The 71420-nt window shown below is 43.4% G+C and overlaps 2 protein-coding genes across 2 annotated transcripts in view; both read left to right on the forward strand.

Annotated features, from left to right (window-relative positions):
* Positions 1-10574: 10574 nt before the first annotated feature.
* LOC306973773 (tumor necrosis factor receptor superfamily member 6B-like) lies at positions 10575-19659 on the forward strand (the record flags this gene model as incomplete). Its single annotated transcript, XM_079570766.1, has 4 exons — positions 10575-10607; positions 16445-16832; positions 18070-18249; positions 19265-19659. The coding sequence occupies 4 exons, from the start codon at positions 10575-10577 to the stop codon at positions 19657-19659; spliced, it is 996 nt and encodes a 331-aa protein (XP_079426892.1).
* A 36117-nt stretch (positions 19660-55776) lies between these two features.
* LOC306973774 (F-actin-uncapping protein LRRC16A-like) overlaps positions 55777-71420 on the forward strand; it is a gene marked incomplete at both ends in the record, with an annotated part of 33428 nt that continues 17784 nt past the window's right edge. The window contains 5 exons of the mRNA XM_079570767.1: positions 55777-55810; positions 60913-61007; positions 61477-61527; positions 70490-70549; positions 70688-70800. Coding sequence (XP_079426893.1) covers positions 55777-55810; positions 60913-61007; positions 61477-61527; positions 70490-70549; positions 70688-70800 — 353 coding nt within the window. The remainder of the gene's footprint in view (positions 55811-60912; positions 61008-61476; positions 61528-70489; positions 70550-70687; positions 70801-71420) is intronic.

The following is a 71420-nucleotide window of genomic DNA, read 5'->3' on the forward strand; positions in this document are numbered from 1 at the left end:
GGGGTCACGATCCTAGTTAACTGTTATAACGGGGGTGGCGGCTCTGAAAGGGTACAGAGTATAGTAGTATCAGTGTCATGGTCCTCGTGCTCTGCTGCGTCAGATCCTTCCTGATATTCCGTTCAGCAGAGCCTGAACCAAAGACTCTCCGCACAGACAAAGCCGCCTGTCGATTTCATTCTGAAGTGAAGTGATTGAAATAAACACGAGCTCGGGATCGATGTCGGGGTTTTTAGGGTCGATATGGAGCCGTTCAAAGGAAACTTGATGAATGGATTAGTGAAGCCCCGCCCGCTGCTTCATCCTCTTTATTGATCGTTTACTTCCAGCTGCTCTGGCCTCGGGCTTCGTCGTTATTGGCACTTATCGTTCTGATTCTCGTGAACAGGCCTGGGATTTCTCACCGACGGAGGCGATTCTCAGGCAGTGAGAGGGAGGAAGTTTACACCGAATCGTCTTAACATATGAGCTTTACATTTCTATTGGAAACGGTTAAGGCTGTTCATCATTTTCAGGCGCACATAAAATGATCCTGCATGTAACCCCTTAACTCCCGCCTGAACCGAGCACATTTTCTCCAGTTTGGCTTTACCCCAATCCAAAAGCTTCTGGACAAAAGGTGAGGAAATAGCAGCAAAACTGGAACAATGATGGAAATGTGTCAAAAAAGCGATGAAAACTTGATGAAAAAAAGACAAAAATGTGACAAAAAAATTGACAAAAAAATTGACAAAAAAATGACAAAAAATGAAAAAAAAATGGAAAAAAAGACAAAAAAAATAAATAAATTGACAAAAAAAGACAAAAATAAATAAAAAAATAAATAAAAAAAATGAAAAAAAAAATGAAAAAAAATGTACAAAAATGTGTCAAAAAAGTGATGAAAACTTGATGAAAAAGTGGCAAAAATGTCACAAAAATGTCATAAGAAATGGACAAAAAAAGACAAAAAAATGACTATAAAATGACCAAAAAAATGACAAAAAAGACAAAAAACAAAACAAAAAAAAAGACAAAAATTTGACAAAAATTTGACAAAAAAAGGACAAAAAAATGACCAAAAAAAAGGCAAAAAAAGACAAGTATGTGACAAAAAAATTAAAAATAAATGAAAAAAAAATGAAAAAAAAATGGAAAAAAAAATGACAACAAAGTTACAAAAATGAGTTGAAAACCCAACAAAAAAATGATGGAAAAAAAACCTGATGACGTGAGGAAAAAGATCCTCTGGGTTCAGGTGGGAGTTCGGAGGTGAAGCATCTTTGTCTGGATTAGTAAAGTCAAACATAAATGTTTCAGTTGGGGGGGCCCAGGTGTGAGCGACTCCACCGCAGCTGTTTCCATAAACAGTTGAGCTCGTGCCGCATATCGGTGTTTCCTTCCAGGGAAAAGTGTTTCCGGGTTAGTCCTGTTGTGTTGTGATTCTGTGCTGATGTTGTGTCGTTGAGCCTGACTGAGATCCTCGTAATAGCTGCGGAGAATGACTCGCTCTGAGACCAGCCTTCAGTGACCGGCTAATAACCCACACAAAATAGTCCCGTAGTCTGGCAGATTTAGTGACTTTAGTCAATGAAAAAACACATTTATTATAAATGTTAGGTTTGTGGGACCCTGGTATAAGCGGATTAAACAACGAGGAGCCGCGTTAGACGTTATAATGCAGGAGGAACAACACTGTGTCGGGCGTTAGAACCGTCTAACGCGGCTCCGAGGTGTTTAATCCTTACTTAACGCCTGATCGTCTTAAAGGCGTGATTGTGCGACATTCTGTTTTCCCTTGATGCCGGTTTGGCGCGTTCATGCTGAACCTTTTGCGAGCGGTAATTCCTCGTAGGACCCGTCACCGGAAACACCACAGCCGGGTAAACGTAGCGACTTAGCGGAAGTAGCTTGACTTCTAATCGAGCGTATAACTTTGACGAACTCGTCCAATCTAAGGTGAGTTATGCTAAAAACAAACATGTAGCAGTTCATGGTTTCATCTTCAGATCATGTATTGGTATGAACTTCGTGTGATGGATATTTTTTTAGTTACATGAAGATTTCGGTTTGTCCATGAGCGTAAACCCAGTCGGTGGCCCAGTCTGATGCAGCCTCCGTGACCGCGCTGCGTTCTAATAAACATGCTAGAACACATGTTTGTAGAACATGCCATTCAAGTTCAGTTCTATAATCATTGTAACAATAACATATAAGTGAGTGAAATACATTTATCCCTTCTTTTACACAGCGCAAACATGTTTTATGCTAAGCGACCACTAGGTGGACCTATTGCACCGCAAACTGGAGTTCCACCGCCCACAGTGAGGACGGCTGCCTCAGTGATGATGACGATGATGAGGACTCCTACACCTGCTGATGAAGTCAGCAGGAATAATGCTCTCATTTTAAACACTAAAATTGCAACAAGTTAGGAGAATGTGTGTGAAGGCCGTTTTAGTTTCCTTTTAAAATAGCTAAAAAACAACATTCCTAAGTTATTTTGTTTCAAAGGCAACAGCTATATTTATGTGTTGTGTGTTTGGGTGGGGCCAGGTGCCATGCAGTACATTAAATGGACAGGTGGGGGAACCCTTGGTGGTGTGGAAGCTGGCCTGGGTTTTAGGCCCAACAGTTTTTTGACTGTGCTGTTAAAACCTGTGGAACTATGGATCTCTGTCAAGATGTGAACTAATGGAACTTGGACTAAAACATATTAAAGCCAAACCTCTTCAGTATCCTGTAAGTCTGGACAAGTTTTACCAAAAAAGCACACGTCAAGCTAAGGCTACAGCCCAGGCTGCTTAGTATGGCAAATTACCTTCCAAGATTGCCATAACAATGTGCAATCAAAGGAGAGCAGTGTAATCTGCAAATAAGTCATGGCAAATAGAGTTATCGTATGTACAATGAATAATACAACTGAAAAAGGGGTAAAATATTACAAAAAGTAATAAAAAGGTGACGTGTGTGTGTTCTGTAGATACATTGTCTGCACTTTTCTAAAGTGTTTTTTTAAGGTGATGAAAGCAGCAGCTGTGAGGATGCTGATGACGGCAGTGATGAAGATGCACTTCCTGGGACCAGTGCTCCTGCTGCTCCTGCTTCTACAACAGAAAGACAAAGAGGAGCATGGACGACAGGAGAGGAACTCTGGAGAAGCCAGTCCAACATAGTGCTCTTCCAGATGTGGACGAACCAGACTGCCCATTCAACATTTCAGACACTTTTTTGATTTAGAGCTTGAAATGAGATCAGAATGAGGAGCAGTCCGTGGCTCTGTGGTGTGTATGAGTGCATCGTTCAAGGTGTCCTGGGCCAGCACAACATGGCACCAAACAGGACAGGCTTTTCAAAACCAGCCACTGAAGTTTCAGGCTCTCCCTCCAGATCGAATGTTGTGCCTCGATGAACTAATGGTGCCATTCAAAGGCAGGTCAGAAACCAAACCAATGGGGCTACGAAGCAAAATGGATCCTGTACCAGTAATGTCGATCACCTGCTGTACTTTGACCACTGGTTTTCCTCTTTGAATTTGTTGCGCTTGCCAAGATGGGAGTTCCAGGCCTTGGGACTGTGCAGAAAGTGAAATGCAGAAGAGAGGACGAGGGTGGAAGTGAGAGCAGAGGGGGGATTGTTCCAGTGCCCGGCCCATCACTAACGTGGAACACAGGACTGCACTGCGTTCCAAATGATTATGCAAATTGGATTTTTGTGTCAAAAAGGTAAAAAAAAAACAATAATAATGAAACTCATGGATGGCGTCGTGTCTCGGGCTCTAATCTCAGAGACCTGGGATGATCAGTTTCAGGTTAAGCCCAGTTAAGGGAAAAACTACGGAAAAAGGATGTTCCACTTTATTAAGCAGATCATCATTTTCAAGCAATATGGGAAAGAAAAAGGATCTCTCTGCTGATGAAAAGCGTGAAATACTTGAATGCCTTGGTCTAGGTATGAAAACCTTCGATATTTCAGTAAAGATGAAGCGTAATCATAAAACTGATAAGAGATTTGTGGATGATTCAGACACACTCCGGTTTGTGCCGATAAAGGCACAATATGGACGGTTTCTGCCAGACAAACACATCAGATGAATAGAACAGCAGCTACAAAGCAGCAGACAGGTATTTGAAGCTGCTGGTGCCTCTGGAGTCTCTGAACATGAAGGTGTCGGACCCTCCAGAGGCTGCAGTTGTGCATAAACCTTCTATCCGGCCTCCCCTAAACTGTTCATTGAAGCTGATGAACAGAAACGGCTGCAGTGGCTCAGAAATACATGAGACTCATTTTCAAACAGTCTTGTTCACTGATGAGGCCGTGTGACCCTGGATGGTCAGATCAATAGAGTAGTGGATCGTTGGTGAATGACCACAATGTCCCAACAAGGCATTGTATTGAAACGATGAGTTGCAGAATAACTTGGAACAGTGGATTTTGAGGTTTTTGCTGTATTTATTTTTGAGACATTCAAGACATTTTTTCCACCACATTTAAATGATCCTCGACCAGGTAAAGACTTGAAAATGATGCTGACTCTCAGTTGAGTCGACAGTTTAGGAAATCTTAGAAAAAAGTCATTTGCATAATCATTTGGAACTCAGTGTGAACCGAAGACGAAACAGGGGAACAAAAGACAAATCATGACAGAGAAAACACGACGACCAAAACCAGAGGCTCGTTATTTTAAGCGCGTCCAAAGTAAATGACTGGCTGTGACTCACGATCGAGACTAATCTATGTTTAGAATAATATGTGTCGCTCGTGCGTGGGCGGATCGTGTTACTAATATGAATGATCGATGACGCTTCGAAGCTAAATTAAACTCTGAACACACTTCCCTCCGAGCGCTTCTCCGTCAGCTCTTCCTGTTTCTGCGGTTTGAGTTGACGCTGCCTCGTGCTTCTCATTCCTCTGAGCGTAAACTGTTTACAGGAGAGGCCCCGCCCCCCTCGCCGCGTGGGGGTGAGCTCGTCGACGGCGAGGCTTCGAGGAACGGCCGCTGTTTAGGAACGGAGAGAAACTCCAGGGAAACACTCGGAACCAGGATTATAAACCGTGACAGAAATAAGACACGATAAACAGAGCGGTGTGGCCCTGAGGCTGTCTACAACAAAAGGACTGCTCGATTATTGAAAAAATAATAATCACTATTATTTTTGTCATAATTGAAATCACGATTATTCAAACGGTTATTTGTTGCCTTTAAAAAAATCCATCAAAAAAGTGACAAAAATCCATCAAAAAAAGACAAAAATCCATCAAAAAAGTGACAAAAATCCAGCAAAAAAATGACAAAAATCCATCAAAAAAGTGACAAAAATCCATCAAAAAAGTGACAAAAATCCAGCAAAAAAGTGACAAAAATCCATCAAAAAAGTGACAAAAATCCATCAAAAAAGTGACAAAAATCCAGCAAAAAAGTGACAAAAATCCAGCAAAAAAGTGACATAAAATCAATAAAAATGTGACAAAAATTCAACAAAAATTCGGTAAAAATGTGACAAAAATCCAGCAAAAAAGTGACAAAAATCCATCAAAAAAGTGACAAAAATCCAGCAAAAAAGTGACAAAAATCCATCAAAAAAGTGACAAAAATCCAGCAAAAAAGTGACAAAAATCCAGCAAAAAAGTGACAAAAATCCAGCAAAAAAGTGACATAAAATCAATAAAAATGTGACAAAAATTCAACAAAAATTCGATAAAAATGTGACAAAAATCCAGCAAAAAAGTGACAAAAATCCATCAAAAAAGTGACAAAAATCCATCAAAAAAGTGACAAAAATCCATCAAAAAAGTGACAAAAATCCAGCAAAAAAGTGACAAAAATCCCAAAATTAGAAAAAAAAAAATTGAAAAAAATATAAAATAAAAGAAAAATGGAAAAAATAAAATATTGAACAAAAATTGTATAATCGATTTTTTGCGATTATGCTAATTTTGTAACAAACTGTGTAATAACCTCTGACAAACTGTGCAATAACCTCTGGTTGACCTTCAGCTTGTGGGTGAGGCTCTGGTTGACCTTCAGCTTGTGGGTGAAGCTCTGGTTGACCTCCAGCTTGTGGGTGAAGCTCTGGTTGACCTTCAGCTTGTGGGTGAAGCTCTGGTTGACCTTCAGCTTGTGGGTGAAGCTCTGGTTGACCTTCAGCTTGTGGGTGAAGCTCTGGTTGACCTTCAGCTTGTGGGTGAAGCTCTGGTTGACCTTCAGCTTGTGGGTGAAGCTCTGGTTGACCTTCAGCTTGTGGGTGAAGCTCTGGTTGACCTTCAGCTTGTGGGTGAAGCTCTGGTTGACCTTCAGCTTGTGGGTGAAGCTCTGGTTGACCTTCAGCTTGTGGGTGAACTCTGGTTGACCTTCAGCTTGTGGGTGAAGCTCTGGTTGACCTCCAGCTTGTGGGTGAAGCTCTGGTTGACCTTCAGCTTGTGGGTGAAGCTCTGGTTGACCTTCAGCTTGTGGGTGAAGCTCTGGTTGACCTCCAGCTTGTGGGTGAAGCTCTGGTTGACCTTCAGCTTGTGGGTGAAGCTCTGGTTGACCTCCAGCTTGTGGGTGAAGCTCTGGTTGACCTTCAGCTTGTGGGTGAACTGCACTTGTCTTTGACACTTGTGTTTTTCTGATCCTGGTCCAGCAGAACCTGCAGAGCTGCGTGTGTTCTCTCTGCACTGAGGAATCCTCTGTCAAAGCACTGCTGGGTTTGACGCATGTGTTTTGAAATCCCACATGGACACGTGTCAAGCGTGTGTCAGCCGTGTCAGACGTGTCAGCCGTGTCAGCCGTGTCAGACGTGTCAGACGTGTCAGCCGTGTCAGCCGTGTCAGACGTGTCTCAGACCTTCAGTCAAAGCCGGGTCCTGGAGCTGCTCCTCTGCAGCACGTCCTGCTTCAGCAGAAACTCTTCTCAGAGGAACTGGCCTGAGGCCTGGAGCGCAGAGGAACAGGCTCAGACAGGAAGAACCCAGAGGAAACACTTTATCTGCACATTCAGCACAAGTGACTCAAACCTCTGACTCTGAATATCAGCTGCACTGTCAGAGTCAGTCACACGTGTAGGCCTTAGCTTTCAAATGGTAAATGGTCTCGACTTACACAGTGCTTTTCCACCTACATTAGGCACTTAAAGCGCTTCACAGCGAGGACCCACTCACCCTTTCACTCTCATTCATTCACCAGCGCACACACATGAGACATCACTGTTGCTCCAGTGGAGAAGATTTTAGATTTGGGTAAAGCTGAACAGGAGAAAAGAGAGGCCTCATCGTTTTAAAGTCTGTGTTTCTCAGACAATGCCCTTAAACACGGCCCTGGTTTAAACTCGCCGTGTTCTTTCACCAAACTGCCCTCCCGGCGTGTTCCTGCACACGCTGTGAACACGTGAATCATGCTCGCGGCGCCGCGGGGCAGGAATGTGCGCGTGCCGGGACACGCCCATCGAGAGCTGAGTCACGCCAACGCTTCTGCTTTTTCCAAATGGAGCTTTATCAAACAGCCCGGTCCAGATGACGACTCTGGAGTTTTGCCTCGGTGACATTCCTGCTTCATGTGACACCGGCTCTGCTGAGTCACGTCGTCACGCGGGTCACACGGGTCACGCGGGTCACACGGGTCACGCGGGTCACGCGGGTCACGCGGGTCACGCGGGTCACACGGGTCACACAGGTCACGCGGGTCACACGGGTCACACGGGTCACACGGGTCACGCGGGTCACACGGGTCACACGGGTCACACAGGTCACGCGGGTCACGCGGGTCACGCGGGTCACACGGGTCACACGGGTCACACGGGTCACACGGGTCACACGGGTCACACGGGTCACACGGGTCACGCGGGTCACACAGGTCACACGTGTCACACAGGTCACACGGGTCACACGGGTCACACGGGTCACGCGGGTCACGCGGGTCACACAGGTCACACGTGTCACACAGGTCACACGGGTCACACAGGTCACGCGGGTCACACGGGTCACACGGGTCACACGTGTCACACAGGTCACACGGGTCACACAGGTCACGCGGGTCACGCGGGTCACACGTGTCACACAGGTCACACGGGTCACACAGGTCACGCGGGTCACGCGGGTCACACGGGTCACACGGGTCACACGTGTCACACAGGTCACACGTGTCACACAGGTCACACGGGTCACACGGGTCACACAGGTCACGCGGGTCACACGGGTCACACGGGTCACACGGGTCACACGGGTCACACGGGTCACACGGGTCACACGGGTCACACGGGTCACACGGGTCACACGGGTCACGCGGGTCACACGGGTCACACGGGTCACACAGGTCACACGTGTCACACAGGTCACACGGGTCACACAGGTCACACGGGTCACACAGGTCACACGGGTCACACGGGTCACACGGGTCACACGGGTCACACGGGTCACACGGGTCACACGTGTCACACAGGTCACACGGGTCACACAGGTCACACGGGTCACACAGGTCACGCGGGTCACACAGGTCACGCGGGTCACACGGGTCACACAGGTCACACGGGTCACACAGGTCACGCGGGTCACACGTGTCACACAGGTCACACGGGTCACACGGGTCACACGGGTCACACAGGTCACACGGGTCACACGGGTCACACAGGTCACGCGGGTCACACAGGTCACACGGGTCACACGGGTCACACGGGTCACGCGGGTCACACAGGTCACACGGGTCACACGGGTCACACGGGTCACGCGGGTCACACAGGTCACACGTGTCACACAGGTCACACGGGTCACACAGGTCACACGGGTCACACGTGTCACGCGGGTCACACAGGTCACGCGGGTCACACAGGTCACACGTGTCACACAGGTCACACGGGTCACACAGGTCACGCGGGTCACACAGGTCACACGTGTCACACAGGTCACACGGGTCACACAGGTCACACGGGTCACACGTGTCACGCGGGTCACACAGGTCACGCGGGTCACACAGGTCACACGTGTCACACAGGTCACACGGGTCACACAGGTCACACGGGTCACACGGGTCACACAGGTCACACGGGTCACACGGGTCACACGGGTCACACGGGTCACGCGGGTCACACAGGTCACACGGGTCACACGGGTCACACGGGTCACGCGGGTCACACAGGTCACACGGGTCACACAGGTCACACGTGTCACACAGGTCACGCGGGTCACACGGGTCACGCGGGTCACACAGGTCACACGGGTCACACAGGTCACACGTGTCACACAGGTCACACGGGTCACACAGGTCACGCGGGTCACACGTGTCACACGGGTCACGCGGGTCACGCGGGTCACACGTGTCACACAGGTCACACGGGTCACACAGGTCACGCGGGTCACACGTGTCACACAGGTCACACGGGTCACACGGGTCACGCGGGTCACGCGGGTCACGCGGGTCACGCGGGTCACGCGGGTCACGCGGGTCACGCGGGTCACGCGGGTCACGCGGGTCACGCGGGTCACGCGGGTCACGCGGGTCACGCGGGTCACACGGGTCACGCGGGTCACACGGCGTCACATGACCCGGCACAAACAGAGTAAACCAAATGATGATGACGATGATGATGATCTTTAGGTGAAATGTCGAGTCGAACAATAAAGCTGTTGATGAGGCGCTGAGTCGTGCTGAGGTCACCAGGAGGCGCCAAACCCGCTCACATGACCCGGGTCAGGTGTGACGGTCACCTGACCCGGGTCATGTCACCACCACAATGTCCGGTTGGTTCATCACCTTCTGTCCGTCTGGATCTGGACGTCCCACAGGATCTTGGCTCGGTCGTTCTCCACCACCTTTGGAGGTGTTTCCACTTTGACCTTGGGGTTTCCAGCCCAGACTCTGCACAGATGTTCCTGTACACTATACCAGCCACTTGGTTATGGCTCCATGTAAGCTTTCCCTGCAGCATCTTACACCTGCAGTTATGTTCTTACACCTGCAGTTATGTTCTTACACCTGCAGTTATGTTCTTACACCTGCAGTTATGTTCTTACACCTGCAGTTATGTTCTTACACCTGCACTTATGTTCTTACACCTGCAGTTATGTTCTTACACCTGCAGTTATGTTCTTACACCTGCAGTTATGTTCTTACACCTGCACTTATGTTCTTACACCTGCAGTTATGTTCTTACACCTGCAGTTATGTTCTTGCACCTGGGGTCTTGTCTGGTGTGGTAGATCTGGGCCTCTCTTGCTCTGGTGCTCAAGGCTCCTGTGCAGCCATGATGAGCCTCTGTGCTTTAGTCCGGCTCTGTCTGTATATCAGCCACTTCAGTTATGTTTGGTGGTACCTGCCGTGTAGGGGCTTGTCCTCCCATGACGGGACCTGCCTGACTCGTTGGAGGTATTTGGCCGCATATATGTATATATATATATGTATATATATATATATATATATATATATATATATATATATATACATATATGTATTTGTGAGATCACAGTAACTGTTCATATTTAAAACACAATGAAAAGATTATGGAAAAAAGAGGAAAGATAATTGTATATTGTAAATTGTAAATAAACTACAGTGAACTTTTCCAGTAAAATGAAATACAAAAATGTCCTTGTTTTTCTGTAAGTGCAGACGGCCCTGAACTCAGCATGAGTGACATCATCCTCATCCACAGGTTTCCTGTGACGGGTCAAACTGACCCTGAGGCTTCATTTACAGGAAAACCAACAACTACGGTTACTGACAAACGTCCTGCACGTTTCTCTTTCATCATGTGTTTGTGCATCACTTTATAGTGACTTTATAGTGACATTATAGTGACATTATATTGACATTATAAAGTCACTATAAAGTGACTATAAAGTGATTATAATGTGATTAACCTCTGAAGCCCCGCCTTAAACCCAGACTGTGCCGGGGGTTCATTAAAAAGCCTTAAATGTGTCTTTCTTCTGCCTGGAGAAACCCTGGAGTTCCAGGACATCAGATTCACTCTGACATTAAACGTGAGCGTTTGGTTAAACTGTGACGTGACAGTTTAAAGTTTTTAAGTTCATGGAAATCAAAGTCATGTCAAAGTCACGCAGAGAAACCAGAGACGTGTTCACGGAAACTGACCACGTTTACTCACAGGTTCCTCTTTTCACCACTTCTCTTTCCAAATACCAGCTATATCTGCGTCTGTGACATGAAAATACTCTATTTATAATACTCTATTTATAATACTCTATTTATAATACTCTATTTATAATACTCTATTTATAATACTCTATTTAAAACACTCTATTTACAACACTCTATTTAAAACACTCTATTTACAACACTCTATTTACAATGGTCTTTTAAAAAGCAGGACCTGGAAAAACATCCCTTTAGGAAAGAGAGCGACCGCGGAGGGCGAGGAAGAGTTTTTTATATCAATAATGTTTTGTGTATTTTTCATTGATAAAAGTGAAATACTTGTAAATATAAACTGTGGTTTTGTTCCAGTAGAATCAAAGTGAAACTGTGAGTCTTTGTTCCAGTTTGTGATCCGTCATGCTGAATAAGCGTGTGTGTGTTTACATATTTGTGATGTGCGTCAGGCTCCTGCTGCTGCTGCGTCACGCTGTGAGGTCACAGTGTGAGGTATTTGTGAAGTATTTGAAAGGGAAATCCTGGGGGCGGAGCCTCAGTGTGTTTATAAAGCACAGCCTCCACAGAGAGAGGAAGCGGAGCAGGATACTCCTACTACAGCTGATACTACAGCTGATACTACTACTACTACTCCTACTACAGCTGATACTACTACTACTACTCCTACTACAGCTGATACTACTCCTACAGCTGATACTAATACTACTACAGCTGCTACTACTCCTACTACAGCTGATACTACTCCTACTACAGCTGATACTACTCCTACTACAGCTGATACTACTCCTACTACAGCTGATACTACTCCTACTACAGCTGATACTACAGCTGATACAAATACTACTACTCCTACTACAGCTGCTACTACAGCTGATACTACTCCTACTACAGCTGCTACTACAGCTGATACTACTCATACTACAGCTGATACAAATACTACTACAGCTGATACAAATACTACTACTCCTACTACAGCTGCTACTACAGCTGATACTACTCCTACTACAGCTGCTACTACAGCTGATACTACTACTACTACAGCTGATACTACTCCTACTACAGCTGCTACTACAGCTGATACTACTACTACTACAGCTGATACTACTCCTACTACAGCTGATACAACTCCTACAGCTGATACACATACTACTACAGCTGCTAGAAATACTACTACAGTTACTACTACAGTTAATACAAATAATACTACAGTTACTACTACAGCTACTACTACAGCTACTACAAATACTACTACTACGACAGCTGCTGCTCCAGCTGCTCCTCCAGCTGCTCCTCCAGCTGCTCCAGCTGCTGCTCTTCACTGCTGTCCCGCTGCTGACATGGTGAGTCCTCTCTCTCTCTCTCTCTCTCTCGTGTGGATATATGTGTGTATATTAGATATTATATATAATATACACACACAGGTTTAAATGTGTGGCTCTATATATATATATTTATTTATTTCAGTCATGTTAGTTACATGTTTTCACATTTCAACAACTACACATGATTTTTGTTTTTACACGATTGAAAAGGAGCACGATGGAGACGACGCTTCATCTTCAAACACAAAACATACATAAATGGTCTGATTCGCAGGTATTATACTTTAAGCCATAAGCGAGAATAAACAACACAGGTACTACTGTTTTTAAAGTTTAAATCTAGTATTTACAGTCGTGTGTAAGTTGATATTTGTTGAACTGTTTCTTAAATTGGTGCTCTGTGGAGGAGATCTTTAAACTCTAGGGCATTATTCTTATAGATTTTTTTTGTATTTTTATCAGCGGGTGAATTGTAGTTTTGTTCGTGTTTCCCCAAACTCCTGAGCAGTAAAGTAAGTGAGGCAGTGTTAAAGTGCAGTAGAAGATTCACCATTTAAAACATATTTTACTTTGTGAAGAACAGCAATGTTTCTACTTCATTTATTTCTAACACTGTGGACATGAGATTTCCAATTTAAGTTTTCATCCAGTGTCACAACCAAAAACTTGAGTTCAGACACTCAGTCAATGTTTCTTCCATTTAAAACAGCTGGACGTCCACGTTTAATTCACAACTTTGTTTTAGCCACATTTAGTGACAATTTATTTGCATCACCACTTCTTTTTCAATTATTTTACTCATGTTCTTTAAATTATTTCCAAAGAAAAGGAAATTTGTGTCATCAGCAAATCACACAGACTGTAACGTTCCTGATGCTTCACATAGATCATTTATATATAGAAGAGTTTGGGCCCAACAATGGAACCTTGGGGTACTCCACATTCAAGTTTTGATTTGTCCGAAGTATTGCCAGAAAACTGTACAACTTGTCTGTTTTCTAAATAATTTCTGATCCAGTTAAAAGCCCCTCCCCTAATTCAGTGGTTCTCAACCTGGGGGTTTGGGGGGTCGCCAGATCATTTAGATAAAATCTACATATTTTCGTTAGCAAACACTGTAATGTTTTATTGTAGCATGTGTTTGCTGTTGTACCAGATGGCCATTATTTGTTCGTACTTTCATGAATTTTATTTCAGCCGTTTTTTTTTTTTTTACTTTTTGTTTATTGACAAGTCAGGTACATTTTTTTCACTTTTTCGTCCATTTTTTATAAATTTTCGTCAAATTTTTGTCATTTTTTTTAAACATTTTTTGTCCATTTTTTGTCACTTTTTTGTCAAATTTTTCGATTTTTTTGGTCTAATTTTGTCATTTTTTTGTACATTTTTCTCACTTTTTTGTCAATTTTTCTTGTCAAATTCTTCTCACTTTTTGTCCATTTTTTGTCCATTTTTTCTGAATTTTTTGTCATTTTTTGGTCAAATTTTTCGATTTTTTTTTGTCAAATTTTTGGCACTTTTTTCACATTTTCATCCTTGTTTTGTCTCAGTTTTGTCGCTAAAATCCCCAAAATAAAAAAAATTTACCCCCCGAAATTAAAAAAAAAAAAAAATTATAATAATAGTAATAATAAAAAAAATAATAATAAGTAAATAAATAAAATAAAATGCGGTCCTATAAACAACATTATGAGAACTTATCTCCACTATTCAACAATAGCCCGGGTGGGGGTCACGAACCCCGTTACCTGTTATAATGGGGGTCGCGGCTCCAAAAGGTTGAGAACCACTGCCCTAATTCCATAATAAATCTATGGTGTCAAAAGCTTTTTTTAGATCAATAAATACGCCAGTGGTGCTTTCTTTATTTTCTATTGCTGTGCTGATATGCTGTGAATTTTTGTCCATGAATGAATCTAATCTGTAAACAAAAAGTTTTTCAAGATTTTTTTTAAACTGTGATTATAGATAATGGGTCTATAATGGGTCAGGCAGTGTCTCCTGATTTAAAAAGTGGGATAACTTTTGAGATTTTCATTTTGTTTGGTCTGAGGCTGGGGCCGGACTGGGACTGAAAACCAGCCCTGGACTCGGTCCCAAAACTGAGCCTTGTGGTGCACCATACTCCACGGAATTCCTTTTAGATTCATGTTTTTTTTATACTGGGCTTTACCCAAATCTAAAAGCTTCTCGACTGGAGATCAACAATGCGACGCCTCATTTGAAAGCTAAGACCTACAAAAGTGATGGAAACTTTTCGTCACGTCGCCACATTTTTGTCATATTTTTGATGTGTTATTAATGATTTTTTCTATCATTTTTTGTCGTGTTTTTCTTACGTTTTTGTTGACTTTTCATCCTCTTTTTGTCGCTATTTTGATGCTTTTCTTTTTAGCTTAGAACTCTTAGAAACATCCATCAATGTGAGAGAGACTGAACCGACGTCTCAGACTCATGAGCCACGACTGCTGCTCAATCAGCCATGTTCACTGAAGCCGCTACAGGGGTTAGCGTAGCTGCTGCGCCGTTAGCATGAGCGCCGTTAGCATTAGCGCCGTTAGCATTAGCGCCGTTAGCATGAGCTCGCTAACACGGATGTAGCGACTTTGGTAAATGTGACTTTTACAGCAGTAGGTTCATGTTCATGGGCCTGAGAAATAAGTCTGTTTCTGCCCTCAGATCGCCTGCTGTTAGAGTAAAGCCAGTGTTTCTGCTCTCAGATCGCCTGCTGTTAGAGTAAAGCCAGTGTTTCTGCCCTCAGATCGCCTGCAGTTAGAGTAAAGCCAGTGTTTCTGCCCTCAGATCGCCTGCAGTTAGAGTAAAGCCAGTGTTTCTGCCCTCAGATCGCCTGCAGTTAGAGTAAAGCCAGTGTTTCTGCCCTCAGATCGCCTGCTGTTAGAGTAAAGCCAGTGTTTCTGCTCTCAGATCGCCTGCTGTTAGAGTAAAGCCAGTGTTTCTGCCCTCAGATCGCCTGCAGTTAGAGTAAAGCCAGTGTTTCTGCCCTCAGATCGCCTGCTGTTAGAGTAAAGCCAGTGTTTCTGCCCTCAGATCGCCTGCTGTTAGAGTAAAGCCAGTGTTTCTGCCCTCAGATCGCCTGCTGTTAGAGTAAAGCCAGTGTTTCTGCCCTCAGATCGCCTGCTGTTAGAGTAAAGCCAGTGTTTCTGCCCTCAGATCGCCTGCTGTTAGAGTAAAGCCAGTGTTTCTGCCCTCAGATCGCCTGCAGAAAAAATGTGATTAAAACAATACAAAATTGTAACAAAAAATGACACAAATTTGATACAAAATTGACGAAAAAATTAAAAAAAATTGACCAAAAATGACCAAAAAATTACAAAAATGTGATGAAAAAAAAATACAAAATTGTAACAAAAAACGATAAATTTGATTAAAAAAATGTCAAAAAAAACAAAAATGTGATAAAAATGTGACTAAAAAATGACAAAAATGTGACTAAAAAAATACAAAATTGTAACAAAAAATGACACAAATTTGATACAAAATTGACGAAAAAGTGAAAAAAAAATTGACAAAAAATTGACAAAAAATTGACCAAAAAATGACAAAAAATGACAAAAAGTGACAAAAATTTGATAAAAAATTGACCTTTTTTTTTTTTAAATTACCAAAAAATTACAAAAATGTGATGAAAAAAAATACAAAATTGATAAAAAATTGTTGAAAAAATGAAAAAAATAAATGTGACAAAAATTTGATAAAAAATTGACAAAAAAAATGACAAAAAAAGTTACAAAAATGAGTTGAATGCCCAACAAAAAAATGATGGAAAATGTGATGACGTGAGGGAAAAGATCCTCTCGGTTACTCCTCTGAGTAAAGCCAGTGTTTCTGCCCTCAGATCGCCTGCTGTTAGAGTAAAGCCAGTGTTTCTGCCCTCAGATCGCCTGCAGTTAGAGTAAAGCCAGTGTTTCTGCCCTCAGATCGCCTGCTGTTAGAGTAAAGCCAGTGTTTCTGCCCTCAGATCGCCTGCAGTTAGAGTAAAGCCAGTGTTTCTGCCCTCAGATCGCCTGCAGTTAGAGTAAAGCCAGTGTTTCTGCCCTCAGATCGCCTGCTGGTCCCTCCTGCTCCTGCTGTCCTCCCTGTCCGGCCCCGCCCTGGCTGACCCCACCTTCACGGCGCGGGACCCGGCGAGCGGGGCGGAGCTGACCTGCGCCCAGTGCCCCCCGGGGCAGTTCCTGCGGCGGCGCTGCACGGCGAGCAGCCCCAGCGTGTGCGAGGCCTGCCCCCCCGGCTCCTTCACGGCGCTCTGGAACTACATCGGGCGCTGCCTGAGCTGCAGCGTCTGCGCCCGGAACATGGCGGCGCAGCGCGAGTGCCGCCGCGACGCCGACACCAGCTGCCTCTGTCGCCGCGGTTACTGGTTCAAGCAGCGCGCCGGCATGTGCGTGCGCTGGAGCCAGTGCGGGACGGGGAGCGGGGTCACGGCTGCAGGTGAGCCACGCCCCCTTTACAGAGACACACCCCCTGTACAGAGACACACCCCCTGTACAGAGACACACCCCTTTACAGAGACACACCCCCTTTACATGAGCACACATCCTTTACAGAGACACACCCCTTTACAGAGACACACCCCCTTACAGAGACACGCCCCCTTTACATGAGCACACATCCTTTACAGAGACACACCCCCTTCACATGAGACAAAAACAATGATGGAAATGTGATACAAAAATGACCAAAAAAAAGAAAAAATGTGATTAAAAAATGACGAAAAAATGAACAAAAATGGAACAAAAATTTGATAAAAAATTGATCAAAAAATAACAAAAAATTTAAAAAAAAAGAAAAAATGTGATTAAAAAAATACAAAATTGGAACAAAAAATGATAAATTTGATTAAAAAAATGTCAAAAAAAATAAAAATGTGACAAAAATGTGATAAAAATTTGACCAAAAAATGAAAAAATTTGATTAAAAAAATACAAAATTGGAACAAAAAATGACACAAATTTGATACAAAATTGACGAAAAAATTAAGAAAAAATTGACAAAAAATGACCAAAAAATGAAAAAAATGACAAAAAAAATTACTAAAATATGATTAAAAAAATACAAAAATGTAACAAAAAGTGACATAAATTTGATAAAAAATGGATCAAAAAAAATAAAAAAATTGACAAAAAATGACCAAAAAAATACAAAATTGTAACAAAAAATTATAAATTTGACCACACCCCCTTTACAGAGACACACCCCCTTTACAGAGCCACACCCCTGTACAGAGACACACCCCTGTACAGAGACACACCCCCTTACAGAGACACACCCCCTTAGTGAGACACACCCCCTTAGTGAGACACCCCCCCTGTACAGAGACACACCCCCTTACAGAGACACACCCCCTTAGTGAGACACACCCCCTTACAGAGACACACCCCCTTAGTGAGACACCCCCCCTTACAGAGCCACACCCCTGTACAGAGACACACCCCCTTTACATGAGCACACCCCCTTCACATAACCACACCCCCTTACAGAGACACACCCCTTTTACAGAGCCACACCCCTGTACAGAGACACACCCCCTTTACAGAGCCACACCCCTGTACAGAGACACACCCCCTTCACATAACCACCAGTTACTGAAGTAGTGTCCCCTGGTGCCCGCTCTGGTGCCCGCTCTGACCCCTGTGCCCCCCCCCCTGTGCCCCCCCCCTGCCCTCAGGTTCTCCTCAGAGCGACCTCGTCTGCTCGCCTTGCGTTAACGGGACGTTCTCCGACCGAGTCTCGTCCGAGTCCGGATGCTCCGCCCACTCTGCCTGCGTCGCCCCGAGGTCAGAGGTCCTGAGGGCGACGCCCTGGCACGACGTCATCTGTGCCAGCCCAGAGGAGGCGCGCGACCACGGTAAGCCCCGCCTCCTGCAGTGTGAGAGGAGACGCTGGACTAACGTGGGAAACATGTGGAAACAATAACACTTAACTCCCTCATGTTTGGCTTTACCCCAATCCAAAAGCTTCTGGAAAAAAGCTGTGAAAAAGCAACAAAACTGAGATGAAAACAGTGATGGAAAAAAAAGTGAGAAAACATTGACAAAAAGTGATGAAAAATTGATGTAAAAATGGCAAAAATGTGATACGAAAAAAATAAATAAATAATAATAATAATAATAATAATAAAAATAATAAAAAATGTGATTAAAAAAACAAAAAATGACACAAAATTGATACAAAATTGGGAAAAAAAAGAAAAAAAATTGACAAAAAATGACAAAAAAATTACAAAAATATGATTAAAAAAATACAAAAATGTAACAAAAAATGATAAATTTGATTAAAAAAATGTCGAAAAAAAAAACAAAAAAAGTCACAAAAATGTGATTCAAAAATAACAAAAAATTGAAAAAAAAAATGTGATTAAAAAAATACAAAATTGGAACAAAAAATGACACAAATTTGATACAAAATTGACGAAAAAATGGACAAAAAATTACAAAAAATTACAAAAAATTACAAAAATGTGATTAAAAAAATACAAAAATGTAACAAAAAATGACATAAATTTGATAAAAAATTGTTGAAAAAATGAAAAAAAAATGTGACAAGAATTTGATAAAAATTTGGCCGAAAAATGAGCAAAAAAAGTGTCAAAAAATGACAAAAATTTGATAAAAAATTGACGAAAAAATTTATAAAAATGTGACAAAAATGTGATAAAAATTGGACCAAAAAATGACAAAAAAATTACAAAAATGAGTTGAAAACCAAACAAAAAAATGATGGAAAAAGTGCTGACGTGAGGAAAAAGATCCTCTCGGTTCAGGCGGGAGTTAAGAGGTTAAAAATCGTCAAAAGAAAACATGTGTGAGAAATGGGTGGAGCCTGTTCTGTCCTCCTGGTGATTAACCCCCCGCTCTCCCCAGACGCCGCCCACTTCCTGCGCCCCCTCCTGCCCTCCTTCTTCTCGCACCACGCCCTCTCCGTGCGGCGCCTGCGCCTCCTGCTGGGGAGGCTCCCCCCCTCTGACTCCTCCTCCTCCGACTCCTCCTCCGACTCGGCGGGGAAGCGCCGTCGCAGCGTCTCGGGACTGACCCAGGATCAGCTGAGGGCGCGGCTCGACCAGTGGGTCCGAGAGGCCGGCCCCGCCCACCTGCGCTCGCTGCCGCTGCTGCTCACGGAGACGGGCGCCGCCTACACGGCCGAGCGCCTCACGCACAAACTGGGACGCCTCGAGGAGAACCTGCGACGGATGAGCACGCCCGCGACCACGCCCTCTGCGGACGCCGAACTACAAACCCCCGCCGCCGCCGCACAGTGACCTCACGGGCTCCTGATCCTGTCTGTGGCCTCGCTGTGAACTTTACGCTGGACTTTTCTGTTTGTGTCTTTGTGTTGAATCCAGATCCAGGTCCCAAAGAACCCGAGAACAGCCGCGGGCTAAGCTCACGGAGCTACACGAGAAAACACGCTTTAAATCAGAACATGCGCCTTTGATTAGAGCTCATCTGACCTTATATTTGAAGAGTTTAGTAGTGCTAGGCTAGTGCTAGGCTAGTGCTAGGCTAGTGCTAGGCTAGTGCATGTCTATGGTATCTAGTAGCCTACATTAAAAACCTCCAAACGTTGCCATATCTGATGTGTAGAAGCTCCTTTGTGAATTCCAGCTGTAGTAATGTACTAGTTACCATAGACATGCACTAGCCTAGCATTAGCCTAGCACTAGCCTAGCACTACTAAACTCTTCAAATATAAGGACTGCATGAATTAAAAACATATATAAATGTCCAGAAAACGCGGCCCTGTGTGTGAACTCTGTGTGTGTAAAGTCGTTTTTGTGTGATAATGTGTGATGCTTGAGTTAAACATGAATCTGCTGCTGCTGCACTTTTTAAACGAGGTTTAAAAAAGAGGTTTAAATGTATTTATTCCTCAAACGGGTTTAAGAGACGCCATCGCCCTCTGCTGTTTGTGTGAGGCTCCACCGGACCATGAGCTGATGAACCCAGACCAGTCCCCGTCCCCCCCCCGTGTGTCCCCCCCCCCCGGGTCGTAGTCTCTCCAGAGCTTCAGGTTTCTGCTCCTCTGATCTGGAACTACCTCCGAGCGACGACTTTGCACTGATTTACAAACGAGGTTCTTCTTCTGTTACTGTTCAGTCTGTGTTTACGGGAAATAAAAGAAATAAAACACTGAAGATGAAGCCGAGTCCTGAGTTTGTGTTTTAGCTGTTGTTAAGTTAATATGTTGGAACCGTCATGTATCACACTTAACATATTTAACATATTCTTATATATTGTCAATTAGGGCGGCTCGATTATTGAAAAAATAATAATCACGATTATTTTTGTCATGATTGAAATCACGATTATTCAAACGATTATTTGTTGCCTTTAAAAAAAATCCATCAAAAAAGTGACAAAAATCCAGCAGAAAAAAGACAAAAAAGTGACAAAAATCCATCAAAAAAAAGACAAAAATCCAGCAAAAAAGTGAAAAAAATCCATCAAAAAAAGACAAAAATCCAGCAAAAAAAAGACAAAAATCCAGCAAAAAAGTGACAAAAATCCATCAAAAAAAAGACAAAAATCCAGCAAAAAAGTGACAGAAATCCAGCAAAAAAGTGACAAAAATCCATCAAAAAAAAGACAAAAATCCAGCAAAAAAGTGACAGAAATCCATCAAAAAAAAGACAAAAATCCAGCAAAAAAGTGACAAAAATCCAAAAATTAGAAAAAAAAATGTGGGATAAAATAATAAAAATAAAAAAAATTGGGAAAAAAAAAATATATTGAAAAATAAATGTATAATCGATTTTTTGCGATTATGCTAATTTTGTAATCGTTTACTGTTGTAATCGAAATCGTAATCGAATTTCGATTAATTGCACAGCCCTAACATCAACTGTGCCAAGTTTGAAGCAAATCCAAAAAGGTGAAGTTGAACTGTCGTCCTAAAAGCTGTAACTTCACCATGGAATGTTCCCACAGGCCTGTATGAGGATCCACAGCTCTGAGAAGGAACATGAACACATGTTCTGTTACAGCTGCTGATCCGTCTGAGGTCCTGAGCTCATCTTAATGTGAAGCTAATGAGAGTTTTCTATTTACATTTGAAAATTTGAATTCAATTCATCTTTTTTATTTGAGCATCTGAGCTCCACAAAGTTCTTCATAGGAACAAAGTTCAGCACAGTAATCCAGCAAAAGAAAGATACATGCGTCGGTGAATCGCCAAATAGATAAATAAATAACGTGGATGTGATGCTCAAAAGGAGGAGGCAGAAGCTTCAGCTTGTTAGAGCCTTTCGTACTTAAGAAATAGATACATTCATTAACTATGCACAAAGAAGATCTGACATAAAGTCATTTTGTCATATTCCAGTGACTTTACAATCATCAATATTTACGTTACAACATTCTGCTGGTTCCAAGACGGGGAAAGAAAACTCAATAATTACAAATACCCATCACTGCCAATACAATATTATCGATTATGTTATTTACGACCACATTATATGATTGATTAATAAATGTAATTTATTTTATATTTTGTGCTATTATATCATTATTGGTTAATTTATTATACTATTATTTTATTATTATTGTTGCTATTAATTCATGATCAGTCACTTCATTGTCACCATCTACAGCAGACTATGTGACAGTGAGAGCCCTATTCTGTGAGGTGCATTAAAAAGCAGAGTGTGGGTCAGCTGGGAGGGGGCAATGACCCCCAGTCAACCGGCCCAACCCTTCTGCCCTGAGTAGTGACTTTACAAGTGAACGTTAGTAATCTGTGCTGTGTGATGCTTCACATGACGAGTTTAATGAGCCCATTGGGAGGAGGGGGGGGGGGTCCATGTCTCCCCTGCCCTGATCCTTTGTATAGTTGAGAAGCAGTGATGGTGACGACAAGCAGACACAATATTGAGTTACTTGAGGTTTGTCTTTGTTATACTTGGTTTAGTTATGACACATCAGAAAAAAGTATTGGTGATAAACGATCGAAGTAGATGTAACAGCGATCTGCATTTGTACTTATCGCCAAATATAGCCATATATATAGACCTATATAGCTTTGACTTCAGATTCACATATCTGATACAAAACAGAGATATGTGAGTAAGACAAAACAAACAGTTATATACACTATGTACATACATATACATCAGTGGATACAATCTCTCTTTTTTTTTTTTTTTTCCTCCTCTGCAAAACTAGTTTGTCAGTTACAGTACTACAACATGGATAGTTTACTGCAGTTGTTTCCATTTCCACACTCAAGGACATTCCTCCGTCCTGTACGCAGACAGTATGAGTTGTTTATGTTCTTTGATTTGAATTGAAAAGGTAAAGATAAACACAAAGACAATAATGCACTCATTTGTGAAGCGCTTTTCTCATCTATATGACATTTATTTAGCATTATTGCAGATATATAGTTTAATATATGGAAAAAGAAAAAGCTAAAGCCCAAAACTGTCATATTCCTTTGTTCCTCATCATGTCAGCTTTCTTTGTTCTAAATGTCATTCATCTGTGACTCTCTATGTGACCACAGCACTACTTTGGAGAGAATCACAAAGCTCCGTCTGAAGCCTGTCCCGTTAAAGTGGGTTTTGGGGTCCCACAGCCGAACGGGGCCGAGCTGCAATGGGGGGTCCCCACTGGTGATGACCCAGGATACACTCGACTGAAAGATACTAGTTTGGAAAAGCAAACAAGTGCCTGAGGTAGGGCTGTGCAATTAATCAAAATTCAATTGCGATTTCGATTACAACAGTAAACCATTACAAAATTAGCATAATCGCAAAAAATCGATTATACATTTTTTTTTCAATATATATATTTTTTTATTTTTTTATTTTTTCATTTTTTTTTCCTTCTAATTTTTGGATTTTTGTCACTTTTTTGATGGATTTTTGTCTTTTTTTGCTGGATTTTTGTCATTTTTTTGATGGATTTTTGTCTTTTTTTGCTGGATTTTTGTCATTTTTTTGATGGATTTTTGTCTTTTTTTGCTGGATTTTTGTCATTTTTTTGATGGATTTTTGTCATTTTTTTGATGGATTTTTGTCATTTTTTTGATGGATTTTTGTCTTTTTTTGATGGATTTTTGTCATTTTTTTGATGGATTTTTGTCTTTTTTTTGATGGATTTTTGTCTTTTTTTGATGGATTTTTGTCATTTTTTTGATGGATTTTTGTCTTTTTTTTGATGGATTTTTGTCTTTTTTTTGATGGATTTTTGTCACTTTTTTGATGGATTTTTGTCATTTTTTTGATGGATTTTTGTCATTTTTTTGATGGATTTTTGTCATTTTTTTGATGGATTTTTGTCATTTTTTTGATGGATTTTTGTCATTTTTTTGATGGATTTTTGTCATTTTTTTGATGGATTTTTGTCATTTTTTTGATGGATTTTTGTCATTTTTTTGATGGATTTTTGTCACTTTTTTGATGGATTTTTGTCATTTTTTTGATGGATTTTTGTCATTTTTTTGATGGATTTTTGTCACTTTTTTGATGGATTTTTGTCACTTTTTTGATGGATTTTTGTCACTTTTTTGATGGATTTTTGTCACTTTTTTGCTGGATTTTTTTTAAAGGCAACAAATAATCGCTTGAATAATCGTGATTTCAATTATGACAAAAATAATCGTGATTATTATTTTTTCAATAATCGAGCAGCCCTAGCCTGAGGAGCAGGTCTGGCTCCCGGTCTAAGTGTGAGGCGTAATAATGCCAGGGCAAACCCCCTCCATGTGTGGATAAACAACACATCATCATTTACAGCACAGGATGAAGCCGGAGTTTTTCAGGTTTGTTCTTTCAGTGACTCTTCCTGGAACTGAAAGGTCGGGACCAGTTCTTCCCTCAAACGGAAACTCAAAGTGAAACTGTGCTTTTACGGTCAGGGAAAGGGGAAAGTCTTTCAGGGAAAACACTGAAGCGGCTTTTCTTCACTGTGGCCCCGCCCCCGTCCCAGGTCAGCCCCTCCCCCTTTCACAGGCTCTCCAGTTCAGACGCTCTGGAGTCGAACTGGAGACGATGCACTGGGTTTAGACTCATGTGGTCAAAGAAACACGAGAGAGCGAGTTTGGTCTTTTTAATGTTTAAACTTAGACATAAAAGACTCGACTCAAACCGAACCTGCAGGAAACACTTTTCACTGAGTCAGAACTTTCAGTCTCGACTCCAGACTCAGCTTTTCTCCAACAGCGTCAGGAAAAGGAGCCGAGTCTCGTAATGACAGGGATTAAATCCTCAGACCAGCTCAGGCGGAGCTATATTCATCTCAGAGCTCAGACGTGTCGGGGGAAAAACCTCAGACTCACCCATAGACGTATGGGTGAGTCTGAGGTTCAGCAGCTCCACAGAGACAGAGCAGATCATCCAGATCCTTCAGATCCTTCAGATCCTTCAGATCCTTCAGATCCTTCAGATCCTTCAGACGGTGCTTCACAGACACAGTAGATCAGATCAACATGTATGACATCACAGCGTGTGCAGATCCTCAGAGCGCCGTGTTCACAGGAGAAAAGAACTGTTTCAGCCTGAGCTTGAACACGAGGCCGGAAGTGATGCTGAGAGTGAATCCGATTCTCTGAGGGATTTGTGAACCAGTGTTATTATATATATATATATATTATATTATATATTATATATTATATGATATATTATAGTATATATACATTATGTATTATATTATGTATATTATATATTATATATTATATATGATGAAAGGTCAGTCTGGGCAGAGCGTCCACACTGGTCAGAGCTGATCGAGCTGCTTTGTTCTGCAGAACTTGTCGTTTGTTGAAATATTGTCCAGCTGTGACAGAATTAGATTATTCATCATGAACTTGTTTTGTTGTTTTGTTGTTTTGTTGTTTTGTTGTTTGTTGTTGTTTGGCCACAGAACCCGTGTGTCGTCTGATCCCGTACAGTTGTTCTTTCACTCCTGAGTGTGTTGTTCAGACCCTGATGTGTTTGGCTGAGGGCAGATGTTCCTCTTTAGTCTTTGTGATGTTCAGCAGCTGCACAAGTGCTCCTCACCTCCTGCTCATGCTGGGCCAGAGCTTCAGAGCTTCAGACCAGGACCACGTGTGCCTCATCATCACTCCTGCTGCTGATGTGACTGGTGTAGATGGAGAACAGGAGTCAGGACGCAGCAAAGACATGAAGACCCACGAGGTGAACCTGAAGGCAGCAGTGAGTCCAGCGCTACAGCAGAGAAGCTCCATAACCCTGGTGTGATGGAGACTAAGACCCACGAGGTGAACCTGAAGGCAGCAGTGAGTCCAGCGCTACAGCAGAAGAAGCTCCATAATCCTGGTGTGATGGAGACTAAGACCCACGAGGTGAACCTGAAGGCAGCAGTGAGTCCAGCGCTACAGCAGAGAAGCTCCATAATCCTGGTGTGATGGAGACTAAGACCCACGAGGTGAACCTGAAGGCAGCAGCGAGTCCAGCGCTACAGCAGAGAAGCTCCATAATCCTGGTGTGATGGAGACTAAGACCCACGAGGTGAACCTGAAGGCAGCAGTGAGTCCAGCGCTACAGCAGAAGAAGCTCCATAATCCTGGTGTGATGGAGACTAAGACCCACGAGGTGAACCTGAAGGCAGCAGCGAGTCCAGCGCAAAAGCAGAGGAAGCTCCATAATCCTGGTGTGATGTGACTAAGACCCACGAGGTGAACCTGAAGGCAGCAGCGAGTCCAGCGCTACAGCAGAGAAGCTCCATAATCCTGGTGTGATGTGACTAAGACCCACGAGGTGAACCTGAAGGCAGCAGCGAGTCCAGCGCTACAGCAGAAGAAGCTCCATAATCCTGGTCCTGCTGCTGATCTTCTCCTCAATGCTCACCGTGGTCAGACGAACTGACCCAGTGGAGACACGTTGAATAAGAGCGGCCCTGAGATTGACCCTGAAGTTCACAGCTGGTTTTGTGACGAAGCTTTTGTTGAATTTTTGTTGAATTTTTGTGGTGTTTAGCTTTAGTCCAGCCCTTACAGAGATGTGAACCTCTGAACTCCCGCCTTAACCCAGAGGATCTTTTTCCTCACGTCAGCAGAGTTTTTTTCCTTTCCTTTTTTTTTTTGTTGGGTTTTCAACTCATTTTTGTCACATTTTTGTCATTTTGTTTTCATTTTTTGGTCATTTTTCGGTTATTTTTTGTAATTTTTTTTTTTTTTTAGTCAATTTTTTTGTCACATTTTTCAGATTTTTTTTGTAATTTTTTGTAATTTTTTGTCCCATTTTTTTTCATTTTTTTTCATTTTTTGGTCATTTTTTGTAAATTTTTTTAATTTTTTGTCAATTTTTGGTCATTTTTGTCAAATTTGTATTACATTTTTCATAATTTTTTTGTCATTTTTTGTCATTTTTTTCATTTTTTTTTTCATTTTTTGTCTTTTTTTTGGTCAAATTTTTATCACATTTTTCGTCATTTTTTTATCTTTTTTTTTTATCTTTTTTTATCACATTTTTGTCAATTTTTCGTCACTTTTTTGTCACATTTTTCAGAATTTTGTTGTAATTTTTTGTAATTTTTTGTCACATTTTTTTCATTTTTTTTTCATTTTTTTTCATAATTTTTTCATTTTTTTCTTTTCATTTTTTGTCTTTTTTTTGGTCAAATTTTTATCACATTTTTCGTCATTTTTTTAACCATTTTTTTATTTCATTTTTTATCACATTTTTGTCCATTTTCCGTCACTTTTTGTCGGGGGGCTCAGAGCCGGTTCCTCCCCTGTGAGGATCCCGTGGTCCACAGGGGAAGTTCACAGCTGGTTTTTCTGGAAACATAATGTCAGTCATAATGACGGAGCAGGAGCCGGTCCGACCAGTTCAGGAGCCGCACAACTATATTTATCTGACGCAGCAGCAGCTCGAGGTCATCAGGGGGTTTTCACCAGAGCTTTTCCTTCATTTCACATGTGGAAACCCTGAGTAACAGCTGCATGTGACAGATGTGCTCACATTACGATCAACGACTTTAAACTTTCCAGCCTCCGACTCGACGACATCATGACGTGTTTTCAGTCTCTAATTCTTGACCTGATTTATTGAGTTATCGTGAAACTAAACCAGGTCCAAAATCCGTCTGAAAAAGTCTTTATAACTGATATAATAAAGTCTTGTCTTCCAGCAGAAGTTTGTAATCCAGGTCTTTAAAGGATCTGTTATTTTATCTAAAGTAAAGGAAAGGCATGTATATGATATGTTGTACCTCTGCCGCTGTGGGGAACTGTTTTCTGTGAGAAATATAAGTATTTTCTGGGGATATTTTCCAAACCTGGAAGACAAGACGCTTTGATTCAGTTAACTCCGCCCATGCTTTATTAGCAATAAAATATATAAATATCACAGCAATAAGTCAAGTTACTTCACAACACAGTTATATATATATGCAGTTATATATATACAGTTATATAGTCTGAGTAAGAAGACATGTTTTTAACCTCTTAACTCCCGCCTGAACCGAGAGGTGTCATCAGATTTTTTTCCATCATTTTTTTGTTGGGGATTCAACTCATTTATGTAACTTTTGTCCAATTTTTATCACATTTTTGTCAATTTTTTGTCATTTTCTTTTGTCTTTTTTTTGTCACTTTTTTGTCACATTTTTTGTCATTTTTTGTCAATTTTTTGTCATTTTTTGTCATTTTTTTGTCACTTTTTAGTCATTTTTTCGTCATTATTTAAATCAAATTTTTGTCATTTTTTTGTCAATTTCTTGTGACATTTTTGCAACTTTTTCATCAATTTTTCGTCATTTTTTTGTCAACGTTTTCTCACTTTTTTCTCACATTTCCATCATTGTTTTGTTGCTTTTTCCACACCTTGTTTCTCTGGCCTCACAGTAAGTGAGGAACACAGTTATTTAGCTTCAGCTTCTCTCTCCTGAAGGACCCGGAGCTTCACCACAGACGTCTCACACATCCAGGAAACATCTTCACAGCTTCATTAGTTCCTCTGGTCTCATGAGGCTTTTCTGTCATGTTCTTACACACGACAGTTTCATGTAAAAGACTCACGTGTGTCATGTTCTTACACACGACAGTTTCATGTAAAAGACTCACGTGTGTCATGTTCTGATAGAGTTTCATGAACCTCTTTTAACCGGGAGGATGATCTGGTTAGTGACGGTGAATGTGGTGAATGTGAGCCATAGTGTTGTGGGTTAATCCAGTGGTTCTCAACCTTTTGGAGCCACGACCCCCATTTTAACAGTAAAAGGGATTCGTGACCCCCACTCGGGTCACACCGTGAGAAATAGAAATAGTAGCCAACATAATTCTTCACCTCTTAACTCCCGCCTGAACCCAGTCATTTTTTTGTCACATTTTTGTCACATTTTTGTCATTTTTTTTGTCATTTTTTTGTCACATTTTTGTCATTTTTTTTGTCATTTTTTTGTCACATTTTTGTCACATTTTTGTCATTTTTTTGTCATTTTTTTTTCCGTTTTTTTTTTCATTTTTTTTTCCATTTTTTTTTCCATTTTTTTTTATTTTTTGTCAAATTTTTGTCAAATTTTTCTGACATTTTTGTGACATTTTTTGCCACTTTTTCATCAATTTTTTGTCACTTTTTTGTCACATTTTTGTCACATTTTTGTCACATTTTTGTCACTTTTTTGTCACATTTTTGTCATTTTTATGTCATTTTTTTGTCACATTTTTGTCACATTTTTGTCACTTTTTTGTCATTTTTTTGTCACATTTTTTTCATTTTTTTGTCATTTTTTTTTTCATTTTTTTTCATTTTTTGTCAAATTTTTGTCACATTTTTGTCAAATTTTTTGTCAATTTTTTGTCACTTTCTTTTCACATTTTTGTCCCTTTTTTGTCACATTTCCATCATTGTTTCCGTCTCAGTTTTGTCTCTATTTTCTCACCTTTTTTCCAGGAGCTTTTGGATTGGGGTAAAGCCAAACTGGAGAACATGTGCTCGGTTCAGGCGGGAGTTAAGGGGTTAAAGAACAAAAGGGCTAAAATGAAATTCATCAAACTGCAAATAAATAATGTCACTGGTAAAATAGCAAACACAGGCTACAACAAAACATCTGATTATTTGCTGATGAAAACATGGCTATTTCGATGTGATTGGCCGGTCTGGGTCAGTTTCCACGGTGATTTCGATGTGATTGGCCGGTCTGGATCAGTTTCCACGGTGATTTCGATGTGATTGGCCGGTCTGGATGGTCAGTTTCCACGGTGATTTCGATGTGATTGGCCGGTCTGGATGGTCAGTTTCCACGGTGATTTCGATGTGATTGGTCGGTCTGGATGGTCAGTTTCCACGGTGATTTCGATGTGATTGGTCGGTCTGGATGGTCAGTTTCCATGGTGATTTCGATGTGATTGGCCGGTCTGGATGGTCAGTTTCCACGGTGATTTCGATGTGATTGGCCGGTCTGGATGGTCAGTTTCCACGGTGATTTCGATGCGATTGGCCGGTCTGGATGGTCAGTTTCCACGGTGATTTCGATGCGATTGGCCGGTCTGGATGGTCAGTTTCCACGGTGATTTCGATGCGATTGGCCGGTCTGGATCAGTTTCCACGGTGATGCAGGAGCTGTCCCGCTCAGTCTATAATAAACCTCTGTGTTTCTGCTGAAGCTCCTGAACCAGAACTGTGACCTCAGATTCAAATCATTCATGCAAATGTTCAGTCAAAGCAGACGATTCCAGGAACAGGTTCATTCAGACGTCAGAGGAAACATGAACGACTTTATTATTCGTCCTGGATACTTAGTTTGTTGTTTTGTTTTTGTTTTTGTTTGTTGTGCACTCGATGTTTGACTTGAAGTTTCATCTGGATCGGCTTCAGTTACAGAAATTGAATAACCTTCAATCCAGTGATTTAGATGATTAAGGGGAGACACTACAGGCAAAACTACAAAACTACAACCTAATCTTCACAGAAACATGTTTAAATATTGCGCTGATTCAATGTTCCCCCATAGACTTATATGGGAGAACACAATTTCAAGGGCCTTTTTCTCCAAACACATGTTTCTGTCATTGTGGCGACACTATGTCCACGTCAGTCGGACCTAAAGACTTCACATTTTCCAGCCTTGGACTGAACGATGTTTGGAAGATTTTTTCAGAGGGATTTTTTATTATTTAATCCCTTAAGCCCCATTTATTGAGTTTTGAATGTCAAAGAATGAGGCGAAAATTTAATTTTTACAACATTTTCCACTAAAAACAGCTTATTTTAAAACTAAACAAGAAATCCTGAATCCGCTCTGAGAAAGTCTCGGCAACTCATTCAAAAAAATGATAAAAATTTGATAAAAACTTGACGAAAAAATGACAAAATGTGACAAAAAAATGACAAAAATTTGACAAAAAAATGATAAAAATTTGATAAAAACTTGATGAAAAAATGACAAAATTTGACAAAAATGTGACAAAAAATGACAAAAATTTGCTAAAAATTTGATAAAAAAATTGACAAAAAATGACAAAAATTTGATAAAAAATGACAAAAATTTGATAAAAATTTGATAAAAAATTTGATAAAAAAATGACAAAAAAAGGACAAAAAAAATATGAAAAATGTGACAAAAACATTTACAAAAAAATTACAAAAAAATTACAAAAAATGACGAATAATTTTAACAAACATTGACAAAAAATTGACACAAAATTGAAAAAAAATAACCAAAAAAAAACAAAAAAAAAACAAAAAAATGACCAAAAAATGACCAAAAAAGGATAAACAAAATGACAAAAATGTGACAAAAAAGTTATAAAAATGAGTTGAATACCCAACAAAAAAATGATGGAACTTACTTACTTACTGCTATTTCTTTCCCTGTTCACCTGCAGCGTCTCGCCTTAAATTGGTGGTGGAACATTCTGCAGCATAATGATTATTAGCATCACATTAAACAGTTCGGCTGCACCAGGACATGGGATATTTGTGCTGGGAAGAACAAATGTGTGGCTTTAAAGAAGGCATTAAAAAGAAATATTATACTGTACGTGTCTCATGAACAAAAAAGCTCAAGGGCCGTGAAGCGGATAAAAGGGGGAACTATATTGTAAGGCGTAATAATACCAGGAGTAGTTCGAAATCCGCGCAGTAAACTTCACTTTACTGCGCGGATGCCAAACTACTCCTTACAATATAGTTCCCCCTTTTATCCGCTTAGAAAATCCACATTGTTTAATTGTGTGTAATTATACTTTGTAGTGGAACACTTCACGTAACCATATTTAAATAGGGGAAACCAAAAAGCGAGAAAACATTGACAAAAAGTGACGAAAAATTGACAAAAATGTGATAAAAAATGACTTTTTTTTTTTTAAATGACAAAAAATGACAAAAAATTTGATAAAAATTTGATTAAAAAAATGACAAAAAAATGACAAAAAATGACAAAAAAAATTATGAAAAATGTGTAAAAAATTTGACAAAAAATGAAAAAAATAAAATAAAAAATTGACAAAAAATAACCAAAAAATAACCAAACAATTGACAAAAAAATTATGAAAAAATTGTAAAAAATTTGACAAAAAAATGACAAAAAATGACAAAAAATTGACAAAAATTGGATAAAAAATGACATTTAAAAAAAAAAAAATGACAAAAAATGACGAATAATGTGATAAAAATTTGAGTAAAAAAAAGACAAAAAAAAATTATTAAAAATTTGACAAAAAAATATTTAAAAAAAATGACAAAAAATGGACAAAAAAAAAAAAAAAAAATTACCAAAAATTGACAAAAAATGACAAAAAATTAGACAAAAAAATTGACAAAAATGTGACAAAAAAGTTACAAACATGAGTTGAAAACCCAACAAAAAAAAGATGGAAAAAAACTCGTGAGGACAAAGCTCCTCTGGGTCCAGGCGGGAGTTCAGAGGTTCACATCTCTGTAAGGGCTGGACTAAAGCTAAACACCATCATTTCCTCATATTCATCCATCTCCATTTTCAATAAGATTTTTTTGTTTAAAGAAAAAAACAATAAACGTGGTGTTTCCTGGACTAAGTAAACAGATGCTGCGGCCAAAAACAAGCTCTACACTTCCAACGTTACAGAACAACAACATCCCCTCAGCAGACGGGTCCTAAAGAACTCGTCACAGCTCAGGTAAGAACATATCTCAGTGTGGGAAAACGCTGTTCCTTTAACAATACACCATCATTATTGTTTGTGCAAAACTCTGTGTAGCAGCCGTTGTGTTTCAGCCGGTTCTTATAGTATCAACTATGAGGAAACTTAGAAAGTACAATACTGAATAGGGCTGCTCGATTATTGAAAAAATAATAATCACGATTATTTTTGTCATGATTGAAATCACGATTATTCAAACGATTATTTGTTGCCTTTAAAAAAAATCCATCAAAAAAAGACAAAAATCCATCAAAAAAGAGACAAAAATCCATCAAAAAAGTGACAAAAATCCATCAAAAAAGTGACAAAAATCCATCAAAAAAGTGACAAAAATCCATCAAAAAAAGTGACAAAAATCCAGCAAAAAAAGACAAAAATCCAGCAAAAAAGTGACAAAAATCCATCAAAAAAGTGACAAAAATCCATCAAAAAAAGTGACAAAAATCCAGCAAAAAATGACAAAAATCCAGCAAAAAGTGACAAAAATCCAGCAAAAAGTGACGAAAATCCAGCAAAAAAAGACAAAAATCCAACAAAAAAGTGACAAAAATCCAGCAAAAAGTGACGAAAATCCAGCAAAAAAAGACAAAAATCCAACAAAAAAGTGACAAAAATCCAGCAAAAAGTGACGAAAATCCAGCAAAAAAAGACAAAAATCCAACAAAAAAGTGACAAAAATCCAAAAATTAGAAAAAAAAAAATGAAAAAAAAAAAACATTGAAAAAAAAATGTATAATCGATTTTTTGCGATTATGCTAATTTTGTAATCGTTTACTGTTGTAATCTAAATCGTAATTGAATTTCGATTAATTGCACAGCCCTAATACAGAACGCTTTTTGCAGCACTTTTTAGGCCCCCCACCCTGCTCTGGGCCCTGGGTACTCAGCACCCTCTACCCCCCCAGTCCGACGCCCCTGAAAAAAAACCCTCAATATAGCGACGAAAATGAGGAAAACACGACAATAAAGCGACAAAAGAACCACAAAAATGTGCAGGAAAAGCAACAACGCAATAACAAAAAAGACCAGAAAAAAACGACAAAAAGAATCAATGCTGATGAATGAAAAAAAAAAAAAAACAGATGATGGGGACGGACTGTTGTGGAGCGGAGGGAGCTGCGCAGGAGGGAGGAGGGGGGGCGGAGCTTCAGAGGATCAGAGGAATCAGCCTCGCTCGCCTCAGGCCCGTGTTTCCCTGGAGCTCGTGCGGTCGTCGGGCCGGTCGCCGTGACGACGCTCGTTCCTCTTTTGCGGTGAAGCTATAAATAGATGAGGAACAGGAAGTGCGTCGGCCGCGGCGCTTCACGCTCGTGACAAAACGCTTTCACTCCGGGAAACGCAAATACAAAACAAACTTTACATTTACCATCAGGTGAATGTGTGACTCCGCCCCCCCAGACAGGTGGTGACTCCGCCCCCACAGACAGGTGGTGACTCCGCCCCCCCAGACAGGAGGTGACTCCGCCCCCCCAGACAGGAGGTGACTCCGCCCCCCCAGACAGGAGGTGACTCCGCCTCCCCAGACAGGAAGTGACTCCGCCCCCCCCAGCGGGTCAACAAATAAACAACGCATGATTCCATGAGGAGGAGGAGCCTGAGGACAGAGCGGCTCAAGAACACATCTGTTTAACCCCTTAACTCCCGCCTGAACCGAGCACATTTTCTCCAGTTTGGCTTTACCCCAATCCAAAAGCTTCTGGAAAAAAGCTGTGAAAATAGCAACAAAACTGAGACGAAAACAATGATGGAAATGTGAGAAAAAAGTAAGAAAACATTGAGAAAAAAATGACGAAAAATTGATGAAAAAGTTGCAAAAATGTCACAAGAAATTGACAAAAAATGACAAAAAATTGATTTTAAAAATGACGAAACAATGACAAATATATGATAAAAATTTGACCAGAAAATGACAAAAATGTGACAAAAAATTGACAAAAAAGTCACAAAAATTTGACAAAAATGAGACAAAAAAAGTGATGAAAAAAAATGTGATGATGTGAGGAAAAAGATCCTCTCGGTTCAGGCGGGAGACATTTTGTTTTCCATCATTTTTTTGTTGGGTCTTCAACTCATTTTTGTAACTTTTTTGTCATGTTTTGGTCCAATTTTTGTCATTTTTTCGAATTTTTTTTGTCAATTTGTCATTTTTCCCCCCAATATTTTTATCAAATTATTGTAACTTTTATCACATTTTTGTCATTTTATTGTCAATTTTTTTATCATTTTTTTGTCATTTTTTGTCATTTTATTGTCATTTTTTTGTCATTTTTTGTAATTTTTTTGTCACATTTTTGTCATTTTTTGTAATTTTTTTTATCATTTTTTTGTCACATTTTTGTCATTTTTTGTCACATTTTTGTCATTTTTTGTAATTTTTTGTCATTTTTTTGTCATTTTTTTGTCATTTTTTTGTCACATTTTTGTCATTTTTTGTAATTTTTTTTATCATTTTTTTGTCACATTTTTGTCATTTTTTGTCACATTTTTGTCATTTTTTTGTCATTTTTTTGTCACATTTTTGTCACATTTTTGTCATTTTTTTGTCATTTTTTTGTCACATTTTTGTCAATTTTTTGTAATTTTTTTGTCATTTTTTTGTCATTTTTTTGTCATTTTTTTGTCATTTTTTTGTCACATTTTTATCAATTTTTTGTCATTTTTTTGTCATTTTTTTGTCATTTTTTTGTCACATTTTTATCAATTTTTTGTCATTTTTTTGTCATTTTTTTGTCATTTTTCGTCACTTTTTTCTCACATTTCCACCATTGTTTCCGTCTCAGTTCTGTCTCTATTTTCTCACCTCTTTTCCAGAAGCTTTTGGATTGGGGTAAAGCCAAACTGGAGAAACTGTGCTCGGTTCAGGCGGGAGTTAAATGTGCTTCATAAATAAAGTGGATTGGAAATAAACACACTAACCCTCCCTGACCTTCATCGCTATGGAAACATGAGGCTGTGGGAGAAACACCAGGACGCACCTCTGGAATCGCCCATATATGGTCACGTTTGAAAACACCATTTTTCCACACTGAGACATGTTCTTACCTGAGCTTAGACGAGTTGACGTGTACCTGTCTGGTCTTTGTGCGTGCGCTCAGTCACGCAAAAAGACGAAAGATGTTGTTAGCATTTGGCCTCTCCCAGTGTTTTCCTATGGCTCCAAACGGGGTGAAGTTAGAGGCGACCGAGCTCTCCCACGGGCACAAAGACCAGACGGGTACAACTCGTCTAAGCTCAGGTAAGAACATATCTCACTATGTAAAAACTGTGAACTGTTCCTTTAAGGGGAAGAAGATTTAGATTTTTTATTTTATTTTCTCTAATTATTTAAAAACTACTTTAAGGCGAGACACTGCAGGTGAACAGGGAAAACATGTATATTCACAGATATCAATGTGAAACTGTTGCTGTCGATCACTGGCATTAATGTGAGAAAAATATACATGGCAAGTTTTCTGTCATTTTATCTTTTCATATAAGAACAAGGTGTTTTATGCCTAAAAATGCCCAAAATTTCCCAACTTTTCGGCGACGAAATCTGCATAATGGACAGAGCTACATTCAAACTTATGGTTTTATTTTATTGATAAATGAGTTGCCAAGACTTTCTCAGAGCGGATTCAGGATTTCTTGTTTAGTTTTAAAATAAGCCTCATTTTGTGACATTCAAAACTCAATAAACGGGGCTTAGGAATTAGATAATAAGAAATCTTCCAAATATTGTTTATACTAATTAGTTTTAGTTTTTATTTTTAGTTTTGTTTTTAGTTTAGTTTTAGTTTAGTTTTAGTTTAGTTTTTGTTTTTTGTTTTGTTTTTAGTTTTGTTTTTAGTTTAGTTTAGTTTTTAGTTTTAGTTTAGTTTTTAGTTTAGTTTTAGTTTTTAGTTTTAGTTTAGTTTTAGTTTTTTGTTTAGTTTTAGTTTTTTGTTTAGTTTTTAGTTTAGTTTTAGTTTTTAGTTTTGTTTTGTTTTTAGTTTAGTTTTAGTTTAGTTTTAGTTTAGTTTTAGTTTAGTTTTAGTTTTTTGTTTAGTTTTTAGTTTAGTTTTAGTTTAGTTTTAGTTTAGTTTTAGTTTTTTGTTTAGTTTTTAGTTTAGTTTTGTTTTTAGTTTAGTTTTTAGTTTAGTTTTTAGTCTCTGTCCAGCCATTGGTAGGATTTCTGAATATCCGCCACTTCTGTTATATTTGGGTGGTACCTGCCGTGTAGGGGCCTCTTCAGTTATGTTTGGGTGGTACCTGCCGTGTAGGGGCCTCTTCAGTTATGTTTGGGTGGTACCTGCCGTGTAGGGGCCTCTTCAGTTATGTTTGGGTGGTACCTGCCGTGTAGGGGCCTCTTCAGTTATGTTTGGGTGGTACCTGCCGTGTAGGGGCTTGTCCTCCCATGACGGGACCTCCAGCACCTCATCTTCTGTTCCCCAGTGTCTGAGACGTTCACTGAGCGTCGTCTGTTTTCCAAATCTTGTTCAGTCCGAGGCTGGAAAATGTGAAGTCTTTAGGTCCGACTGACGTGGACATAGTGTCGCCACAATGACAGAAACATGTGAAATTGTGTTCTCCCATATAAGTCTATGGGGGAACATTGAATCAGCGCAATATTTAAACATGTTACTGTGAAGATTAGGTAGTAGTTTTTTTTGTCATTTTTTTGTAATTTTTTTCTAATTTTTTGTGTCATTTTTTTGTCATTTTTTCATCACATTTTTGTCATTTTTTTGTAATTTTTTTTTCATTTTTTTTCATTTTTTGTCGTTTTTTTGTCATTTTTTGGGTGATTTTTTTGTCATTTTTTTGTCATTTTTTTGTCGATTTTTTGTCACATTTTTATCACATTTTTGTCACTTTTTAGTCCATTTTTTTGTTATTTTTTTGTCATTTATTTGTCATTTTTTTGTTATTTTTTTTGTCATTTTTTGTCATTTTTTGGTCTTTTTTTGTCATTTTTTTTGTCCTTTTTTGGGTAATTTTTTTGTCATTTATTTGTCATTTTTGAATCAGCGCAATATTTAAACACGTTATTGTGAAGATTAGGCATGTTTTCTGTTTCCGGGTGAAAACTTGTATGTTCAGAGACAGATTTGTCCCAAAACCTGAAAACTGAAAGAATTTAGTTTTGCCTGTAGTGTCTCCCCTTAACAAACACTGAATTATGAAATAGTTTCTACTAAATAAAGACACAAAGACATGGGGAGGAGCAAAGTGGTTCAACAGCCCATAAATACATGAATAACGGAGAATGCTAACGCGATGCTACATGTTAACGGTTAGCTAGCGCCAACTACGACTGCCGTTTTTTCACTTCTACAAAACAATCTGCTGTGAGAAAATATCCACATGGACCCGATTTACACCTGACTTTATTCATGTGATAAATGAGTTCATATTCCACCAGAAAATGGTTAAAAAGAGGGAAAATTGTGTTTCTCTAAAGATTCTATTTTCCCCCTCGGTGAAGCCCAGGACACTCAGAGACACTCGGATCAGGAACATCTCACATGGATCAGTGTTAATTTAAAATATTTAGCCTTAATTTTAGTCAAAGTGATATTTTTGTGACTAAAATTGGACTAAAACTAAAGTAAAAGTTTCTCATGAGACTAAAACTGTGACTCAAGCAAAAAAAAGACAAAAATCCAGCAAAAAAGTGACAAAAAGCCATAAAAAAAAGACAAAAATCCAGCAAAATAAAGACAAAAATCCAGCAAAAAAAGACAAAAATCCATCAAAAAAAAGACAAAAATCCAGCAAAAAATGACAAAAATCCAGCAAAAAAGTGACAAAAATCCAAAAATTAAAAATTTGAAAAAAAAACATTAAAAAAAAGAAAAATTGAAAAAAAATATTATAATCGATTTTTTGCGATTATGCTAATTTTGTAATCGTTTACTGTTGTAATCGAAATCGTAATTGAATTTAGATTAATTGCACAGCCCTACTAAAACTGGACTAAAACTAAAGTAAAAGTTTCTCATGAGACTAAAACTGTGACTCAAATGTCCAGATGTTTGAGTCGACTAAAATCAGACTAAATAAAAATGAAAAGGAGAGACTAAAATCATCCAAACTTGTATTGAGCGTCTGAAAGAGCCTCAGATCATGTTTAAAGGATCAGCTCTGAGCTTTGTTCATGTGGAGCAGAAACATGAAGCAGAGGAACAACATTAAACATGATTAGAATCAATATTATCAATGCAAAGTCCACTCAATTAGTCTGACATTTAGTCGACTCAAACTAGACTCAAATCGAGTTACGTTTTCGTCAATATGTCAAACTTAACCCTGACGTGGATCTGCTCGGGGTAAATGTTTGTATTTCACACTTGAACATCAGGGCTCATGTTCTTCACACACATTCTCTTTGTTTTTGCCTAATTTGGGCATAAATACAAATCGAAATTAAATAAAGTATTAACGTTATAATAAAGATAAGTGTTTCTGTCTCCAGACCGGATGCCCATATTTAGAGGTTCCTGTCAGACGGAGCCCCCGGGACGAGCGGGGCCTGATGTCCCACAGACAGAGCTGAACCTCGACCTCATCACCATCAGGTTTCAAACGGGCTGTGAGCTCTTAGATTGGGGTAAAGCTGAACTGCAGAGATGAGGTCAGAGGTTAACGTCCCGATGAAACAGAGGGGTTTAAAGGTGTGAGTGTGGCACCCCCTGGTGGTGTCTGGCCTGAGGCTCTGCCCTAGTGTTGCAGCTCCATCTAGAGGGTGAAGCGTGTATTACAGCTCAGTGGCTCATGTTTTGACTGAACAAAGGAACTCACTGACACTCCGGATGACTGTGCTTTCTTTTTGTTTTCTTTTTGTTTTCTTTTTACTTTAGTTTTTACTTTAGTTTTTAGTTTAGTTTAGTTTAGTTTGACAGTGAGTTCAGTTCTTTAACACCTGTTCATGAGGTGGGCCACGGGCTCTCAAGCCGCTGGTCTGGCCCCTCACTTTGCTCCTCACCCCCCGATTTAACCGAGCTTTATCCAAATCTAAGCGCTGAAAAGAAACGCATCGTAATCGACGAAACAAGGATGAAAACGGAACAAAAATGCGCCGGAAAAGCAACAAATAAATGACAAAAAAGTGATGAAAACAAAGCATTGAAAAACAAAAACACCACAAAAAAGTGTCAAAAACGCGAGGTCTTAGCTTTCAAATGAGGCTCTCCAGTCAAGAGGCTTTTGGATTTGGGCAAAGCCGAACTGGAAAATGATGTTCAAGACGAGAGAGAGAAAAAGACAGTGGGAAAAATAACGAAATGGAAAATAACTGTTGTTTTGTTCTCTGAAGGGCTCTGTAGTACTCACTCACCACATTCACTCAGGCTCCTGGTCCCAAACGAACTGTAGTACCCGTCTCCCCCACAAGATGGCGGCACCTGATCACGGACTGGAACTGGGACAAAGACTGGTCAGTTTCACATAAAAGAGGCTACGGCCAAATACCTCCAACGAGTCAGGCAGGTCCTAAGAAGCAGCTCAATGGCAAGAACAAGTCCCACATTTTACAATTTACCTCAGTGGTTCTAAAGTGTCCGGGCTTTGGATCCACCAGGACCTGAATCAAACTGTATTTGTCACAGATCGTATAAATGATTGTGTTTTTCCCTTTAAGACTGAACTTATGATCAAAACGGCCCAAAAACATTCATTTAACACAGATTGTGTTTCTGTGGAGAATATTGAATCAAAGTTCCCTATAGACTTTAGGGTCCCGACCCCCCAGTTCAGAATCACTGTTTAACATCAGATATGACCAAGCGGTGTTGTGGATTTTCTTGCTTAATAAAGCTTAAGAGATGTTTGTCTAGTCAACATGTGAAGTTTATTACGCATGCGGAGAGGGTTACACATAACGCGGGGTCATGGTAAGCTCTGCTCTGCTCAGCCCTGGCACTACCTTTATAGGTGAGCACCTCAGACAGAGCAGCAGGACAGGGGTCATACACAACAAAGGGAAGCCCAGAAACACAGAGAAATGGTAATACAGTTGGAGATGTTAATGCAGCCACCAAAAGGCACTTTGCATGGGAATGAAATCATGGTGGCGTTTGGAGGCAGAAGGAGATCTTTTGCTGTTGGGGAGATGGGCCATTTGGGACCTTTGTCTAAAGGTGCGAGGGCCTCGTCTGGGGTCCAGGAAGAGGCCGGTCTCTCTACCTGGTTTAGTCAAAGGCCCAGCAGGGGACCCAGCAACAGGACGCCAGTGTGGTCACCAATTTAACTGGCTAAATTTGTCATAACAGCGGGATGTTTTTAAAATACTGACACTATTTCTCACATTTTAGATTTACTTTAACAGGTTTTGATTTCTTATTTGCATAATAATGTTTCTCAAAATCCTCTTGGGGGCTGAGGTTCTGCTGGGGGGCCGGATTTGGCCCCCGGTCCTGACGTTGCCTCAGGCCCGGGGGCCTCTACATCCCCTGATGTAGAGGCCAAGAGGACAACACATTGAGCCCAAAGTGGGGATTTAAAAGAACCATCAGTCACATATTTATGCTTCAGTGTTTCCATCGTATTGAGCTCAGAAACATAACGTCTGCGTCTGCGTCTGCGTCTGCGTCTGCGTCTGCGTCTGCGTCTGCGTCTGCGTCTGCGCCTTTTGGTCCAGCCGTTCCTGGATGTGTGAGGCTTCTGTGGTGAAGCTCCGTGTCCTTCAGGAGAGAGAAACTGAAGCTAAATAACTCTGTGTTCCTCAGAGACACAGGAGCAAAGACATACATGTGTCAACAGGAAGAGCCTGATTAACCCTGAGCTCTATCATCAGGTGTTTTCACATGTGTCAGATGTTCCTGATCTGAGTTTCTCTGAGTGTCCTGGGTCTCTGTCCTGGACGTCTCTGATGGCCTGGGTCTCTGTCCTGGACGTCTCTGATGGCCTGGGTCTCTGTCTCTGACGTCTCTGATGGCCTGGGTCTCTGTCTCGGACGTCTCTGATGGCCTGGGTCTCTGTCTCGGACGTCTCTGATGGCCTGGGTCTCTGTCTCAGACGTCTCTGATGGCCTGGGTCTCTGTCTCAGACGTCTCTGAGTCCTGGGTCTCTGTCTCGGACGTCTCTGAGTCCTGGGTCTCTGTCTCGGACGTCTCTGATGGCCTGGGTCTCTGTCTCGGACGTCTCTGATGGCCTGGGTCTCTGTCTCGGACGTCTCTGATGGCCTGGGTCTCTGTCTCGGACGTCTCTGATGGCCTGGGTCTCTGTCTCAGACGTCTCTGATGGCCTGGGTCTCTGTCTCGGACGTCTCTGATGGCCTGGGTCTCTGTCTCGGACGTCTCTGATGGCCTGGGTCTCTGTCTCGGACGTCTCTGATGGCCTGGGTCTCTGTCTCGGACGTCTCTGATGGCCTGGGTCTCTGTCTCTGACGTCTCTGATGGCCTGGGTCTCTGTCCTGGACGTCTCTGATGGCCTGGGTCTCTGTCTCGGACGTCTCTGATGGCCTGGGTCTCTGTCTCGGACGTCTCTGATGGCCTGGATCTCTGTCTCTAACATCTCTGATGGCCTGGGTCTCTGTCTCGGACGTCTCTGATGGCCTGGGTCTCTGTCTCGGACGTCTCTGATGGCCTGGGTCTCTGTCTCGGACATCTCTGATGGCCTGGGTCTCTGTCTCGGACGTCTCTGATGGCCTGGGTCTCTGTCCTGGACGTCTCTGATGGCCTGGGTCTCTGTCTCGGACGTCTCTGATGGCCTGGGTCTCTGTCTCGGACGTCTCTGATGGCCTGGGTCTCTGTCTCGCATGTCTCTGATGGCCTGGGTCTCTGTCTCGCATGTCTCTGATGGCCTGGGTCTCTGTCTCGGGCGTCTCTGATGGCCTGGGTCTCTGTCTCGCATGTCTCTGATGGCCTGGGTCTCTGTCTCGGACGTCTCTGATGGCCTGGGTCTCTGTCTCGGACGTCTCTGATGGCCTGGGTCTCTGTCCTGGACGTCTCTGATGGCCTGGGTCTCTGTCTCGGACGTCTCTGATGGCCTGGGTCTCTGTCCTGGACGTCTCTGATGGCCTGGGTCTCTGTCTCGGGCGTCTCTGATGGCCTGGGTCTCTGTCTCGGACGTCTCTGATGGCCTGGGTCTCTGTCTCGGACGTCTCTGATGGCCTGGGTCTCTGTCTCGGACGTCTCTGATGGCCTGGGTGTTTCTCTGTGAGGAAGCTGCCAAGAGGGGTCGAAATGTGCAGGCAGACTTAAAGCAGTACTAAGTAACGTGTTTACCTTAATAAATCCTCCCCGTAGTCCCTGTGGGGGTGATACAAGTGTTTATGGGATGAGTGGAGGGTCTTTCATCGCCCCCTGGTGTCTCTGGACAGAAAACAATGTTTGCAACTTCGCTGCCACCGGTCCGGAGAAAGCAATACACACTAATGGAATCACGAAGAAGAAGCTAACATGCTAACGGGCAAAGCTAACTGCGGGCTAACGTCACTTTAAACAGTATTTACAGCCAAGTTTGAGTGAAAAAAAATATTTCTATTGTATAATTGGATGCACAGTAACCCTCTCTCCCTTCGTCTTTCCTGTCAGCGTAGGATTTACTCTACAAGACAATTAATACGTTAAAAAATCGTAACTTGCTACTACACCTGCAGTTGCACTTATGGCCTCTAGGGGGAAGAGTTACTTAGTACTGCTTTAAAAACATTTTTTGTTTCAAATGTCTTTTTTAGCCCGTGATTATTTTCAAGTCCCCCGAGATAATTTGTGGTGTGAAGTTTTTTTTTTTGCGTTTTTATATTTCTTATATATCTTCTTCTATATATTTTCACCCCTCACATGTGTCTGTCTGATTCCAGGGCTCCGTATAGGACAGAGCCTCATTTGAAAGCTAAGGCCTACAAGAGTCATTTACATCTTTGATCTTTTTGTTTTGAAACGTTTTTGATGCATTTTCATCACATCTTTTTTGTCATGGTTTCTTCACTCTTTCATTTGAGGCTTTTTTCCGGAAGCTTCTAGATTTGGGTAAAGCCAAACTGGAGACAATGTGTCCGGTTCAAGAGGTTCAGGTAAATGGAGCAGATGTTGATGGTGTCCTTCTCCTCAGATGGCGTCCTGGAAGCTTCTGCTTCTGCCGCGGCTCTTTCCTGTGAGAGCTCAGAGGGACCCGAGAGAGGAGAGTCTGGACTGTGTTCAGAGGGTCCTCCTCCAGGAGAACCAGGAGTAGGAGGACCAGGAGGAGGACCAGGAGGAGGAGGACCAGGAGGAGAACCAGGAGGAGAACCAGGAGGAGGACCAGGAGGAGAACCAGGTGGAGGACCAGAGCTGCCGCACACACAGGAGGAGATTATCTAAAGACCTGGTCCTGAACTTTTCACTGACAGAGCCTCTCTCTGCCTCTGGAGCTCTGCCTCTGGAACTCTCTGCCTCTGGAACTCTCTGCCTCTGGAGCTCTTCCTCTGGAACTCTCTGCCTCTGGAGCTCTGCCTCTGGAACTCTCTGCCTCTGGAGCTCTGCCTCTGGAGCTCTGCCTCTGGAACTCTCTGCCTCTGGAGCTCTGCCTCTGGAACTCTGCCTCTGGAACTCTCTGCCTCTGGAACTCTCTGCCTCTGGAGCTCTGCCTCTGGAACTCTGCCTCTGGAACTCTGCCTCTGGAACTCTCTGCCTCTGGAACTCTGCCTCTGGAACTCTGCCTCTGGAACTCTCTGCCTCTGGAACTCTGCCTCTGGAACTCTCTGCCTCTGGAGCTCTGCCTCTGGAACTCTGCCTCTGGAGCTCTGCCTCTGGAACTCTCTGCCTCTGTAACTCTCTGCCTCTGGAACTCTGCCTCTGGAGCTCTGCCTCTGGAACTCTCTGCCTCTGGAGCTCTGCCTCTGGAGCTCTGCCTCTGGAGCTCTGCCTCTGGAGCTCTGCCTCTGGAGCTCTGCCTCTGGAGCTCTGCCTCTGGAGCTCTGCCTCTGGAACTCTCTGCCTCTGGAGCTCTCTGCCTCTGGAACTCTGCCTCTGGAACTCTGCCTCTGGAACTCTCTGCCTCTGGAGCTCTCTGCCTCTGGAACTCTCTGCCTCTGGAGCTCTGCCTCTGGAACTCTCTGCCTCTGGAACTCTGCCTCTGGAACTCTGCCTCTGGAACTCTGCCTCTGGAACTCTCTGCCTCTGGAGCTCTCTGCCTCTGGAACTCTGCCTCTGGAACTCTGCCTCTGGAACTCTCTGCCTCTGGAGCTCTCTGCCTCTGGAACTCTCTGCCTCTGGAGCTCTGCCTCTGGAACTCTCTGCCTCTGGAACTCTCTGCCTCTGGAACTCTCTGCCTCTGGAACTCTCTGCCTCTGGAGCTCTCTGCCTCTGGAACTCTGCCTCTGGAACTCTCTGCCTCTGGAACGCTCTGCCTCTGGAGCTCTCTGCCTCTGGAACTCTCTGCCTCTGGAACTCTGCCTCTGGAACTCTCTGCCTCTGGAGCTCTGCCTCTGGAACTCTCTGCCTCTGGAACTCTGCCTCTGGAACTCTGCCTCTGGAACTCTCTGCCTCTGGAACTCTCTGCCTCTGGAGCTCTGCCTCTGGAACTCTCTGCCTCTGGAGCTCTGCCTCTGGAACTCTCTGCCTCTGGAGCTCTGCCTCTGGAGCTCTGCCTCTGGAACTCTGCCTCTGGAGCTCTGCCTCTGGAACTCTGCCTCTGGAACTCTGCCTCTGGAACTCTGCCTCTGGAGCTCTGCCTCTGGAACTCTCTGCCTCTGGAACGCTCTGCCTCTGGAGCTCTCTGCCTCTGGAGCTCTGCCTCTGGAGCTCTGCCTCTGGAACTCTCTGCCTCTGGAACTCTCTGCCTCTGGAGCTCTGCCTCTGGAACTCTCTGCCTCTGGAGCTCTGCCTCTGGAACTCTCTGCCTCTGGAACTCTCTGCCTCTGGAGCTCTGCCTCTGGAGCTCTGCCTCTGGAACTCTCTGCCTCTGGAACTCTCTGCCTCTGGAGCTCTGCCTCTGGAACTCTCTGCCTCTGGAACTCTCTGCCTCTGGAGCTCTGCCTCTGGAACTCTCTGCCTCTGGAGCTCTCTGCCTCTGGAGCTCTGCCTCTGGAGCTCTGCCTCTGGAACTCTCTGCCTCTGGAACTCTCTGCCTCTGGAGCTCTGCCTCTGGAGCTCTGCCTCTGGAACGCTCTGCCTCTGGAACTCTCTGCCTCTGGAGCTCTGCCTCTGGAGCTCTCTGCCTCTGGAGCTCTGCCTCTGGAGCTCTGCCTCTGGAACTCTGCCTCTGGAGCTCTCTACCTCTGGAGCTCTCTGCATCTGGAGCTCTGCCTCTGGAACTCTGCCTCTGGAACTCTCTGCCTCTGGAACTCTCTGCCTCTGGAGCTCTGCCTCTGGAACTCTGCCTCTGGAGCTCTGCCTCTGGAACTCTGCCTCTGGAACGCTCTGCCTCTGGAACTCTCTGCCTCTGGAGATCAGAACGGCCTCCACTGTGACAATTTCAAGTGGTTGTTGTCGTTTAATCCAGACGTTTGATTTTGCTGCAGTTTTTATTTTGTGCATTGTTGAAGTCATGTGTTTTTTGTGTGTCTGTATCTTTGCAGTGAAAATGAAAAGCACTTTGTCTGTTTTTAAATGTGCTGTAAATAAACCTTGACCTTTGTGCCATGAAATAAAAACAGATGTTTGAATCCAGTCTTTTGTTTCCACTGAAAAGGATCCGCTTTGACATAATCATATTATAATAAACCAAATACACGTCAGAAGTTTGAGACTGTTTCCTCATGAACAACTGAACTCTCTGTCAAGAGCTTACAGCCCATTTGAAAGCTAAGACCGACAAAACTGATTGTTTTTCCAGCATGTTTGTAGATTGAGGTACAACTAAAGGGTTCAGAGGCTAAAACCTTTTTCTCCAAATGTGTCTGTGAGACATCATCTGCAGACGGCCTGATTACGTTTCAAGTTCAAGTTTAATGGTTTTGTACAGCCCAATATCACAACAGAAGTGGCCTCACAGCTGCACCGGGGCAGGAGACACCATGTGAATAGTGATGAACAGACTACAGATAAATTAAGTATTGTATAGAATAGAATAGAAAAAACTTTATTGTCTACCATGCACAATGATGGCAGAAATGTGCCTTTGGCTTGCTCATACATTCTAACACATTTGCCCAGCAATGTACACAATAAAATCAATTCATAATAAAATCAGTTCATTATAAAGTCAGTTCATTATAAGATCAGTTCATTATAAAGTCAGTTCACTGCAGACACAGCAGTGTTTCTCCTGAGGCAGCTTTACTTCAGGGTTAGAGCTTTACTTCAGGCTGAGAGTCAGAGCTTTACTTCAGGGTCAGAGCTTTACTTCAGGCTGAGGGTCAGAGCTTTACTTCAGGGTCAGAGCTTTACTTCAGGCTGAGGGTCAGAGCTTTACTTCAGGCTGAGGGTCAGAGCTTTACTTCAGGGTCAGAGCTTTACTTCAGGCTGAGAGTCAGAGCTTTACTTCAGGGTCAGAGCTTTACTTCAGGCTGAGAGTCAGAGCTTTACTTCAGGGTCAGAGCTTTACTTCAGGCTGTGGGTCAGAGCTTTACTTCAGGGTTAGAGCTTTACTTCAGGCTGAGAGTCAGAGCTTTACTTCAGGGTCAGAGCTTTACTTCAGGCTGAGGGTCAGAGCTTTACTTCAGGGTCAGAGCTTTACTTCAGGCTGAGAGTCAGAGCTTTACTTCAGGCTGTGGGTCAGAGCTTTACTTCAGGGTCAGAGCTTTACTTCAGGGTCAGAGCTTTACTTCAGGCTGAGGGTCAGAGCTTTACTTCAGGGTCAGAGCTTTACTTCAGGCTGTGGGTCAGAGCTTTACTTCAGGCTGTGGGTCAGAGCTTTACTTCAGGCTGAGGGTCAGAGCTTTACTTCAGGGTCAGAGCTTTACTTCAGGCTGAGGGTCAGAGCTTTACTTCAGGCTGAGAGTCAGAGCTTTACTTCAGGCTGAGAGTCAGAGCTTTACTTCAGGCTGTGGGTCAGAGCTTTACTTCAGGCTGAGGGTCAGAGCTTTACTTCAGGCTGAGGGTCAGAGCTTTACTTCAGGCTGAGGGTCAGAGCTTTACTTCAGGCTGAGGGTCAGAGCTTTACTTCAGGCTGAGGGTCAGAGCTTTACTTCAGGCTGAGAGTCAGAGCTTTACTTCAGGCTGTGGGTCAGAGCTTTACTTCAGGCTGAGGGTCAGAGCTTTACTTCAGGCTGTGGGTCAGAGCTTTACTTCAGGCTGAGGGTCAGAGCTTTACTTCAGGGTCAGAGCTTTACTTCAGGGTCAGAGCTTTATTTCAGGGTCAGAGCTTTACTTCAGGCTGAGGGTCAGAGCTTTACTTCAGGGTCAGAGCTTTACTTCAGGCTGTGGGTCAGAGCTTTACTTCAGGGTCAGAGCTTTACTTCAGGGTCAGAGCTTTACTTCAGGCTGAGAGTCAGAGCTTTACTTCAGGCTGAGAGTCAGAGCTTTACTTCAGGCTGAGGGTCAGAGCTTTACTTCAGGCTGAGGGTCAGAGCTTTACTTCAGGGTCAGAGCTTTACTTCAGGCTGTGGGTCAGAGCTTTACTTCAGGCTGAGGGTCAGAGCTTTACTTCAGGCTGAGGGTCAGAGCTTTACTTCAGGGTCAGAGCTTTACTTCAGGGTCAGAGCTTTACTTCAGGCTGAGAGTCAGAGCTTTACTTCAGGCTGTGGGTCAGAGCTTTACTTCAGGCTGAGGGTCAGAGCTTTACTTCAGGCTGTGGGTCAGAGCTTTACTTCAGGCTGTGGGTCAGAGCTTTACTTCAGGCTGAGGGTCAGAGCTTTATTTCAGGGTCAGAGCTTTACTTCAGGGTCAGAGCTTTACTTCAGGCTGAGAGTCAGAGCTTTACTTCAGGCTGAGAGTCAGAGCTTTACTTCAGGCTGAGGGTCAGAGCTTTACTTCAGGCTGTGGGTCAGAGCTTTACTTCAGGGTCAGAGCTTTACTTCAGGGTCAGAGCTTTACTTCAGGCTGAGAGTCAGAGCTTTACTTCAGGCTGAGAGTCAGAGCTTTACTTCAGGCTGAGGGTCAGAGCTTTACTTCAGGCTGTGGGTCAGAGCTTTACTTCAGGCTGTGGGTCAGAGCTTTACTTCAGGCTGTGGGTCAGAGCTTTACTTCAGGGTCAGAGCTTTACTTCAGGCTGAGGGTCAGAGCTTTACTTCAGGCTGAGAGTCAGAGCTTTACTTCAGGCTGTGGGTCAGAGCTTTACTTCAGGCTGTGGGTCAGAGCTTTACTTCAGGCTGAGGGTCAGAGCTTTATTTCAGGGTCAGAGCTTTACTTCAGGCTGAGGGTCAGAGCTTTACTTCAGGGTCAGAGCTTTACTTCAGGGTCAGAGCTTTACTTCAGGCTGAGGGTCAGAGCTTTATTTCAGGGTCAGAGCTTTACTTCAGGGTCAGAGCTTTACTTCAGGGTCAGAGCTTTACTTCAGGCTGAGAGTCAGAGCTTTACTTCAGGCTGAGAGTCAGAGCTTTACTTCAGGCTGAGGGTCAGAGCTTTACTTCAGGCTGTGGGTCAGAGCTTTATTTCAGGGTCAGAGCTTTACTTCAGGGTCAGAGCTTTACTTCAGGGTCAGAGCTTTACTTCAGGCTGTGGGTCAGAGCTTTACTTCAGGGTCAGAGCTTTACTTCAGGGTCAGAGCTTTACTTCAGGCTGAGGGTCAGAGCTTTACTTCAGGCTGTGGGTCAGAGCTTTACTTCAGGCTGAGGGTCAGAGCTTTACTTCAGGCTGAGGGTCAGAGCTTTACTTCAGGCTGAGGGTCAGAGCTTTACTTCAGGCTGAGGGTCAGAGCTTTACTTCAGGCTGAGGGTCAGAGCTTTACTTCAGGCTGTGGGTCAGAGCTTTACTTCAGGGTCAGAGCTTTACTTCAGGGTCAGAGCTTTACTTCAGGCTGAGAGTCAGAGCTTTACTTCAGGCTGAGAGTCAGAGCTTTACTTCAGGCTGAGGGTCAGAGCTTTACTTCAGGCTGAGGGTCAGAGCTTTACTTCAGGGTCAGAGCTTTACTTCAGGCTGTGGGTCAGAGCTTTACTTCAGGCTGAGGGTCAGAGCTTTACTTCAGGCTGAGGGTCAGAGCTTTACTTCAGGGTCAGAGCTTTACTTCAGGGTCAGAGCTTTACTTCAGGCTGAGAGTCAGAGCTTTACTTCAGGCTGTGGGTCAGAGCTTTACTTCAGGCTGAGAGTCAGAGCTTTACTTCAGGCTGAGGGTCAGAGCTTTACTTCAGGCTGTGGGTCAGAGCTTTACTTCAGGCTGTGGGTCAGAGCTTTACTTCAGGCTGAGGGTCAGAGCTTTACTTCAGGCTGTGGGTCAGAGCTTTACTTCAGGCTGTGGGTCAGAGCTTTACTTCAGGGTCAGAGCTTTACTTCAGGGTCAGAGCTTTACTTCAGGCTGAGAGTCAGAGCTTTACTTCAGGCTGAGAGTCAGAGCTTTACTTCAGGCTGAGGGTCAGAGCTTTACTTCAGGCTGTGGGTCAGAGCTTTACTTCAGGCTGAGGGTCAGAGCTTTACTTCAGGCTGTGGGTCAGAGCTTTACTTCAGGCTGAGAGTCAGAGCTTTACTTCAGGCTGTGGGTCAGAGCTTTACTTCAGGCTGAGGGTCAGAGCTTTACTTCAGGCTGAGGGTCAGAGCTTTACTTCAGGGTCAGAGCTTTACTTCAGGCTGAGGGTCAGAGCTTTACTTCAGGCTGTGGGTCAGAGCTTTACTTCAGGGTCAGAGCTTTACTTCAGGGTCAGAGCTTTACTTCAGGCTGAGAGTCAGAGCTTTACTTCAGGCTGAGAGTCAGAGCTTTACTTCAGGCTGAGAGTCAGAGCTTTACTTCAGGCTGAGGGTCAGAGCTTTACTTCAGGCTGTGGGTCAGAGCTTTACTTCAGGCTGTGGGTCAGAGCTTTACTTCAGGCTGTGGGTCAGAGCTTTACTTCAGGGTCAGAGCTTTACTTCAGGCTGAGGGTCAGAGCTTTACTTCAGGCTGAGAGTCAGAGCTTTACTTCAGGCTGAGGGTCAGAGCTTTACTTCAGGCTGTGGGTCAGAGCTTTACTTCAGGCTGAGGGTCAGAGCTTTACTTCAGGCTGTGGGTCAGAGCTTTACTTCAGGCTGAGGGTCAGAGCTTTACTTCAGGGTCAGAGCTTTACTTCAGGCTGAGGGTCAGAGCTTTACTTCAGGGTCAGAGCTTTACTTCAGGCTGAGGGTCAGAGCTTTACTTCAGGGTCAGAGCTTTACTTCAGGCTGAGAGTCAGAGCTTTACTTCAGGGTCAGAGCTTTACTTCAGGGTCAGAGCTTTACTTCAGGGTCAGAGCTTTACTTCAGGCTGAGGGTCAGAGCCAAAGGTCCGACTCACCGCAGCCCAGCAACACTTCGCGTCACAGCTGCCCGGTCATGCCAGTCGGACCACCAGAACCGACCCAACTCCTCCATTAACCTTTTCCCTTCCTGCCTGTTGCGCACCGCACTTTTGGACTAATCTCCTACAAGTAAGGTACTGCAATACTGCAGTAATATACCTACTCCTCCTATTGGACGTTATATTTGCCTGGATTCACCTGAACTTTTAATTGTCATATTTATTGCTCTGTTTTATTGCCTTGATGTTTGGTGCAGCTGTGAGGAAACTTCTGTTGTGATATTGGGCTTTACAAAACCATTACACTTGAAACTTGAAACTTGTATGATGAATGTCATGTATGATGAATGTCACCCTTGTGTACAAAATTGTACACGCTTTTCAAAAATGCTATAAAAAACACACACTTTCATCTTTTTTCATTTTTTTGCTTAAATCCCTTGAACGACTTCATGTCTTTCCAAAATTACCAAACATTCAATAATTTTATGGATTTTAACCCTTTGCCAGTTTCATTATGTAAACTTTGAAAAATGTCTAACTAAAAAACATGAATATTTTCTGAATAATAAACATTCTTTGCTCTCCTGTCTCTGTATAAAAGTCATATATTTATAATGTCAGCGTTTCATTTGGAAGAACAAGAGTCAGGTTTGACATTTTGACTGTATTTCTTCAGTTTGGACCTTGTTCCTGTCGTCCAGATCAATGAAATCCTGTTATTTTCCCATGAGGATATAATGGAGCCATGGCAGAACCTGGACTTTTCTCACATCAAACTTCACATTTTAAATCTCACTGTAATACAGGAAAAAGTCTCATATCTGTGATGTCAGCGTTTCATTTGGAAGAAAAGGAGCTGAACTTCACATTTTCACTGCATTTCAGACTTTTCCACTTTTCTAACATTGTAACAGACGCTGTATCTTCAGTCAGCTCATACTGAAGCCCAGGGGAAACTACAGGATTAGTTATATATGAATATTATAAAAGTAACAAGTGATTTATCCACAGTAATGTTTAGTCACAGTCAGTGGGTAGTTTTGAAGCAGAAAACGAGGCCCAGGTTTATAAACCTGAGGAAACAGGAGAATAAATCCAGACGGCAGCTCTTTGTCCACGTTTCTTTGTGTGTCGAGGTCACTTTCAGCTGATCATTCAGATTTTAGCACAAAAAACTCATCACAGAGTGAGTGATTTTGTGCCGTATTTCAGTGAGATTTAAAAGTTTCAGTTTTCAGGGTAAATCCTTTGGAAAAGCCTCATTTCCATTATATTCAACAGGAGAAAATACAGTGATTTTGTTCATGTGCCGACACTGGGAATGAGCTCCAATCTGATGAAACTCAGTCAAAATGTTCAAATTCACTCCTTTTCTTCCAAATGAAACGCTGACTTTGTAAAAAGTGAAGTTTCAAACGGCTCTGGAAGAGCAAAGAAAAACATGTATAATGGAATCAGTTTGTTTTATTTGTTGCGCAATGAGGTCACCTTGTGGTGAGAATGAGCACTGCAAGTCCGTCTGAACGGGCCCAGTCAGAAGAGCAGAACGTCTGTAAGTAATGAGTTCATCTTCTGCATTTGCATATTTTATTTTGGAGTCGATGACATGTGTTGTGTTGTGTTGTGTTGTGTTGTGTTGTGTTGTGTCATTTACTTCCTGCTCTGCAGTCATGTTGCTGTATTGTGTGTGTTTCAGTTTTACACGTACCTCATTAAAGTAAACCTGGAGTGATGTTGGTGGATGAGGTTCAGCCGGTGTCGCTGCTCGTGCTCAGCGAGGACACGTGTAAGTCTGTTCCAGCCGCTGACATTTCCACACAAACAATCATCCAATACAGAAACACTATAAATGTCATTAAATCCATTTCACTTCATGTGTGACACAAACAGCTCTGGAAACAGACTCAGCCTCAGCTCTCTGTGTTATTATTATTAAATATAATAGGCAGCGTTCACGTGACATCATCACATTCTAAATCGTGAACGCCGCCTATTCCACTTTTGTACAATTTTTTCAGTTCTAAGTTTTGAAACTGGGATTTTAAGGGTTAAAATCATGTTTGGTAGTTTTGGAAAAGTTTCAAGGAGCTCATGTGATTTATGCAAAAGAAGTGGAAACAAATATAGAGAAATGTAGATTTTACAGCAGTTTGAAAAGCCTGTACATGTCTGTGCACTGGGGGGTGAACGTGTAGAAAATGCTCCAAAATAAAAGACCTGAGAGAAAAACAAACACTGGAAGAAGATTTTCTGCAGAAATCCACGTCTCAAGTATCAACACAGACAGAATGCACAGTTTCATGCAGCTAAAATCTGGAACAGTCTTCACGAGGATGTGAGACAGGCCTCAACTCTGACAATGTTCAAATCCAGGCTGAAAACAGTTCTTTTTACCAATGCATATGACTGAAAGTATTTATCTGCACTCTCGCCTTTTACTGTAATTGATTAATTTTATGTTGATGTTTTTATTGATTCTATTTGTTTTCAACTGTGAAGCACTTTGAATTGCCTTGTGTATGAATTGTGCTCTACAAATAAACTTGCCTTGCCTTGCCTTGCCACTTCAAATGTACGAAAATCTCCATATGACGACACGAGGGTTAATATACATACTTATATATACTAATATAATACTGTGTCATGTGCAGAGCAAAGCTGGTGTTAAGGTTCAACATGGGAGAACTCTTACTCAGACACCCGTGTGCACCTTCAGGAGGCAGGACTCGAACCCGCGACCTTCCCATCACGAGACGACCTGCTCTACCCCCTGCACCTCTACTGCCTTCAGAAGTCCAGTCTCCTCCCACATCACAGACCTTCACTTCGACCCAGACACCGGGAGACGCTCAGCCACAGTTTACTATATCATTATATAGAATTATATATAGAATTATATATATTTAATAATATACCGAGCCCAGGTCAGCTTCTCCATTGTGAGATCAATAAAGGCTCTTATCTTATTTTATCATACGGCTCTTCACAGCTTAAGCAGAAGCTCCATTGACTTGAATGGGATTTTCCAATGTTCTACCGGTCATTATTTTCTGATAGAGGAGCTCTGAAAACATGTTGACCGCTGCCCATGGCGACCGTTGCCCGTGGCGATGGAGTTGGTGATACAGGTCTTTCACATCGCTCCACACGTATGTAGTCGTGGACACTGTCTCTGTCCCGTCACTGTGAGAGAAGCTAACGTGAGTCCCACTTTCAACCCAGAGATTCACCGCCATTCCAGCTAAGAAGCTAGGCTAGCTGCTAGCCTTGCTGCTACTAGCCTAGCCATAAGTCATTAAATAAAACGTGGGCCTTCATAACCGTGTCTGAAGTTTATGTTGTGTGGTCAGTTGGGAAATGGCCGAATAATAAACGGATCATGTTTAGAACGCTGGTCATTATGGGGAAAGAAGAACCTTCAGGACGGAGCAGGTTCACCCTGACCAGCGTTCTCCACATCATCCCTTACTGAAGCTTCAGGACAGATGTTGAGATAATCATACCAGCCCTCAGCTCAGGAATGTTCTAAAGCTGCATGTGTGGGACGGATGTGTCTCTTTGATCACGTAGACCAGGGGTCGGTAAGTTTGTGTCATGGAGGCCGATTTTCTTCATTGCCAAAACACCAAGGGCCGAAACTCACAACTGTAGCCCAAAGTAAAGCACCTTTTTCTAGTTTTGCACAAAATACATGACCTAATGGTGAGTTTTTCTGGGAAATGTGAAAATGTTTACAGTATTTTCCACATTTTAGAGTCTTTTTCATGTCTCTAATTTATGAATAAATGTTTCTTCAAAATTCTCTTGAGGACCAAAGGTTTTATGCTGGAGGACCGAATTTGGCCCCCGGGCCTGACGTTGCCCCTGATGTAGACAGTATGTTCTATGTAACATGTGCCTTCTGTGGTCATACATGACCTTCTGTGGTCATACATGACCTTCTGTGGTCATACATGACCGTCTCAGTCCATCACTGACCCGTCACTGCTGTGGGGCTTTTTCCAGCTCCGTCTTCAGACCAAACTAAAACCTTTCCTTACAGAAGTTTCAACTGATGCTGTAAACTCCAGGTGAGAGACTTTTAGATTTGAATAAAGCCGAACTGGAGAGAAGCTCGGTTAAAGGCGGGGCTTGTACGTTTGAGTTGTGTCCACCAGAGGGCGGTGCGCGCTCGTGCTCCACAGAGTCAGACACGTGGGAACTGAACTCTGTCAGTGTGTGTGTGCGTGTGCGTGTGCGTGTGCGTGTGTGTGTGTGTGTGTGTGTGTGTGTGTGTGTGTGTGTGTGTGTGCGTGTGCGTGTGTGTGTGCGTGTGTGTGCGTGTGTGTGTGCGTGTGCGTGTGTGTGTGTGCGTGTGTGTGTGTGTGTGCGTGCGTGTGCGTGTGTGTGTGTGTGTGTGTGTGTGTGCGTGTGTGCGTGTGTGTATGTGTGCGTGTGTGTGTGCGTGTGTGTGCGTGTGTGCGTGTGTGCGCCCGTGCATGTGTGTGAGCCATGCACGCGCTGGGACTCCACAGAAAAACTCACTTTCTCAGGAGGGCTTCTTCAGGCCTGACCCCTCCGTGAGCGCGCACCGCGGGCACATTCCGCCGCGGCGCGTGCACGAGACCGTGGCCGCGCGCGCGCAAGGCGGACACAGGTAGCGCGCGCGGCACACCTTGACGCACGGTACGTGAGAGACAACGGGACACCTTTGGTTTGAGCTCCGAGAGAACCGGAGCTTTACCGACACTTCAGAGGAGTTTACCCGGGTTTAGTGCACCTCAGGGCGGATTCAGAGAGGAGAGAGCCCCCCGGAGAACCGGAGCTCCACCACCGACCTTCCACTGGAGTTTACCCGGGTTTACTGCACCTCAGGGCGGATTCAGAGAGGAGAGTGCCCCCCGGAGCTCCACCACCGACCTGCCACTGGGAGTTTACCCGGGTTTACTGCACCTCAGGGCGGGCTCAGAGAGGGGGAGAGAGCCGCAAACACCGGAGCTCCACCACCGACCCCTCACTGGGAGTTTACCCGCCTCTGCAGCTCTACAGGGCGGGCTCAGCTGCCGTGAGCCCCCGCTGAACCATGGAGGAGCAGGACCTCCCCGCGGAGCTGCAGGGTGAGTGAGGGGGGGCATGGGGGGAGACAGAGGGGATGTGCAGGGGCGGAGCAGGCACAGGCCGGCACACAGCCCCAGGGCAGCTGTGGCTTCAGAGGGAGACAACTCCATATAAAGTCACAGGAGGAGAAGTTGTACAAGTATTTGCAGGAGTTTCACATTCTCCTGAGGATGGAGAGTATAATCCTAGTATTGGCAGTTGCAGTAGCAGTATTTAGAGTATGTGTAGTAGTATTTTCAGTATTCGCAGTAGTACTTGTAATAGTTTCTTTCTAAATCTAAACAGAAATGAGCCTCAAACTGAAAAACAAATCAAAGAAAAACACTCATAACCTCAGTAGTAGTATTTGCAGTATAGTTGCAGTACAGTTGCAGTACAGTTGCAGTACAGTTGCAGTACAGTTGCAGTACAGTTGCAGTAGTACTAGCAGTACATCACAGTATTTGTAGTATCCATATTTGTGTGTCCTGGGGCTGTTACCTGAGCACTTCCTTATCGGAGCAGAGCGGGGGCGGGACATTCCTCTGAGCTCAGTCACTCAAGGAAACACAAATACTCTCCATACTTATACTCATACTACAGATACTCATACTACAGATACTCATACTACAGATACTTCTACTTTTACTACTGATACTTTTCAAAGAGAGTGAAGTGGAAACAGTGTCTCGTGTGACTGTAGTGTCTCTGCTCAGATCTGTGGGAGAAGTTTCTGTCTCTGTTGTCGTTGATTTGTGTCGTGTCCTCGTCGTCTATTGTACATGTTTTGTCCTGTGTTTGTGTCGTGTCCTCGTCGTCTATTGTACATGTTTTGGCCGGTTCCCTCCTGCAGACAGACAGGCCTGTGAGCTGATAAACAAACCAAACCAAACGATTAAGGAGAAGTCTCTGTTTCACACCTGCCCCCTGAAAAAAGTGACAAAAATCCATCAAAAAAGTGACAAAAATCCAGCAAAAAAGTGACAAAAATCCAGCAAAAAAGTGACAAAAATCCATCAAAAAAGTGACAAAAATCCATCAAAAAAGTGACAAAAATCCAGCAAAAAAGTGACAAAAATCCATCAAAAAAGTGACAAAAATCCAGCAAAAAAGTGACAAAAATCCATCAAAAAAGTGACAAAAATCCAGCAAAAAAGTGACAAAAATCCATCAAAAAAGTGACAAAAATCCAGCAAAAAAGTGACAAAAATCCAGCAAAAAAATTACAAAAATCCATCAAAAAATTACAAAAATCCAGCAGAAAAGTGACAAAAATCCAGCAAAAAAGTGACAAAAATCCATCAAAAAAGTGACAAAAATCCATCAGAAAAAAGACAAAAATCCAGCAAAAAAGTGACAAAAATCCAGCAAAAAAATTACAAAAATCCATCAAAAAATTACAAAAATCCAGCAGAAAAAGTGACAAAAATCCAGCAAAAAAGTGACAAAAATCCATCAAAAAAGTGACAAAAATCCATCAAAAAAGTGACAAAAATCCAGCAAAAAAGTGACAAAAATCCATCAAAAAAGTGACAAAAATCCATCAAAAAAGTGACAAAAATCCAGCAGAAAAAGTGACAAAAATCCATCAAAAAAGTGACAAAAATCCAGCAAAAAAGTGACAAAAATCCAGCAAAAAAGTGACAAAAATCCATCAAAAAAGTGACAAAAATCCAGCAGAAAAAAGACAAAAATCCATCAATAAAAAGACAAAAATCCAGCAGAAAAAGTGACAAAAATCCAAAAATTTGCTGCCCTCACACCTGCCCCCTGCTGGCCAGTCCTCACACCTGCCCCCTGCTGGTCAGCCCTCACACCTGCCCCCTGCTGGTCTGCCCTCACACCTGCCCCCTGCTGGCCAGCCCTCACACCTGCCCCCTGCTGGTCAGCCCTCACACCTGCCCCCTGCTGGCCTCACACCTGCCCCCTGCTGGCCAGCCCTCACACCTGCCCCCTGCTGGTCAGCCCTCACACCTGCCCCCTGCTGGTCAGTCCTCACACCTGCCCCCTGCTGGTCAGTCCTCACACCTGGTAAAGTGAGCGGCGCGGCCTGATGACATCATCACACGGCGCAGTTTGTTTCTGAGCCGTGGCCGTGAAATAAGACGGGAAAATAATCCCAGTGGCCTGAGATAAAAATAAAAAAAAATCAACAAAAAATTGAAAAGTATTTTAAAATATTTGAAAAAAAAAAAAAGTGCAAAAAAAAAAATGAAAAAATGAAAAAAAAATAATAGTAATTAAATATTAAAATAACACGTTTCTTTTCCGATTCTGCTAATTGAATAATGGTTTAGTGTAATAATGTAAATCATGATGGAGTTTGGATTAATTGCACAGCCCTGACGTCATAAAGGCGTGAAAGTGAAGAATAAAGTTCAAAGATCATGATTTAAACTGTAACTGTAACTGTTACTTTAATTGTAACTGTGACTCTGACCCAGACTCCGGATCAGACTCCGGGTCTGAGCTGGAGTTTGTGGCGTCTCTGATATAAATAACTCCATGTGAAGTTTCTCACGGCTCCACAGAAACCAAACCCTCTCAGATCCTCAGACACGTTCAGAAGCTTCACCAGGTCAGTGTGAAGCTCCTGCTGGAGTTCGTGACATCGTTATGATGAAGGAAAATGTTTTATGTTGTTGTGACGCATTAGCAGTAGTAGATTTTCTCAGAGGGATTTAGGTAGGGCGGCTCGATTATTGAAAAAATAATAATCACGATTATTTTTGTCATAATTGAAATCACGATTATTCAAACGATTATTTGTTGCCTTTAAAAAAAATCCATCAAAAAAGTGACAAAAATCCTTCAAAAAAAAGACAAAAATCCAGCAAAAAAAGACAAAAATCCAGCAAAAAAAGACAAAAATCCATCAAAAAAGTGACAAAAATCCATCAAAAAAGTGACAAAAATCCATCAAAAAAGTGACAAAAAACCATCAAAAAAGTGACAAAAATCCATCAAAAAAGTGACAAAAATCCATCAAAAAAGTGACAAAAATCCATCAAAAAAGTGACAAAAATCCATCAAAAAAGTGACAAAAATCCATCAAAAAAGTGACAAAAATCCATTAAAAAAGTGACAAAAATCCATCAAAAAAGTGACAAAAATCCATCAAAAAAGTGACAAAAATCCATCAAAAAAGTGACAAAAATCCATTAAAAAAAAGACAAAAATCCATCAAAAAAGTGACAAAAATCCATCAAAAAAGTGACAAAAATCCATCAAAAAAGTGACAAAAATCCATCAAAAAAGTGACAAAAATCCATCAAAAAAGTGACAAAAATCCATCAAAAAAGTGACAAAAATCCATCAAAAAAAGACAAAAATCCATCAAAAAAGTGACAAAAATCCATCAAAAAAAAGACAAAAATCCAAAATTTTGAAAAAAAAATGTGGAAAAAAATATATATATATTGAAAAAAAAAAATAATCGATTTTTTGCGATTATGCTAATTTTGTAATCGTTTACTGTTGTAATCGAAATCGTAATCGAATTTCGATTAATTGCACAGCCCTAGATTTAGGATCTGGTTTAGTTTTACAGAGAGAACCAGATGTTCACGTACACTTGTTTCTCTCTGACATGAAACCAGAATGAACTTAGATATTTTTTTAGGTCAGTTAGAATTTTAAAATTATTTCTATTTGTCAAATTCCAGGAGAAGAGAGGAGAGAGAGAGAATTTTCTGTGTTACTTTTTACAAAACTTAGCTTTCCATCCTGTTATTCTGTCACTCCCTCATTAAAAACATGGCTGAAGTGTTGCCTTGGCACATTCACGTATTTCTGAGTAATCTGTAAAAACTCTGATGGCGGCCATTTTAGGGATAGGTTTGCCTGAGTCCTCCTAGGAACGCCCCCACCTCCTGGAGACGCCTCCGAGCTTTGGTCACCAGCCGAGTAACCAACCACTGCTCCTCAGCAGAACCCCCTCCCCACTGATGCCACAGACAGCGTGTGGAGGGGGCGTGTCTAAAGGCTCAGAGGTTCTTAAAGAGACAGAGGCCTATTTTGTTACTTTTTTGTCATTTTTGTGTCATTTTTTTGTCATTTTTTTGGTCATTTTTTTGTCATTTTTTTGCAATTTTTTGTCACTTTTTTGTCACTTTTTGTCATTTTTTGTCATTTTTTGTCATTTTTTTGTCATTTTTTTCCACTTTTTTCCCACTTTTTTTCCACTTTTTTGTCATTTTTTGACATTTTTTTTCATTTTTTCTCATTTTTTTGTCGTTTTTTTGTCATTTTTTTGTCACATTTTTGTCACATTTTTGTCACATTTTTGTCATTTTTTTGTCACTTTTTTTCATTTTTTTTGTCATTTTTTTTGTCATTTTTTTGCCATTCACTACAGCCATTTTGAGAGAGACATTTTATACAAGGCAGTTATTCTAATTTACTGCATTTACAGACCAACAGAAGGTTTGTCATCATTGTAGGGTGATATAGACTGGTGCTATGGGCCTGACAAAAGCAGAACACCCCCTCTTTAAAGCAGAACACCCCCTCTTTAAAGCAGAACACCCCCTCTTTAAAGCAGAACACCCCCTCTTTAAAGCAGAACACCCCCTCTTTAAAGCAGAACACGCCCTCTTTAAAGCAGAACACCCCCTCTTTAAAGCAGAACACCCCCTCTTTAAAGCAGAACACGCCCTCTTTAAAGCAGAACACGCCCTCTTTAAAGCAGAACACCCCCTCTTTAAAGCAGAACACCCCCTCTTTAAAGCAGAACACGCCCTCTTTAAAGCAGAACACCCCCTCTTTAAAGCAGAACACCCCCTCTTTAAAGCAGAACACCCCCTCTTTAAAGCAGAACACCCCCTCTTTAAAGCAGAACACCCCCTCTTTAAAGCAGAACACGCCCTCTTTAAAGCAGAACACGCCCTCTTTAAAGCAGAACACGCCCTCTTTAAAGCAGAACACGCCCTCTTTAAAGCAGAACACGCCCTCTTTAAAGCAGAACACCCCCTCTTTAAAGCAGAACACGCCCTCTTTAAAGCAGAATACACACTGGGGCATACGGGGGGGGCAGCGTCATGCTGTGGGGGAGGAAGGTGAAGTTAAAGCTCGGGGCAGATGTTTCTTCAAAAGGTCAATGACTCCATGTCCTGTTTTCCAGAGAGCGTGCACGAGGCCGTGGGCCGCGGGGTCAAAGTGGAGCTGAAGGTCAGAGTTCAGCTGGAGGTCAAGGACAAAGTGGAGAACAGGATCCTGGTGAGTGACAGTAACTACGGCGACGCCGACGGGCGACGCCCACATGTATCTGAGCCACTCGTGTCGCTGTTGGATCTGGAGACTCCGCCTCCAAGGGTCACATGACTCAGCGCTGATTACAAGTTACTTTAATGGTTACATTCCTCATTGTGTTTCCTTATTGTTGAATCGTCTGATACAAACCAAACCCTTTTCTACGGGTCAGCTTTACCCAAATCTAAAGAGCTCTGGACTGCAGGAGTTTAATCATCACTCTTTGATTTGTCGCTCTTTTGTTGCTTTGTCATCCTTGTTTGTGTCGCTATTTGGATGATTGAAGTTTTTAGATTTGGGTAAAGCAGAGCTGGAGAAGAAGAGGTTAAAGCAAATCCATTTTACAGATGTTTTTACAGATGTTTACAGATGTTTTTACAGATGTTTTCCTGCCCTAAAGTACAGGAGCCTCTTTAATAATCCTGTGGTTCTTCAGGTGTTGGCGTCTCATCGGCTCCTCCTGCTGTCGGCCCGAGTCCCTGTGAAGGTCAGAAGCTCCTCCCCCTCTCTCCCCCCCCCCCCCCCCTCTCTCCCCTCTCTCTCTTGTGCAGCTGTTTAAATTCCAGATCATTTTTTTCTCTCCTGAACAGACGACTCTCTGTTCCCTGTATCGTCTGATCTCACATCATCAAACAGCAGCTCAGAGCCGTTTAGGGAACACTTTTTATTGTGTTTAGTCCTGGTTTAGGTAAAGCAGGTTTAGTCCTGGATTAGTCCTGGTTTAGTCCTGGTTTAGTCCTGGTTTAGTCCTGGTTTAGTCCTGGTTTAGTCCTGGTTTAGTCCTGGTTTAGTCCTGGTTTAGACCTGGTTTAGTCCTGGTTTGTGTGACCCGGTCCTGAAGTTCGACGCTTGTTTTGATGGAGCTCCATGTGGGGGCGGAGTTTCGTGTGGGGGCGGAGCTTCATCTGAGGGCGGAGCTTCTCTCTCTGTTTCCCACAGCCTGCGCCCCGGTGCATTCTGGGTAAAGCAGATCAAATATCCCTGAGATGTTTCTGCTGCAGAGGGAAAGTTCAGGCCCTGAGATTTTTATTCTGCTTCAAACAATATATTTTGACTCAAGCTCTCAAAGAAAAGTTATTTTAAACAGTAGTGTCTATAAAACAGAACCATGGGCAGAAATAAACAGAAACACAAAGAAGGAAAATATAAAATAAGTAGTTTAGGATTAGCTAAACCCTCAAGAAACGACCGCATTAGCCAGCGATTAGCACGATGCTAATTTACATGGGAAAAGCCATAGGGATGCTAGTGGGATTAGCGTTGAATATTTTCTTACTAATTCCGAATTGAAATCTTGCTAAAATGACTAAATGTATTATCTAGTTCCAGCTAAGACATATATATATACATATATATTTATACTCACAAATAAAAGTACAGGCTGAAACACGGAGGAGTTTGACTTTTGGAGCAAAACTGAACTACGGAGGCACCAAGAGGACAAAACACACGAAACTCAAAACGGAAATAACACTTCCCACAAGGGGGCAGTGAAGTCCTGATGTCAGTGAAGTCCTGATGTCAGTGAAGTCCCGCCTCCTGTCAGTGAAGTCCCGCCTCCTGTCAGTGAAGTCCTGGCTCCTCCTCCTGTCAGTGAAGTCCCGCCTCCTGTCAGTGAAGTCCCGCCTCCTCCTCCTGTCAGTGAAGTCCCGCCTCCTGTCAGTGAAGTCCCGCCTCCTGTCAGTGAAGTCCCGCCTCCTGTCAGTGAAGTCCCGCCTCCTGTCAGTGAAGTCCTGGCTCCTCCTCCTGTCAGTGAAGTCCCGCCTCTTGTCAGTGAAGTCCCGCCTCCTGTCAGTGAAGTCCCGCCTCCTGTCAGTGAAGTCCTGGCTCCTCCTCCTGTCAGTGAAGTCCCGCCTCCTGTCAGTGAAGTCCTGGCTCCTCCTCCTGTCAGTGAAGTCCCGCCTCCTGTCAGTGAAGTCCTGGCTCCTCCTCCTGTCAGTGAAGTCCCGGCTCCTCCTCCTGTCAGTGAAGTCCCGCCTCCTGTCAGTGAAGTCCTGGCTCCTCCTCCTGTCAGTGAAGTCCTGGCTCCTCCTCCTGTCAGTGAAGTCCCGCCTCCTGTCAGTGAAGTCCCGCCTCCTGTCAGTGAAGTCCTGGCTCCTCCTCCTGTCAGTGAAGTCCCGGCTCCTGTCAGTGAAGTCCCGGCTCCTCCTCCTGTCAGTGAAGTCCCGCCTCCTGTCAGTGAAGTCCCGCCTCCTGTCAGTGAAGTCCCGCCTCCTGTCAGTGAAGTCCCGGCTCCTCCTCCTGTCAGTGAAGTCCTGGCTCCTCCTCCTGTCAGTGAAGTCCCGCCTCCTGTCAGTGAAGTCCCGCCTCCTGTCAGTGAAGTCCCGGCTCCTGTCAGTGAAGTCCCGCCTCCTGTCAGTGAAGTCCCGCCTCCTGTCAGTGAAGTCCCGGCTCCTCCTCCTGTCAGTGAAGTCCCGCCTCCTGTCAGTGAAGTCCCGCCTCCTGTCAGTGAAGTCCCGCCTCCTGTCAGTGAAGTCCCGGCTCCTCTCAGTGAAGTCCCGCCTCCTGTCAGTGAAGTCCTGGCTCCTCCTCCTGTCAGTGAAGTCCCGCCTCCTGTCAGTGAAGTCCCGCCTCCTGTCAGTGAAGTCCCGCCTCCTCTCAGTGAAGTCCCGCCTCCTGTCAGTGAAGTCCCGGCTCCTCCTCCTGTCAGTGAAGTCCCGCCTCCTGTCAGTGAAGTCCCGCCTCCTGTCAGTGAAGTCCCGGCTCCTCCTCCTGTCAGTGAAGTCCCGCCTCCTGTCAGTGAAGTCCCGCCTCCTGTCAGTGAAGTCCCGCCTCCTGTCAGTGAAGTCCCGGCTCCTCTCAGTGAAGTCCCGCCTCCTGTCAGTGAAGTCCCGGCTCCTCCTCCTGTCAGTGAAGTCCTGGCTCCTCCTCCTGTCAGTGAAGTCCCGCCTCCTGTCAGTGAAGTCCCGCCTCCTGTCAGTGAAGTCCCGCCTCCTGTCAGTGAAGTCCCGCCTCCTGTCAGTGAAGTCCTGGCTCCTCCTCCTGTCAGTGAAGTCCTGGCTCCTCCTCCTGTCAGTGAAGTCCCGCCTCCTGTCAGTGAAGTCCCGCCTCCTGTCAGTGAAGTCCCGCCTCCTGTCAGTGAAGTCCCGGCTCCTGTCAGTGAAGTCCCGCCTCCTGTCAGTGAAGTCCCGCCTCCTGTCAGTGAAGTCCCGCCTCCGCCTCCTGTCAGTGAAGTCCCGCCTCCTCCTCCTGTCAGTGAAGTCCCGCCTCCTGTCAGTGAAGTCCTGGCTCCTGTCAGTGAAGTCCTGGCTCCTCCTCCTGTCAGTGATGTCCCGCCTCCTGTCAGTGAAGTCCTGGCTCCTCCTCCTGTCAGTGAAGTCCTGGCTCCTCCTCCTGTCAGTGAAGTCCCGCCTCCTGTCTGTGAAGTCCCGCCTCCTGTCAGTGAAGTCCCGCCTCCTGTCAGTGAAGTCCCGCCTCCTGTCAGTGAAGTCCTGGCTCCTCCTCCTGTCAGTGAAGTCCTGGCTCCTCCTCCTGTCAGTGAAGTCCCGCCTCCTGTCAGTGAAGTCCTGGCTCCTCCTCCTCCTGTCAGTGAAGTCCTGGCTCCTCCTCCTGTCAGTGAAGTCCCGCCTCCTGTCAGTGAAGTCCCGGCTCCTCCTCCTGTCAGTGAAGTCCTGCCTCCTGTCAGTGAAGTCCCGCCTCCTGTCAGTGAAGTCCTGGCTCCTCCTCCTCCTGTCAGTGAAGTCCTGGCTCCTCCTCCTGTCAGTGAAGTCCCGCCTCCTGTCAGTGAAGTCCTGGCTCCTCCTCCTGTCAGTGAAGTCCCGCCTCCTGTCAGTGAAGTCCCGCCTCCTCCTCCTGTCAGTGAAGTCCCGCCTCCTGTCAGTGAAGTCCTGGCTCCTCCTCCTGTCAGTGAAGTCCCTCCTCCTGTCAGTGAAGTCCTGGCTCCTCCTTCTGTCAGTGAAGTCCCGCCTCCTGTCAGTGAAGTCCCGCCTCCTCCTGTCAGTGAAGTCCCGCCTCCTGTCAGTGAAGTCCCGCCTCCTGTCAGTGAAGTCCCGCCTCCTGTCAGTGAAGTCCCGCCTCCTGTCAGTGAAGTCCCGCCTCCTGTCAGTGAAGTCATGGCTCCTCCTCCTGTCAGTGAAGTCCCGCCTCCTGTCAGTGAAGTCCCGGCTCCTCCTCCTGTCAGTGAAGTCCCGCCTCCTGTCAGTGAAGTCATGGCTCCTCCTCCTGTCAGTGAAGTCCCGCCTCCTCTCAGTGAAGTCCCGGCTCCTCCTCCTGTCAGTGAAGTCCCGCCTCCTGTCAGTGAAGTCATGGCTCCTCCTCCTGTCAGTGAAGTCCCGCCTCCTGTCAGTGAAGTCCTGGCTCCTCCTCCTGTCAGTGAAGTCCTGGCTCCTCCTCCTGTCAGTGAAGTCCTGGCTCCTCCTCCTGTCAGTGAAGTCCAGGCTCCTCCTCCTGTCAGTGAAGTCCCGCCTCCTGTCAGTGAAGTCCTGGCTCCTCCTCCTGTCAGTGAAGTCCTGGCTCCTCCTCCTGTCAGTGAAGTCCCGCCTCCTGTCAGTGAAGTCCCGCCTCCTGTCAGTGAAGTCCCGCCTCCTGTCAGTGAAGTCCCGCCTCCTGTCAGTGAAGTCCCGCCTCCTGTCAGTGAAGTCCTGGCTCCTCCTCCTGTCAGTGAAGTCCCGCCTCCTGTCAGTGAAGTCCCGCCTCCTGTCAGTGAAGTCCAGCCTCCTCCTCCTGTCAGTGAAGTCCCGGCTCCTCCTCCTGTCAGTGAAGTCCCGCCTCCTCCTCCTGTCAGTGAAGTCCCGGCTCCTCCTCCTGTCAGTGAAGTCCTGGCTCCTCCTCCTGTCAGTGAAGTCCTGACTCCTCCTCCTGTCAGTGAAGTCCTGGCTCCTCCTCCTGTCAGTGAAGTCCCGCCTCCTGTCAGTGAAGTCCCGGCTCCTGTCTGTGAAGTCCCGCCTCCTGTCAGTGAAGTCCCGCCTCCTCTCAGTGAAGTCCCGCCTCCTGTCAGTGAAGTCCCGCCTCCTGTCAGTGAAGTCCCGCCTCCTGTCCGTGAAGTCCCGCCTCCTGTCAGTGAAGTCCCGCCTCCTGTCAGTGAAGTCCCGCCTCCTGTCAGTGAAGTCCCGCCTCCTGTCAGTGAAGTCCCGCCTCCTGTCAGTGAAGTCCCGCCTCCTGTCAGTGAAGTCCCGCCTCCTGTCAGTGAAGTCCCGCCTCCTGTCAGTGAAGTCCCGCCTCCTGTCAGTGAAGTCCCGCCTCCTGTCAGTGAAGTCCCGCCTCCTGTCAGTGAAGTCCCGCCTCCTGTCAGTGAAGTCCCGGCTCCTCCTCCTGTCAGTGAAGTCCCGCCTCCTGTCAGTGAAGTCCCGCCTCCTGTCAGTGAAGTCCCGCCTCCTGTCAGTGAAGTCCCGCCTCCTGTCAGTGAAGTCCCGCCTCCTGTCAGTGAAGTCCCGCCTCCTGTCAGTGAAGTCCCGCCTCCTGTCAGTGAAGTCCCGCCTCCTGTCAGTGAAGTCCCGCCTCCTGTCAGTGAAGTCCCGGCTCCTCCTCCTGTCAGTGAAGTCCCGGCTCCTCCTCCTGTCAGTGAAGTCCCGCCTCCTGTCAGTGAAGTCCCGCCTCCTGTCAGTGAAGTCCCGGCTCCTCCTCCTGTCAGTGAAGTCCCGGCTCCTCCTCCTGTCAGTGAAGTCCCGCCTCCTGTCAGTGAAGTCCCGGCTCCTCCTCCTGTCAGTGAAGTCCCGGCTCCTCCTCCTGTCAGTGAAGTCCCGGCTCCTCCTCCTGTCAGTGAAGTCCCGGCTCCTCCTCCTGTCAGTGAAGTCCCGGCTCCTGTCAGTGAAGTCCCGCCTCCTGTCAGTGAAGTCCCGGCTCCTCCTCCTGTCAGTGAAGTCCCGGCTCCTCCTCCTGTCAGTGAAGTCCCGCCTCCTGTCAGTGAAGTCCCGCCTCCTGTCAGTGAAGTCCCGGCTCCTCCTCCTGTCAGTGAAGTCCTGGCTCCTCCTCCTGTCAGTGAAGTCCCGCCTCCTGTCAGTGAAGTCCCGGCTCCTCCTCCTGTCAGTGAAGTCCCGGCTCCTCCTCCTGTCAGTGAAGTCCCGGCTCCTCCTCCTGTCAGTGAAGTCCTGACTCCTGTCAGTGAAGTCCTGGCTCCTCCTCCTGTCAGTGAAGTCCCGCCTCCTGTCAGTGAAGTCCCGGCTCCTGTCAGTGAAGTCCCGCCTCCTGTCAGTGAAGTCCCGCCTCCTGTCAGTGAAGTCCCGCCTCCTGTCAGTGAAGTCCCGCCTCCTGTCAGTGAAGTCCCGGCTCCTCCTCCTGTCAGTGAAGTCCTGGCTCCTCCTCCTCTCAGTGAAGTCCCGCCTCCTGTCAGTGAAGTCCCGCCTCCTGTCAGTGAAGTCCTGGCTCCTCCTCCTGTCAGTGAAGTCCCGCCTCCTGTCAGTGAAGTCCCGCCTCATGTCAGTGAAGTCCTGGCTCCTCCTCCTCTCAGTGAAGTCCTGGCTCCTGTCAGTGAAGTCCCGCCTCCTCTCAGTGAAGTCCCGCCTCCTGTCAGTGAAGTCCCGCCTCCTCTCAGTGAAGTCCCGCCTCCTGTCAGTGAAGTCCCGCCTCCTCTCAGTGAAGTCCCGGCTCCTCCTCCTGTCAGTGAAGTCCAGGCTCCTCCTCCTGTCAGTGAAGTCCCGCCTCCTGTCAGTGAAGTCCTGGCTCCTCCTCCTCTCAGTGAAGTCCTGGCTCCTGTCAGTGAAGTCCCGCCTCCTGTCAGTGAAGTCCCGCCTCCTGTCAGTGAAGTCCTGGCTCCTCCTCCTGTCAGTGAAGTCCTGGCTCCTGTCAGTGAAGTCCCGCCTCCTGTCAGTGAAGTCCCGCCTCCTGTCAGTGAAGTCCCGCCTCCTGTCAGTGAAGTCCCGCCTCATGTCAGTGAAGTCCCGCCTCCTCCTCCTCTCAGTGAAGTCCTGGCTCCTCTCAGTGAAGTCCCGCCTCCTCTCAGTGAAGTCCCGCCTCCTGTCAGTGAAGTCCCGCCTCCTGTCAGTGAAGTCCTTGCTCCTCCTCCTCTCAGTGAAGTCCCGGCTCCTCCTCCTGTCAGTGAAGTCCAGGCTCCTCCTCCTGTCAGTGAAGTCCCGCCTCCTGTCAGTGAAGTCCCGCCTCCTGTCAGTGAAGTCCCGCCTCCTGTCAGTGAAGTCCCGCCTCCTGCTGCAGCCTCAGGGTCTCGTGTCTGAACTCGCCCTGGACTTCAGCACAAACACTTTCCGTCTGAGCGGCTCGTTCAGACACGTCTGTCGCGTTTCGGAGACGATGGACTTCACTCCTGCTCGACACTGACAGAGGAATGTTAAGTAAGGACTAAACAACGAGGAGCCGGTCACTGAAGGCTGGTCTCAGAGCGAGTCTTTCTCCGCAGCTATTACGAGGATCTCAGTCAGGCTCAACGACACAACATCAGCACAGAATCACAACACAACAGGACTAACCCGGAAACACTTTTATGTGAAAAAATGAAAAATAAATGACAAAAAATGACAAAAAAATGACAAAAAATGACAAAAAAATACAAAAAAATGAAAATAAAATGGAAAAAAATGGAAAAAAAATACAAAAAAATGAAAAAAAATGAAGAAAAAAAAATGACAAAAAACAAACAAAAAATTACAAAAAATGTCAAAAAATGACAAAAAATGAAAAAAAAAATGGAAAAAAATGAAAAAAAAAAGAACAAAAAAAAGACAAAAAACACTTTTCCCTGGAAGGAAACACCGATATGCGGCACTCGTGGGCAGGAGTTATTTACCTTTTACAAGGTTTAACCTGAAGCTAAAGCTAGCTAGCTCAACCAGCTCAACTGTTTATGGAAACAGCTGCGGTGGAGTCGCTCACACCTGGGCCCCCCCAACTCAAACTAACATGTTTGACTTTACTAATCCAGACAAAGATGCTTCAATGCAGGATCATTTTATGTACGCCTGAAAATGATGAATAGCCTTAACCGTTTCCAATAGAAATGTAAAGCTCATATGTTATTAACAGTAGCTAACCTAGCTGCTCACTCTCCTCTACAAACATTTAGCAAACACTAAATCCATCTCATACGTTCCTGTCAGTCACTAATTACGCCTTTATCTGATTCAGCTGTGTCAGGCGTTGCTATGGCGACGCCACAGCGGAGTGACATCCCAGTAATTTAACTACCGGACTAAAATAATGCACCAGCCAATCAGGATCCAGTATCACCCAGACCCTGGTGTAAAGGAGACCGTTGAGTCTGTAGTAAAAGAAAACAGTGACTGATGTTTGTAAGTGGCTCCCGTGAGTTTTCAGCCTCTCCTTCCTCTGGTTTGTGGAGCTAAAAGTAAACTTTACTTCAGGACGCTGGGGTTATTCGGTTACGATTTCGATTACAACAGTAAACGATGACAAAATTAGCATAATCGCAAAAAATCGCTTATAATTTTTTATTGTTTTATTTTTTTTTATTTTTGCAATATTTTTTTGTTTTACTTTTTTTTTTTCACATTTTTTGCTGGATTTTTGTCACTTTTTTGCTGGATTTTTGTCACTTTTTTGATGGATTTTTGTCACTTTTTTGATGGATTTTTGTCACTTTTTTGATGGATTTTTGTCACTTTTTTGATGGATTTTTGTCACTTTTTTGATGGATTTTTGTCACTTTTTTGATGGATTTTTGTCACTTTTTTGATGGATTTTTGTCTTTTTTTTGATGGATTTTTGTCTTTTTTTTAAAGGATTTTTGTCACTTTTTTGATGGATTTTTGTCACTTTTTTGATGGATTTTTGTCACTTTTTTGATGGATTTTTGTCTTTTTTTTGATGGATTTTTGTCTTTTTTTTAATGGATTTTTGTCTTTTTTTGATGGATTTTTGTCACTTTTTTGATGGATTTTTGTCATTTTTTTGATGGATTTTTGTCATTTTTTTGATGGATTTTTGTCACTTTTTTGATGGATTTTTGTCATTTTTTTGATGGATTTTTGTCTTTTTTTTTGATGGATTTTTGTCTTTTTTTTTATGGATTTTTGTCTTTTTTTTATGGATTTTTGTCACTTTTTTGATGGATTTTTGTCATTTTTTTGATGGATTTTTGTCATTTTTTTGATGGATTTTTGTCATTTTTTTGGTGGATTTTTGTCATTTTTTTGATGGATTTTTGTCACTTTTTTGATGGATTTTTGTCACTTTTTTATGGATTTTTGTCATTTTTTTTGATGGATTTTTCTCACTTTTTTGATGGATTTTTCTCACTTTTTTGATGGATTTTTCTCACTTTTTTGATGGATTTTTGTCACTTTTTTGATGGATTTTTGTCTTTTTTTGATGGATTTTTGTCACTTTTTTGGTGGATTTTTTTAAAGGCAACAAATAATCGTTTGAATAATCGTGATTTCAATTATGACAAAAATAATCGTGATTATTATTTTCTCAATAATTGAGCCGCCCTAGCTGAAGGTTTTGGTCTGAAAACAAACGTTGCTCTGGAGGAATTGTGCTCTACAAATAAACGTGCCTTGATAACAGCGATGTCACGTATTATTATTCTTGTGCTGCAGGTGGAGCAGTCGTTCAGTCTGTTGGATCTGCAGGGCGTGAGCAGCAACAGCCCGTCTCAGGTACAGAACACTTCCCCTGACGGAGCTTTACCATCGACCTGTCTCTGTAACGCCCCCTCCTGCCTCTCTGTCTCTGTGTCGCCCCCTCCTGCCTCTCCCTGTCTCTGCACGGATCTGACTCTCTGGCGCCCCCCGCAGTTGGCCCTGGAGCACGAGCGTGGCGTCTGGCCGCTGCGCTCGCCGGAAGTAGATGACGTCATCGCTCGGATCGGCCTGTGTCTGCGGCGGATCTGCCCCGGAGCTCCGCCCACGTGAGCCAAAAAATGACAAAAACAAAAAATGACAAAAAAATGACAAAAAAATGACAAAAAATGACAAAAAAAAATGACAAAAATATGACAAAAAAAAGGACAAAAAAATGACAAAAAATGACAAAAAATGACAAAAAATGACAAAAAATGACAAAAAAATGACAAAGAAATGACAAAAAATGACCAAAAAATGACAAAAAATGACAAAAAAATGACAAAAAAAATGACAAAAAAAATGACAAAAAAATGACAAAAAAATGACAAAAAACTGACAAAAAATGACAAAAAATGACAAAAAAATGACAAAAAACTGACAAAAAATGACAAAAAAATGACAAAAAAATGACAAAAAACTGACAAAAAATGACAAAAAAATGACAAAAAAATGACAAAAAAATGACAAAAAAATGACAAAAAATGACAAAAAAATGACAAAAAAAATGACAAAAAAAATGACAAAAAATGACAAAAAACGTACAAAAAATGACAAAAAAATGACAAAAAATGACAAAAAAAATGACAAAAAATGACAAAAAAAATGACAAAAAAAATGACAAAAAAATGACCAAAAAATGACAAAAAAATGACAAAAAAATTACAAAAAATGAGAAAAAATGACC

This window comes from Gobius niger (assembly GCF_951799975.1).
Source record: "Gobius niger genome assembly, chromosome: 14".
Taxonomy (NCBI): domain Eukaryota; kingdom Metazoa; phylum Chordata; class Actinopteri; order Gobiiformes; family Gobiidae; genus Gobius; species Gobius niger.